At 46.7% G+C, this 72,089-nt stretch overlaps 1 protein-coding gene across 1 annotated transcript; it reads left to right on the forward strand.

Moving 5' to 3' along the window:
• Positions 1-3,562: 3,562 nt before the first annotated feature.
• LOC140720272 (NACHT, LRR and PYD domains-containing protein 12-like) lies at positions 3,563-54,649 on the forward strand. Its single transcript, XM_073035140.1, has 9 exons — positions 3,563-3,665; positions 43,279-43,449; positions 48,082-48,147; positions 49,976-51,731; positions 52,806-52,892; positions 53,048-53,213; positions 53,412-53,545; positions 53,705-53,879; positions 54,560-54,649. The coding sequence occupies exons 1-9, from the start codon at positions 3,563-3,565 to the stop codon at positions 54,647-54,649; spliced, it is 2,748 nt and encodes a 915-aa protein (XP_072891241.1).
• Positions 54,650-72,089: the final 17,440 nt, after the last annotated feature.

Below are 72,089 nucleotides of genomic sequence, written 5' to 3' on the forward strand. Positions count from 1 at the left end.
GGTAACAGAGGAAATGAAATATTGACATTCGGAAGGAAACGGTGATGAGAAGACTGATGGGACTGAAGGCTGACAAATCCCCAGGTCCGGATGGTCTGCACCCTAGGGTACTAAAGGAGGTGGCCCTGGAAATTGCGGATGCATTGGTAATCATTTTCCAATGTTCCTTAGATTCAGGATCAGTTCCTGAGGAATGGAGAATGGCTAATGTTATCCCACTTTTTAAGAAAGGAGGTAGGGAGAAAACAGAGAACTATCGACCTGTCAGCCTGACATCAGTGGTGGGAAAGATGCTAGAGTCCATTATTAAGGATGAAATAGTGGCATATCTAGATAGCAGTAATAGGATTGAGCCGAGCCAGCATGGATTTACCAAGGGTAAATCATGCTTGACTAATCTGTTGGAGTTTTTCGAGGATGTAACCAGGAAGTTAGACGGGGGAGATCCAGTGGATGTAGTATACCTCGAATTTCAGAAGGCATTTGATAAGGTCCCACATAGAAGACTGGTGGGTAAAATCAAAGCTCAGGGCATCGGGGATAAGGCATTGACATGGATAGAAAACTGGTTGGCAGATAGAAAGCAAAGGGTAGCGGTGAATGGGTGTTTCTCGGAATGGCAGGTGGTGACTAGTGGGGTGCCACAGGGCTCGGTATTGGGACCACAGCTGTTTACCATTTACGTCAACTATTTAGATGAAGGCATTGAGATTAAGATCAGCAAGTTTGCTGATGATACTAAGCTGGGTGGCAGTGTGACATGTGATGAGGATGTTAGGAGAATTCAGGGTGACTTGGATAGGCTGGGTGAGTGGGCAGATACTTGGCAGATGGTGTTTAATGTGAATACGTGTGAGGTTATCCACTTTGGGAGTAAGAACAGGAAGGCAGATTATTATCTGAACGGTGTAGAGTTGGGTAAGGGAGAAATACAAAGAGATCTCGGAGTCCTTGTTCATCAGTCACTGAAGGTGAATGAGCAAGTGCAGCAGGTAGTGAAGAAGGCTAATGGAATGTTGGCCTTTATTACAAAGGGAATTGAGTACAAGAGCAAGGAAATCCCCTTGCATTTGTACAGAGCCCTGGTGAGACCACACCTGGAGTATTGTGTACAGTTTTGGTCTCCAGGGTTAAGGAAGGACATCCAGACTGTAGAGGAAGTGCAGCGTAGATTCACAAGGTTAATTCCTGGGATGTCAGGACTGTCTTACGCAGAGAGGTTAGAGAGACTGGGCTTGTACACGCTGGAATTAAGGAGATTGAGAGGGGATCTGATTGAAACATATAAGATTATTAAGGGATTGGACAAGATAGAGACAGAAAATATGTTCCAGATGCTGGGAGAGTCCAGTACCAGAGGGCATGATTTAAGAATAAGGGGTAGGTCATTTAAGACAGAGTTAAGGAAAAACTTCTTCTCCCAGAGAGTTGTGGGGATCTGGAATGCACTGCCTCGGAAGGTAGTGGAGGCCAATTCTCTGGATGCTTTCAAGAAAGAGCTAGATAGGTATCTTATGGATAGGGGAATCGAGGGATATGGGGACAAGGCAGGAACCGGGTATTGATAGTAATTGATCAGCCATGATCTCAAAATGGCGGTGCAGGCTCGAAGGGCCGAATGGTCTTCTTCTGCACCTATTGTCTATTGTCTATCATTTTTAAAGGATTCGCACTTGCAAACTTCAGCTTTGCTATAGAGCAGTCTGTCCGAAAGCACACTTGCCAGATCGTTTCTGATGCCATCAAAATTGGACTTTCTCCCATTTAGAATGTCAACCTGTCCTACCTTTTTTTATATTGACTTTGAAACTAATTCCATTGTAGTCACTCGATGCAAATTGTTGTCCTACATATAACTCCTGTCACCTGTCCTGCTTTATTTCCTAACAGCAGATCAAGTATCGTTCTTTCACCAGCTGCAGTTATTTCTATATTCGTAACAAAATTCAATCTAATTCAGTTCCTCATTGGGCCGACAGATGTCAGTCAAAGAAATGCTTCGGAATGCCACGCACAAATTACTCGTTCGATACGTCCATCTATTCTCCAAACTTCCCACACCTGGCCACAAAGCCATAAATTCTGTCATCCAACTCACTGACATAAAGGTACAGGACGCGGTCCCGAGACAGACCCCTGTGGAAAATTACGAGACACTTTCAGACAACCAGAAAAGGTTCCCTTTGTTCCCACTCTTTGTGATAGATGACAGATGTGTGCAAGGGAACACTTTGGGACCTGAACACAAGAGGCGGTTTTCACCTGAACTACAAGGGAACTAATGCCCTGTTTACATGTGATATTTTCCCTCAAGAGTAACACCATACCTCCTCCTTTAATCTCTCCCGCTTTGTTTCATCTAAAACAACGTAACCCCATAATATGGAGCTGCCGTTCCTAACCCTTCTGCAACCTAGTCTGACTAATGGCTACAATATCATAATTCCAGATGTCGTTCCATGTCCTGAGCCCATCTACCTTTCATGCAATACTCCCAGCTCAAGACACTGGTCGCAACATGCTCAAACTTTTGAATCCTGACTTTGTCTGAGGTCTTATCAACATTTATCTTCAGAACCTCTCCACTAACTATTCTGGCACTGTGGCTACCGTCCCCAGAACTCTAGTTTCAGCCCTTACGTGAAGTACTAACAAGCCTTCCGTCTAGGATATTAGACCCTCTCCAGATTGGGTGCAAACCCTTTCTCCCGTGTTGCTCTCACATTCAAGGGACGAGAACCCAACGATCGATATATCGTATACCACCACGACCCGGCCGCCCCCCCCCCACCCCCCGTCTCGCTTCCAACACTAACTCCCGAGCCAAGTGTTAAACTGTATAACGTGCCTACACCTGGCCTCACTGGCATGTGTACCAGTAGCAATCCCGATATCATAACCGTGGAGGTCCTGCCCTTAAAATTACGACCTAGCTCCACAAACTCCACAGTGAATTGTCCCGTTTGGATTCAGAATTGCCTTGCTCGTAAAAGGCAAGATAGTGGTCGACGGAAATTATTCTGGCTAAAGGTCCGCGACTGGACATGTTTTACATTGATCCGGAAAGGGATCCTGTCCCATTCCACACTGAAGTCAAGGAGCTTTCGTCTTCGACTCCAAATCCTTCCAGTACGCGAATGAAGTGAGGGTGGTAATGAGGCGGGGATCAAAGATTGCAAGTCACAAAACTGATGATCAGGAATATAGGAACGTTATCCGAGTATGGAGCTAAGACAGACGAGGGAGATCTATTTTTTTTTACAGCTTTATTTACTCAGCAGACGGACACTAAGTCTGTAGAATTGACGTAAAGTGGCATTGACTTCACGGACAGGCCACAGATTACAGAGGAGAACCCAAGTTATACGGAAAGACTGAATAGCTGACGAATTCATTGCTTGGAACGTAGACAAATAGGAGAAGATTTAAAGGAGGCGCACAAAAGTATGAGCTGTATAGATAGGGTACATGCAATGAAAGCACGCTTTTTCGATGGAGGTTGCGTGGGCCTAAAACCAGCACCAATGGTTTCATGGTGAAGGATGACAAGTATAAAGGGAGCATGACGGGAAACCCGTTCAGAGGGTTTCAAGAAGGTGGATTTAGCTGCCAGCACAAGTGGTGCACGCAAGCTCGGTTTCAAAGTTTGAGCGAAATTTGGATCGGTAAATGGATGGCTGGGGCATGGAGGGCTGCTTTTCCGGTGCAGATCGATTGTTGTGGGCACTTTTAATGGTTCGGCATGCTTAGATGGGCCGAAGGACCGCGTTCTGTGCTATAGATTTCTATTACTATATAATTCAATTTTTTGTCCCTAACTTGACCGTAATTTTCCTAATGGTTATTAATACATTCAATAGTGCTGACTGGGGATTCTCTGGTTAGGTGGACAGACTATGAAATCGGTGGATAAGAATGAGACCCGGAAAGGGATGTTGAATCTTACGTGCCAGGGTCACAGACATATTGCATCGAAGACATGGTATTCTTCAGGGAGAGGAGGAGAAACCAAAGGCTGTAGTTACAAATGACAATAAAGCGTAAACAAGGAAACCTTTATATCTAATGATCATTATAAATACAGATAATTATAGAGAATTACATATTGGATTGAGATTGGGGACTGCACCCTATGGTTCTGAAAGAGGTAGTAGCAGAGATTGTGGAGGCATTAGTAAGTATTTTTCAAAAACCATTGAACTTTGCATGGTGCCAGAGGTCTGGAAGTAGTTAGACAGCAGGAAGGAAATTATAGACCAGTCAGCCTGAACTCTGTGCTTGAGAAAATGTTGGAGTCAATTTTTAAGGATGAGTTAATGGAGTATTTGATGACACAGGAGAAGAAAGGACAAAGTCAACATGGTTTCCTTAAGGGGACATCTTGCCTGACAAACCTGTTGGAAGCTTTTGAGGAGATTACAAGTAAGATTGATAAAGGGGACGCAGTGGATGTCATATATTTGGACTTTCAGAAACCCTTTGACAAGCCCTTTGAGAGCTTCAGAGCCCGTGGTACTACAGGTGGTGAGGGAGGAAACGTAAGGGACTGTGTAGCACTTGTTCCGCTTACAAGGATAAGTGCAAGGAGAGAGGTCGGTGGGAAGGGATTGGGGGGACGAATGGACAAGGGAGTCGCGTAGGGAGCGGTCCCTGCAGAACACTAAAACTGCGGGTGTATGGGGAAGGGAAAGATGTGCTTGGTAGTGGGATCTCGTTGGAATAGCGGAAGTTACGGAGAATTATACGTTGGATCCGAGGGCTGGTGTGGTGGTAAGTGAGGACAAGGCGAACCTATCCCGAATGGAGTGGCGGGAGGATGGGGTGAGAGCATATGTGCGTGAAATGGGAGAGATGCGTTAGAGAGCAGAGTTGATGGTGGAGGAAGGTAAGACGCTACTTTAAAAAACGAAGACATCTCCTTCGTCCTGGAATGAAAAGCCACACCCTGAGAGCAGATGCGGCGGAGACGGAGGAATCGAGAGAATGGGATGGCATTTAGTAATGTAAGAGCAATGGCAAGTGCTACACCTGCCCTTACACTTCCTCCCCAGCATTAGACAGTCCTTCCAGGTGAGGCAACACTTCACCTGGGAGTCGGCTGGTGTGGTATACTGCGTCCGGTGCTCCCGGTGCGGCCTTTTATATATTGCTGAGATCCGACGCAGACTGGGGGACCGTTGCACTGAACGCCAACGCTCCGTCCGCCAGAGAAAGCAGGGTCTCCCAGCGGCCACACATTTTAATTCCACGTCCCATTCCCATTCTGATATGTCTATCCATGGCCTCCTCCATTGTCAAGACGAAGCTACACTCAAGTAGGTGGAATAACACCTTATATTCCGTCTGGGTAGCCTCCAATCTGATAGCATGAACACTGATGTCTCTAACTTGCGTTAATGACCCTCCTCCCCTTCGTACCCCATCTCTTATTAGATTATTAATTAATCCCCCCCCCCTCTTTTTCTTTCTCTTTTTTCTCTCTCTGCCCTTCTCACAATCATTCCTTGCCTGTTCTGGCGGTCCCCTCCCCCTTCCTTTCTGCCTAGGCCTCCCGTCCCATGATCCCTTCCATTCTCCAGATCTGTATCCTTTTTGCCAATCACCTTTCTAGTTCTTGGTTTAATCCCTCCCAATCCTGTTTTCTCCTAGCATTTCGGATTTCCCTCTCTCCCTCCCACCTTCAAATCTCCTACTATCTTTTCTTTCAGTTAGACTTGACGAAGGGTCTCGGCCCGAAAAGTCGAATCTACTTCTTATATATGTTGCCTGGCCTGCTGCGTTCCATTTCCAGCGGGAACCCAGTGCGGTTGGATATGTTGGAAGCACTGCACTTTCCACAGAGGTCCAAATAAGGGACAGAGGTTGGAGAGGTGAGTGGCACCGGCGGCCTCGACACTTCCTCTGTCCTGTGATTTCTGCAGCACACTCTGGGCTTTAGTGATCCTGGACCGACGGATAGAGGCTTCACTTCAATTACTCCTTCAGTATGGGGACAGTCAGTATCAGGCAATTCCGATTACCATTCAGTAGGTAGATACGTGGGTAGTTAGGAAATTCACCCACCTAGCCAATTACAATGAGGGGAAATCTGAAGAGGTGGTAATTCCGATGTTTTGGTTATTTTGCTTTTTGCTGAGAACTAATGCGGGTCAATGCATGCGACATCGTTTTGTTTATGATAGGTGGATGAGTTCGTTCAAAGAAAGTTCTGTACATTGATAGCTGGTTTGCCTGCATTGTCTTGCGAGGAAATATCGGTGACATAGTAGGATTCGTGCTGAATACATCTGCAGCGCTATTACTACAAGAATGTGCGGCATTTGACTGTAATCTCTGGTTACAGTCACAAAGCTGGTGAGTTGATTGTATTCGCTGTTATTTACATGAAGCAGAGGTCACTTTATCCTCTGCTGTTTAGATAAAAGATTACAACATATTACTGTTGTAACAGTAATTGATTATAACAGCTGAGAATATACAACTTCACGCAGATTCTTGACTGCAATGTGGAGAATATGTTTGCTGCTGTACAGGGAGCTGAAACAGGTGAAGATATGTGAGATTCTTTTTAAGAGATGGGACTTAAGCGTCCTTGGAATTTGGTTCCACAAAGGAAGAGAGAATCTGGGTTAAGGTGTTTTTAAACTAAATGCCATGACATACAAATTCACTGCCGGAAATTATTGTAATTTCATGTGATTGCGGCGGTGTTCTAAAAGCTAGTTTCCACTAAGTGAGCGATGTCCTAAAGGAGAAGGGCGTTCCTATCTTGCTGTCGACTTTCACCGGTATTTATCTCTGGGAGACAGTAATCTCGGCACAGTTACTCCACAACTGACCCATTACTCTAACGATCCAACTGAGGAGAACAGCTAAGGATGGCTTTACAAACTTGAAGTCTGTGCGGCTCCAGCCAGAGGAGCAAAGTTAAATCTGGAGAAAGGTGATGTGCGGTGTTCAAAAGTAAATATTATTCCAAATGCGTAATCGTTGATCACAACTCACATTGCCCTTCCTCGGCTGACTCAGTGCAATAAACCCAGGGTGATCTTTGCCCCGAGCTGTCGGTTGAGTGTATAGCCTGACAATAAACTGTTTCCAAGGAGAACAATAAACCAAAACCTCAACACTGACCGCAGCGGACCAGGTGGCAGGTTTTGCCATCGCTCTGGCGCAGATCAAGTATTTCAGAAAAAGGTGACCATTGCAACGTGCACTGAAGGAATAATTCTGGCTCGAACCACGTTAGCAAAATGAATCTTTGTGCGGTTTAATGCAAGCGTTGTGGAGCAGGGTGTGGTGAAGTTCGGGTTTATGAGTGTGTTATCAATTGTGCATCACTCACGCGTTTTCACGTAACATTCAGGTGTTCGGAATTGCTCGGATTTTCATTTTTATTCTTTTGTTTTTGTTATAGTTTTCTTTTTACTTTTGTTGGTTTTTTAAAGCTTCCAATACTTTAGTTTCCCACTAACTTTTGCATTTTCATCTGCGCTCTCTTACTTTTATGTTAACGTTGATTTCACTTGCAAGTCACATTTACCTTATCCTCATTTTCCACGATGGGAACACACTTACACAGTTACGCATTTTTATGAACTCTTAAATGTTACTGCAAAAAAGATACAGATTATAAGATACAGATAATTATGGAGAATGATATACTAATCCTTGGATTGAGATTGCGGACTGCACCCGATGGTTCTGAAAAAGGTAGTAGCAGAGATTGTGGAGGCATTAGTAAGGATTTTTCAAAACCCATTGAACTTTGCATGGTGCCAGAGGTCTGGAAAAATGCAGATGTCACTCCATTATTTAAGAAAGTAGTTAGACAGCAGAAAGGAAATTATAGACCAGTTAGCCTGAACTGTGTGCTTGAGAAAATGTTGGAGTCAATTTTTAAGGATGAGTTAATGGAGTATTTGATGACACAGGAGAAGAAAGGGCAAAGTCAACATGGTTTCCTTAAGGGAACATCTTGCCTGACGAACCTGTTGGAAGCTTTTGAGGAGATTACAAGTAAGATTGATAAAGGGGACGCAGTGGATGTTATATATTTGGACTTTCAGAAACCCTTTGACAAGCCCTTTGAGAGCTTCAGAGCCCGTGGTACTCCAGGTGGTGAGGGAGGAAGCGTAAGGGACTGTGTAGCACTTGTTCCGCTTACAAGGATAAGTGCAAGGAGAGAGGTCGGTGGGAAGGGATTGGGGGGACGAATGGACAAGAGAGACGCGTAGGGAGCGATCCCTGCTGAACACTAAAACTGCGGGTGTATGGGGAAGGGAAAGATGTGCTTGGTAGTGGGATCCCGTTGGAATAGCGGAAGTTACGGAGAATTATACGTTGGATTCGAGGGCTGGTGTGCTGGTAAGTGAGGACAAGGCGAACCTACCCCGAGTTGAGTGGCGGGAGGATGGGGTGAGAGCACATGTGCGTGAAATGGGAGAGATGCGTTAGAGAGCAGAGTTGATGGTGGCGGATGGGAAGACCCTTTCTTTAAAAAACGAAGACATCTCCTTCGTCCTGGAATGAAAAGCCACATCCTGAGAGCAGATGCGGCTGAGAAGGAGGAATCGAGAGAATGGGATGGCATTTAGTAATGTAAGTGCAATGGCAAGTGCTAAACCTGCCCTTACACTTCCTCCCTCACCACCATTCAGGGCTCCAGACAGTCCTTCCAGGTCAGGCGACACTTCACCTGTGAGTCGGCTGGTGTGGTATACTGCGTCCGGTGCTCCCGGTGCGGCCTTTTATATATTGGTCAGATCCGACGCAGACTGGGAGACCGTTGCACTGAACGCCTACGCTCCGTCCGCCAGAGAAAGCAGGGTCTCCCAGCGGCCACACATTTTAATTCCACGTCCCATTCCCATCCTGATATGTCTATCCATGGCCTCCTCTATTGTTAAGACGAAGCTACACTCAAGTAGGTGGAATAACACCTTATATTCCGTCTGGGTAGCCTCCAACCTGATGGCATGAACACTGTTGTCTCTAACTTGTGTTAATGACCCTCCTCCCCTTCTTACCCCATCTCTTATTAGATTATTAATTAATCCTCCCCTCTTTTGCTTTCTCTTTCTTCTCCCTCTCTGCCCTTCTCACAATCATTCCTTGCCTGTTCTGGTGGGCACCTCCCCCTTTCCTTCTGCCTAGGCCTCCCGTCCCATGATCCTTTCCATTCTCTAGCTCTGTATCCTTTTTGCCAATCACCTTTCCAATCCCTGCCAATCCTGTTTTCTCCTAGCATTTCGGATTTCCCTCTCTCCCTCCCACCTTCAAATCTCTTACTATCTTTTCTTTCAGTTAGTCTTGACGAAGGGTCTCGGCCCGAAACGTCGAATCTACTTCTTCTTATATATGTTGCCTGGCCTGCTGCTTTCCATTTCCAGTGTGAACCCAGTGCGGTTGGATATGTTGGAAGCACTGCACTTTCCACAGAGGTCCAAATAAGGGACAGAGGTTGGAGAGGTGCGTGGCACCGGCGGCCTCGACACTTCCTCTGTCCTGTGATTTCAGCAGCACACTCTGGGCTTTACTGATCCTGGACCGACGGATAGAGGCTTCACTTCAATTACTCCTTCAGTATGGGGACAGTCACTATCAGTCCATCCCGATTACCATTCAGTAGGTAGATACGTGGGTAGTCAGGAAATTCACCCACCTAGCCAATTACAATGAGGGGAAATTTGAAGAGGTGGTAATTCTGCTGTTTTGGTTGTTTTGCTTTTTGCTGAGAACTAATGCGGGTCAATGCATGCGATATCGTTTTGTTTATGATAGGTGGATGAGTTCGTTCAAAGTAAGTTCTGTACATTGATAGCTGGTTTGCCTGCATTGTCTTGCGAGGAAATATCGGTGACATAGTAGGATTCGTGCTGAATACATCTGCAGCGCTATTACTACAAGAATGTGCGGCATTTGACTGTAATCTCTGGTTACAGTCACAAAGCTGGTGAGTTGATTGTATTCGCTGTTATTTACATGAAGCAGAGGTCACTTTATCCTCTGCTGTTTAGATAAAAGATTACAACATATTACTGTTGTAACAGTAATTGATTATAACAGCTGAGAATATACAACTTCACGCAGATTCTTGACTGCAATGTGGAGAATATCTTTGCTGCTGTACAGGGAGCTGAAACAGGTGAAGATATGTGAGATTCGTTTTAAGAGATGGGACTAATGCGTCCTTGGAATTTGGTTCCACAAAGGAAGAGAGAATCTGGGTTAAGGTGTTTTTAAACTAAATGCCATGACATACAAATTCACTGCCGGAAATTATTGTAATTTCATATGATTGCGGCGGTGTTCTAAAAGTTAGTTTTCACTAAGTGAGCGATGTCCTAAAGGAGAAGGGCGTTCCTATCTTGCTGTCGACTTACACCGGTATTTATCTCTGGGAGACAGTAATCTCGGCACAGTTACTCCACAACTGACCCTTTACTCTAACGATCCAACTGAGGAGAACAGCTAAAGATGGCTTTACAAACTTGAAGTCTGTGCGGCTCCAGGCAGAGGAGCAAAGTTAAATCTGGAGAAAGGTGATGTGCGGTGTTCAAAAGTAAATATTATTCCAAATGCGTAATCCTTGATCACAACTCACATTGCCCTTCCTCGGCTGACTCAGTGCAATAAACCCAGGGTGATCTTTGCCCCGAGCTGTCGGTTGAGTGTATAGCCTGACAATAAACTGTTTCCAAGGAGAACAATAAACCAAAACCTCAACACTGACCGCAGCGGACCAGGTGGCAGGTTTTGCCATCGCTCTGGCGCAGATCAAGTATTTCAGAAAAAGGTGACCATTGCAACGTGCACTGAAGCAGTAATTCTGTCTCGAACCACGTTATCAAAATGAATCTTTGTGCGGTTTAATGCAAGCGTTGTGGAGCAGGGTGTGGTGAAGTTCGGGTTTATGAGTGTGTTATCAATTGTGCATCACTCACAGCGTGTTCACATAACATTCAGGTGCTCGGATTTGCTGCAGCCAGACTCAGGGGTTCGTCACCAGGTAAGAACAGAGACTATACCGGGAAATGTTATGTCGCTTTACTGCACCCACTTTTCATGGGAATACTTCTAGTGTTTATAACAATTCAATTTTGTCTTTAAAACTGCATAGCTTTACGGATCTGTGTGTTTTTCTATTCTGTCTGTCTACTGAGTTTTTAGCAAAGACGTGGTAAATCTGGTATTTTAAATTTTAAAAAAATCCTGTTTTAAGACTCACTGGCTGTTGGATGAAAAGATCGATGCTGGTAGTCAGTGGGAACTTTAGTACGTACCTCCTGTTGTCAACTCGGTTCGTATTTGGCCCAAGTGCCGAGTGAGAGACACTAGAGCAGGTCGATAGTTCGCAGACGAACAGTGTTAAGGGAAAATAAAACCACAAACGTTCGGCCAAAAAGGGCCGTTAACTAAAATTCTCAAAGGAAAACGAAAAGATCACTGTGGCTGAAAAGGTCATCACAACGTTGAGCGAATACCGCTAGTCTTCAGAGCCAGTTGATTTTGAAAGTGCAATATCTCAGGCAAGGCCGAATACAAAACAGCAGCGAAGTCTCGACAAGCACGTTGATGACAAGAATGGAGTTAAATACTATCACGATCAGATAATTACCTGACGCGTGCAAACTCACAAGCGCAATTGCCGTCTACTGCGCTGCCGAGTCCGTGGCGGTGACACCTGTGCCTTCTAACGTGGCCACGGAGTGTAATTCCCGGTCTCCTGCTGCGGTTGCCCATCCACTTCGGAGTTCGGCATGTTACGCGTTCGTTCAGTGATACTCTTCTGCATTTTACTTTCGTAACGCGTGGCTTTTCGAGCAACTGTCTCTTTCCTGTCAGATTCAATCAGTCTGCCGAATCTCTTTGATCTCTCTCAGTAACAAGGTCTTTTCACCCTCAGATCTGCCGCTCACTGGAGGTTTTTTTTTTTGCTTTGTTTTGTTTTGTTTTCTTTTCTTGTTTTTCGCAACATTCTCTTTAACCCCCGACATATGAAAATCCCAGGAGATGAGCAGTTCCTCAGATACTCCAAGAGCACCGTCGCCACCAGCAATCATTCCACGGTCAAAGTGACTTAAACTACATTTCCGCCCCATTCTGACATTCGAACTGAACTGAACATCCACTGAACGCCTTGACCATGTCTGCATGGTTTTTTTCATGCATTGAGTTGCCGCCGCACGTTTAGCTGATTCGCATTACCAAGCCGGTGAGCAGGCGTCCCTAATGAAGCGGCTGCTGAGTGTATTTCCCATTTAGACATCGTCTCCCCAGTCTCGAACATCAGCATGGGACAAAGTATTCGCGAATCCCCTTATTTCCAACAATGGGTTGCTGCTGATAACGCAGTGGCCCAAACACAGTTACGAGGGCGGTGTAATCGGGTCAGAGAGACCGTCAGTGTTCCCTCTAAGTTCCGCAGGGTGGCTGTAGGTAAAATGCTTCCGCGCACGTAGCCTTTGTGCCAGCGCAGATGGTATTGAACGCAGCTAGAAAGAAATGGAAACGTGAAATTGTTTCTTTGTTGTTCTGCATTTTATCATATCCTTCAATTAATAAATAAAATTATTCTGTTTTTTCAATTTTCATTTTAAATACTGATTACAGAAGTAATGCACACTCGTTTAAAGTGCCTCGTTTTCCTTTCCGGCTGTGTAGAAATTACAGGCTCAGAGCGGTAGTTACCTAGCAGCTGTAAACAAAGATAATAATTAGAGATGACGCTGGATACTATGCATATTAATCAGGGTAAAACCATCATTTGCATATGGTACAGTATCGCGCTCCCGGTTACAGACAAGATAATTATGGTCAACAGGGTGGACAAACTGTTTCACCGGGAGGCTCGCTAGTATCAGAAAAAACAGTAATGAATAACTCAAAACAAAATCATTTTGTCTTGTTCGAGAGAAGCGCATCGTGTATAAGACTCAATTGCTTAACGATACAGAATTAACGCTGAGCAGATACTTTGAAGATCCAATTTCTTTAAATCTGTGGCATTTTCGTTTTCTGTTCTTGAAAGATCATCACTTTGCGTTCATCTATTTGGACGACATCCTTATAGCCAGCAGTAGTCGTCAGGAGCATCTGTCCCACCTCCGCCAGCTCTACTCCCGCCTGAGTGATTTCGGCCTCACGATCAACCCGGCCAAATGCCAGTTCGGTCTCGATACCATCGACTTCCTGGGCCACAGGATTACCAAAGGTGCCTGCACAATCTCTGCAACAAACTCATGCAGAACCACAGCGTTCACTACATCTGGCGCAGGTGCTGCGAACCTTCGTCTTCTTTGTAGTCATGGCAATTACACTCACCTCTGCTCACTGACAATTTCCTATTCTGGCACATTCCTGCTGTTTTCCACAGTGACGTTTGACGCCAAGTATTTAATAAGCTCGTCCGTCCTTTCATTTTCTGCCTTTACAAACTCTCCAGCGTCAGTTTCCAGCGGTCTGATATTCACTCACCTGCAACACCTCCCCCCCCCCCTACCACCAGCGTCCTCAGTTACTCTTTATATATTTGAAACATCGGCATCTACTTTTATATTTTTCTGTATCTTACCTTCATATTTCATTTTTATCCTTTTGTTTTTTTATAGTTTTCTTTTTACTTTTGTTGGTTTTTTAAAGCTTCCAATACTTTAGTTTCCCACTAACTTTTGCATTTTCATCTGCCCGCTCTTATTTTTATGTTAACGTTGATTTCACTTGCAAGTCACATTTACCTTATCCTCATTTTCCACGATGGGAACACACTTACACAGTTACGCATTTTTCTGAACTCTTAAATGTTACTGCAAAAAAGATACAGATTATAAGATGCAGATAATTATGGAGAATGATATACTAATCCTTGGATTGCGATTGGGGACTGCACCCTATGGTTCTGAAAAAGGTAGTAGCAGAGATTGTGGAGGCATTAGTAAGTATTTTTCAAAACCCATTGAACTTTGCATGGTGCCAGAGGTCTGGAAAAATGCAGATGTCACTCCATTATTTAAGAAAGTAGTTAGACAGCGGAAAGGAAATTATAGACCAGTTAGCCTGAACTGTGCTTGAGAAAATGTTGGAGTCAATTTTTAAGGATGAGTTAATGGAGTATTTGATGACACAGGAGAAGAAAGGGCAAAGTCAACATGGTTTCCTTAAGGGAACATCTTGCCTGACGAACCTGTTGGAAGCTTTTGAGGAGATTACAAGTAAGATTGATAAAGGGGACGCAGTGGATGTTATATATTTGGACTTTCAGAAACCCTTTGACAAGCCCTTTGAGAGCTTCAGAGCCCGTGGTACTCCAGGTGGTGAGGGAGGAAGCGTAAGGGACTGTGTAGCACTTGTTCCGCTTACAAGGATAAGTGCAAGGAGAGAGGTCGGTGGGAAGGGATTGGGGGGACGAATGGACAAGGGAGTCGCGTAGGGAGCGATCCCTGCAGAACACTAAAACTGCGGGTGTATGAGGAAGGGAAAGATGTGCGTGGTAGTGGGATCTCGTTGGAATAGCGGAAGTTACGGAGAATTATACGTTTGATCCGAGGGCTGGTGTGGTGGTAAGTGAGGACAAGGCGAACCTATCCCGAATGGAGTGGCGGGAGGATGGGGTGAGAGCATATGTGCGTGAAATGGGAGAGATGCGTTAGAGAGCAGAGTTGATGGTGGTGGAAGGGTAGACCCTTTCTTAAAAAAACGAAGACATCTCCTTCGTCCTGGAATGAAAAGCCACATCCTGAGAGAAGATGCGGCGGAGAAGGAGGAATCGAGAGAATGGGATGGCATTTAGAAATGTACGAGCAATGGCAAGTGCTAACACTGCCCTTACACTTCCTCCCTCACCAACATTCAGGGCTCCAGACAGTCCTTCCAGGTGAGGCGACACTTCACCTGTGAGTCGGCTGGTGTGGTATACTGCGTCCGGTGCTCCCGGTGCGGCCTTCTATATATTGATGAGACTGATCGCAGACTGGGAGACCATTTCACTGAACGCCTACGCTCCGTCCGCCAAAGTAAGCAGGATCTCCCTGTGGCCACACATTTTAATTCCACGTCCCATTCCCATTCTGATATGTCTATCCATGGCCTCCTCTATTGTCAAGACGAAGCTACACTCCGGTAGGTGGAATAACACCTTATATTCCGTCTAGGTAGCCTCCAACCTGATGGCATGAACACTGATGTCTCTAACTTGCGTTAATGACCCTCCTCCCCTTCTTACCCCATCTCTTATTAGATTATTAATTAATCCCCCCCCTCTTTTCCTTTCTCTTTTTTCTCCCTCTCTGCCCTTCTCACAATCATTCCTTGCCTGTTCTGGTGGGCCCCTCCCCCTTTCCTTCTGCCTAGGCCTCCCGTCCCATGATCCTTTCCATTCTCTAGCTCAGTATCCTTTTTTGCCAATCACCTTTCTAGTTCTTCGTTTAATCCCTGCCAATCCTGTTTTCTCCTAGCATTTCGGATTTCCCTCTCTCCCTCCCACCTTCAAATCTCTTACTATCTTTTCTTTCAGTTAGACTTGACGAAGGGTCTCGGCACGAAAGGTCGAATCTACTTCTTCCTATATATGTTGCCTGGCCTGCTGCGTTCCATTTCCAGCGGGAACCCAGTGCGGTTGGATATGTTGGAAGCACTGCACTTTCCATAGAGGTCCAAATAAGGGACAGAGGTTGGAGAGGTGCGTGGCACCGGCGGCCTCGACACTTCCTCTGTCCTGTGATTTCAGCAGCACACTCTGGGCTTTAGTGATCCTGGACCGACGGATGGAGGCTTCACTTCAATTACTCCTTCAGTATTGGGACAGTCACTATCAGTCCATTCCGATTACCATTCAGTAGGTAGATACGTGGGTAGTCAGGAAATTCACCCACCTAGCCAATTACAATGAGGGGAAATTTGAAGAGGTGGTCATTCCGCTGTTTTGGTTGTTTTGCTTTTTGCTGAGAACTAATGCGGGTCAATGCATGCGACATCGTTTTGTTTATGATAGGTGGATTAGTTCGTTGAAAGAAAGTTCTGTACATTGATAGCTGGTTTGCCTGCATTGTCTTGCGAGGAAATATCGGTGACATAAGTACGATTCGTGCTGAATACATCTGCAGCGCTGTTACTACAAAAACGTGCGGCATTTGACTGTAATCTCTGGTTACAGTCACAAAGCTGGTGAGTTGACTGTATTCGCTATTATTTACATGAAGCAGAGGTCACTTTATCCTCTGCTGTTTAGATAAAAGATTACAACTGATTACAACAGATTACAACAGCTGAGAATATACAACTTCACGCAGATTCTTGACTGCAATGTGGAGAATATCTTTGCTGCTGTACAGGGAGCTGAAACAGGTGAAGATATGTGAGATTCATTTTAAGAGATGGGACTAATGCATCCTTGGAATTTGGTTCCACAAAGGAAGAGAGAATCTGGGCTAAGGTGTTTTTAAACTAAATGCCATGACATACAAATTCACTGCCGGAAATTATTGTAATTTCATATGATTGCGGCGGTGTTCTAAAAGCTAGTTTCCACTAAGTGAGCGATGTCCTAAAGGAGAAGGGCGTTCCTATCTTGCTGTCGACTTTCACCGGTATTTATCTCTGGGAGACAGTAATCTCGGCACAGTTACTCCACAACTGACCCTTTACTCTAACGATCCAACTGAGGAGAACAGCTAAAGATGGCTTTACAAACTTGAAGTCTGTGCGGCTCCAGGCAGAGGAGCAAAGTTAAATCTGGAGAAAGTTGATGTGCGGCGTTCAAAAGTAAATATTATTCCAAATGCGTAATCCTTGATCACAACTCATATTGCGCTTCCTCGGCTGACTCAGTGCAATAAACCCAGGGTGATCTTTGCCCCGAGCTGTCGGTTGAGTGTATAGCCTGACAATAAACTGTTTCCAAGGAGAACAATAAACCAAAACCTCAACACTGACCGCAGCGGACCAGGTGGCAGGTTTTGCCATCGCTCTGGCGCAGATCAAGTATTACAGAAAAAGGTGACCATTGCAACATGCACTGAAGGAGTAATTCTGGCTCGAACCACGTTAGCAAACTGAATCTTTGTGCGGTTTAATGCAAGCGTTGTGGAGCAGGGTGTGGTGAAGTTCGGGTTTATGAGTGTGTTATCAATTGTGCATCACTCACGCGTGTTCACATAACATTCAGGTGCTCGGATTTGCTGCAGCCAGACTCAGGGGTTCGTCACCAGGTAAGAACAGAGACTATACCGGGAAATGTTATGTCGCTTTACTGCACCCACTTTTCATGGGAATACTTCTAGTGTTTATACCAATTCAATTTTGTCTTTAAAACTGCATAGCTTTACGGATCTGTGTGTTTTTCTATTCTGTCTGTCTACTGAGTTTTTAGCAAAGACGTGGTAAATCTGGTATTTTAAATTTTAAAAAAATCCTGTTTTAAGACTCACTGGCTGTTGGATGAAAAGATCGATGCTGGTAGTCCGTGGGAACTTTAGTACGTACCTCCTGTTGTCAACTCGGTTCGTATTTGGCCCAAGTGCCGAGTGAGAGACACTGAAGCAGGTCGATAGTTCGCAGACGAACAGTGTTAAGGGAAAATAAAACCACAAACGTTAGGCCAAAAAGGGCCGTTAACTAAAATTCTCAAAGGAAAACGAAAAGATCACTGTGGCTGAAAAGGTCATCACAACGTTGAGCGAACACCGCTAGTCTTCAGAGCCAGTTGATTTTGAAAGTCCAATATCTCAGGCAAGGCCGAATACAAAACAGCAGCGAAGTCTCGACAAGCACGTTGATGACAAGAATGGAGTTAAATACTATCACGATCAGATAATTACCTGACGCGTGCAAACTCACGAGCGCAATTGCCGTCTACTGCGCTGCCGAGTCCGTGGCGGTGACACCTGTGCCTTCTAACGTGGCCACGGAGTGTAATTCCCGGTCTCCTGCTGCGGTTGCCCATCCACTTCGGTGTTCGGCATGTTACGCGTTCGTTCAGTGATACTCTTCTGCATTTTACTTTCGTAACGCGTGGCTTTTCGAGCAACTGTCTCTTTCCTGTCAGATTCAATCAGTCTGCCCAATCTCTTTGATTTCTCTCAGTAATGCTAGGAGCATTGTAAGAAAGGTGGATGAGCTTAAAGCGTGGATTGATACCTGGAATTATGATGTTGTAGCTATTAGTGAAACATGGTTGCAGGAAGGGTGTGATTGGCAACTAAATATTCCTGGATTTAGTTGCTTCAGGTGTGATAGAGTTGGAGGCGCCAGAGGAAGAGGTGTTGCATTGCTTGTCTGAGAAAATCTTATGGCGGTGCTTTGGAAGGATAGATTAGAGAGCTCCTCTAGGGAGGCTATTTGGATGGAATTGAGGAATGGGAAAGGTGTAGTAACACTGATAGGAGTGTATTATAGGCCACCTAATGGGGAGCGTGAGTTGAAAGAGCAAATGTGTAAGGAGATAGCGGATATTTGTAGTAAACACAAGCTGGTGATTGTGGGAGATTTTAATTTTCCACACATAGATTGGGAAGCTCATTCTGTAAAAGGGCTGGATGGTTTAGAGTTTGTGAAATGTGTGCAGGATAGTTTTTTGCAACAATACATAGAAGTACCGACTAGGGATGGGGCAGTGTTGGATCTCCTGTTAGGGAATGCGATAGATCAGCTGACAGATGGATGTGTTGGGGAGCACTTCGGGTCCAGTGATCACAATAGCATTAGCTTCAATATAATTATGGAGAAGGACAGGACTGGACCTAGAGTTGAGATTTTTGTTTGGAGAAAGGCTAACTTTGAGGAGATGCGCAGGGATTTAGAGAGAGTGGATTGGGTCGTTGTTTTATGGGAAGGATGTAATAGAGAAATGGTTGTCATTTAAGGGTGAATTTATGAGGGTACAGAATCTTTATGTTCCTGTTAGGTTGAAAGGAAAGGTTAAAGGTTTGAAAGCGCCATGGTTTTCAGGGGATATTAGAAACTTGGTTCGGAAAAAGAGGGATGTCTACAATAGATATAGGCTGCATGGAGTAAAGGAATTGCTCGAGGAATATAAAGAATGTAAAAGGAATCTTAAGAAAGAGATTAGAATAGCTAAAAGAAGATACGAGTTTGGTTTGGCAAATAAGGTGGAAGTAAATCCGAAAGGTTTCTACAGTTATATTAAAAGCAAGAGGATAGTGAGGGATAAAATTCGTCCTTTAGAGGATCAGGGTGGTCAGCTATGTGTGGAGCCGAGGGAGCTGGGAGAGATTTTGAACGATTTCTTCTCTTCGGTATTCACTAAGGAGAAGGATATTGAATTGTGTAAGGTGTGGGAAACAAGTAAGGAAGTTATGGAACCTATGACAATTAAAGAGGTGGAAGTACTGGCGCTTTTAAGAAATTTAAAAATGGATAAATCTCCGGGTCCTGACAGGATATTCCCCAGGACCTTGAGGGAAGTTTGTGTAGAGATAGCAGGAGCTCTGACGGAGAACTTTCAGATGTCATTAGAAACGGGGATTGTGCCGGAGGATTGGCGTATTGCTCATGTGGTTCCATTGTTTTAAAAGGGTTCTAGAAGTAAGCTTGGCAATTATAGGCCTGTCAATTTGACATCAGTGGTGGGTAAATTAATGGAAAGTATTCTTAGAGATAGTATTTATAATTATCTGGATAGACAGGATCTGATTAGGAGTAGCCAGCATGGATTTGTGCGTGGAAGATCACGTTTGACAAACCTTATTGAATTTTTTGAAGAAGTTACGAGGAATGTTGACGAGGGTAAGGCAGTGGATGTAGTCTAAATGGACTTCAGCAAGGCCTTTGACAAAGTTCCACATGGAAGTTTAGTTAAGAAGGTTCAGTCGTTAGGTATTAATGCTGGAGTAATAAAATGGATTCAGCAGTGGCTAGATGGGAGATGCCAGAGAGTGGTGGTGGATAATTGTTTATCGGGATGGAGGCCGGTGACTAGCGGGATGCCGCAGGGATCTGTTTTGGGCCCAATGTTGTTTGTAATATACATAAATGATCTGGATGATGGGGTGGTAAATTGGATTAGTAAGTATGCTGATGATACTAAGGTAGGAGGTGTTGTGGATAATGAGGTGGGTTTTCAAAGCCTGCAGGGAGATTTATGCCGGTTAGAAGAATGGGCTGAACGTTGGCAGATGGAGTTTAATGCTGAGAAGTGTGAGGTTCTACATTTTGGCAGGAATAATCCAAATAGAACATACAGGGTAAATGGTAGGGCATTGAGGAATGTAGTGGAACAGAGAGATCTAGGAATAATGGTGCATAGTTCCCTGCAGGTGGAGTCTCATGTAGATAGGGTGGTGAAGAAGGCTTTTGGAACTCTGGCCTTTATAAATCAGAGCATTGAGTACAGAAGTTGGGAGGTAATGTTAAAATTGTACAAGGCATTGGTAAGGCCAAATTTGGAATATTGTGTACAGTTCTGGTCACCGAATTATAGGAAAGATATCAATAAATTAGAGAGAGTGCAGAGACGATTTACTAGGATGTTACCTGGGTTTCAGCACTCAAGTTACAGAGAAAGGTTGAACAAATTATGTCTCTATTCATTGGAGCGTAGAAGGTTGAGGGGGGATTTGATAGAGGTATTTAAAATTTTGAGAGAGATAGATAGAGTTGACGTGAATAGGCTGTTTCCATTGAGAGTAGGGGAGATTCAAATGAGAGGACATGATTTGAGAGTTAGGGGGCAAAATTTTAAGGGAAACACGAGGGGGTATTTCTTTACTCAGAGAGTGATAGCTGTCTGGAATGAGCTTCCTGTAGAAGTAGTAGAGGCCAGTTCAGTTGTGTCATTTAAGGTAAAATTGGATAGGTATATGGACAGGAAAGGAGTGGAGGGTTATGGGCTGACTGCGGGTAGGTGGGACTAGGTGAGATTAAGAGTTCGGCACGGACTAGGAGGGCCGGAATGGCCTGTTTCCGTGCTGTGATTGTTATATGGTAACAAGGTGCTTTCACCCTCAGATCTGCAGCTCACTGGAGGTGTTTTGTTTTGCTTTGTTTTCTTTTCTTGTTTTTCGCAACATTCACTTTAACCCCCGACATATGAAAATCCCAGGAGATGAGCAGTTTCTCAGATACTCCAAGAGCACCGTCGCCACCAGCAATCATTCCACGGTCAAAATGACTTAAACTACATTTCCGCCCCATTCTGACATTCGAACTGAACATCCACTGAACGCCTTGACCATGTCTGCATGGTTTTTTTCATGCATTGAGTTGCCGCCGCACGTTTAGCTGATTCGCATTACCAAGCCGGTGAGCAGGCGTCCCTAATGAAGCGGCTGCTGAGTGTATTTCCCATTTAGACATCGTCTCCCCAGTCTCGAACATCAGCATGGGACAAAGTATTCGCGAATCCCCTTATTTCCAACAATGGGTTGCTGCTGATAACGCAGTGGCCCAAACACAGTGACGAGGGCGGTGTAATCGGGTCAGAGAGACCGTCAGTGTTCCCTCTAAGTTCCGCAGGGTGGCTGTAGGTAAAATGCTTCCGCGCACGTAGCCTTTGTGCCAGCGCAGATGGTATTGAACGCAGCTAGGAAAAAATCGAAACGTGAAATTGTTTCTTTGTTGTTCTGCATTTTATCATATCCTTCAATTAATAAATAAAATTATTCTGTTTTTTCAATTTTCATTTTAAATACTGATTACAGAAGTAATGCACACTCGTTTAAAGTGCCTCGTTTTTCTTTCCGGCTGTGTAGAAATTACAGGCTCAGAGCGGTAGTTACCTAGCAGCTGTAAACAAAGATAATAATTAGAGATGACGCTGGATACTATGCATATTAATCAGGGTAAAACCATCATTTGCATATGGTACAGTATCGCGCTCCCAGTTACAGACAAGATAATTATGGTCAACAGGGTGGACAAACTGCTTCACCGGGAGGCTCTCTAGTATCAGAAAAAACAGTAATGAATAACTCAAAATAAAATCATTTCGTCTTGTTCGAGAGAAGCGCACCGTGATATAAGACTCAATTGCTTAACGATACAGAATTAACGCTGAGCAGATACTTTGAAGATCCAATTTCTTTAAATCTGTGACATTTTCGTTTTCTGTTCTTGAAAGATCATCACTAATATAAAACGAAGGTGGGAAGTGAGATATTCCCGCAGCCCTGAACTGTCTCCAGGCCAGTGTTTCCAATGCAAGAGACTATCCCGAACATAGGGAACTGAGGCTTTGCTTTAATTATTCCTCTTCTGTTGGGACCCTCTTTATTTGCCCATCACCGACTATCATTCAGTCGGTAGGTACGGGGGGTGCGGGTTTAACTAGGAAATCTACCTATGTTGCCAATTTCAGTGAAGGAAAATATAAAGAGATGATGCTCCTATTGTACAGCCCGTGTCTGGAAACTAATGTGAATGTGGTGTTGTTTTCTTTATGCCAGAGCGAAAGTCAATCAATCTGTCATAGTTCACGGAAGGCTTTGTAAATTGGTAGCTGGTTTGTGTGAATTCTCTTGTGAGGAATTATTTATGAACTTCAGCTTGCTTTCGATGGCTTAGGCCAATTAGAAGAGACGCGTTAAAGACAGGGAGTTGATTGTATTCGCTGTGATTTAGATGAATGAGAGGATGCATTACCTGCTGGAGTTTAGGTAAACGAGTTTAACACTTGCTGGGGACATACAGCATAACGCGCTATCTTGACAGGCATGTGGAGAATATGTTTACCGTTTTAGGGGGAGCTGAAACAGGTGAAGAGAGATGAGCACACACACAAAGTACTGGAGGAAATTAGCAGGCCAGGCAGTATTTATGGAAAAGTATAAACAGTCGAAGTTTCTGGCAGAGAACTTTATAAGTTCTGGGAAAACTGAGTTAGAGGAAGCTGGAGCGGGAGGAGTGGAAGAAAACGTGGCAGCAGGTGATGGGTGAAAGCAGACGATGGGGATGGTGTGAAGTAAAGAACTGGGAAGTTCATTGGTGAAAGAGATAAAGGGCTGGAGAAGTGGGAAATCTGAAAGGCTTTCCGTATTCGCAGCGTTTCATGGACCTGGGCCTCTACCCGCTGGAATTCAGAAGGAGGGACCTTAGTGAAACCTATTGAATGTTGAAAAGTCTCGATAGAATCGATATGAAGAGGATGTTTCTTATGGTGGGACAGTCTAGGACCAGAGGATTCAGCCTCAGAATAAATGGGCACCCTTTCAGAACGGAGATAAGGAGGGTTTTTTTTTTGGTTTAACCAGGGAGTGGTGAATCTGAAAAATTCATTGACACAGGCGGATGTAGAGACCAAGCCACTGGCTATATTTAAGGCAATAGTTAGTAGATACTTGATTAGTCCTGGCATAAAGGTTTATGGGGAGAAGACAGGAGGTTGGGACTGAGACAGAAAATGGAAAAGGCTTGCTGAAATGGCAAAGCAGTCTGGATGGGCCAAACGGTCTACTTCGACAATTATATCGCATGATCTAAATATTGAGCAGATCGGGCAGCATTTTGGTCATCTCCAGTTCTGATATTGGGTCTTGCACCATTTCCCTTACAACTAAACCAATCTGACGTACAGAGTTTCCAGCACTTTAATTTTAATTTTATATTACAAGCATTTTATTCCTGTTAGCCTACAGGAAATGTGATGATAATTGTGCTGCGCAAGATCTCATTTAACAATAGGATAATGATAAAATGTGTTCATTTTAGCTGCTGGGGTCTGAAGCGAATCCGCGCCCTCTGGTGACCAACAACCACGGATTCTGCCAGATCCCTGGCCCAGTCTAAAGATCATAAGGCTCAAAGTCTTTTTGGGAGTTCGGGTGGAAGCGTTCATTTGAGAACTGAGAATAGCCGAGACACTGCAGCATATTACCGGCCGCAAAGAGTCCTGGGAAAGTTGGTGCTTTGGCTAAAATCCTGGGATGGGTCTTCCGGGAATGGAACTGACAGTGTTTGAGTTTCAGCCCAGGTTAGTGTATAGATAGATTGAAAGGGATCTTCCCCCTTTCACAGCAATGTCCGGCCGCTGGATATGGGTTGTAGGGAAAGCACTGACTGCACCACCCAGTCTCAGAAGCGGGGAAGATGTGCAAGGCTCTCGGGAGCGGATATGGCTAAATGCCAGATTCAGCTGTGTGACAATATGAGGATGGGTTCTGGGATATCACACAGCACTTGACCCAAGTAAAATGGACCCGGGATTATGCTGCCCGCATTTATGAGCTGTTCAGCGAGTATTACTGTTTGATACAAAGCTACTTTGGAAGCAATGAAAGGTACCCCAAGAAGAGAGTGATTTTTCATTCCGTCCCTCACAGGGAGAGGCCGTGATTACATAGGCTGCTGGTGTCTACAAAAAAATAGAGAGAAATGGATCCGGGGAGATTAATGTTCAAACCGTGTTTCCATTCTCCGTCACTCTCACCCGTCTGTCAGCGATGGGCAACAAAGAGAAACTCAAGATGCTCGAGGTCTGCACTAAAAATGTAGACATTCTGACGAAAGCCCAGAATTGCTCACTTTGTTCGCCTCTCCATAGCTGTTCCTTACCTGCTGAACTTTTCCATTAATTCCAATTTCTTGTCATCAGATTCTTCCTAGAATGGTTTAGGTCCCTGAAAATGGATCTTTGCAAAGCGCTAGCTTTGTATTCGTTCTAGAATAGTAAAGAAGCCATAGCTTTTCTCGGTAAAAATTCCTGGTACTGATTTGCCTGTTATTCCTGAAAATGTGTTCAGTGCAGTTGTTGTTGGCAAGGTTCACAAGAATCATTTCTGGATTGATGTATGCAAACCATTTGATGGCTCCCGGTCTGTGCTCAATGGAGCTAAATGCTGGGGATGAAGTTTAAACCTTCCTCTACCACCGTCTACACCACCACTGAAAAGCTTAGATACAGTGGACATGGAAAAGTTTCCATCAGACGGAGGGTCTGGGATCTGAGAGAACTGCTTCAGAATAATGAATGTTTCCTTTAAAACCGAGATGAGAGACGTTTCTTCAGCCAAAGGGTGGATTATCTGTGGAACGTCTTGCTACGTGTGCTGCTGCAGGCAGTCATTTGGCCATATTTATGGCACAGATTGATATATTGTTGATTACTAAGTAGCTTCAAGATTACATGAAGAAGGCAGAAATATGGTTTCGGGGAAAAATTAGCCATGATTGAATGGTGGAGCCGATTCGATGGACCGGATAACCTAATTCTTCTCTAGTGTCTTATGTCTTGCCATGACTGAAAGATGACTCCTTCGTATCTCATATTAGGCTTCGTCAAGTGTGACGGACAATTGCAGAATTACCTACCAGGATCACGATATTTGTTTTCAACATTTAAATTTGTCAGCATTGCTCTAAGGAACATTGAGCAGAAAATGTTTTTATTCAATCCTACTTATTGTTAACGTGCTTCATTCTCTTTCATGTTAATGTTAGACCTACGGTGAGGGATTTATTGGAAGAAAAGCCCACAACTGGAAGCAAACGGTCACAGAAGCAAGTGAACCAGCCTCAGAACAGAGCAACTGGAGAGTGCCCTTCTAACTTGGAGTTTCCATAGATTCAGTCAGGGGAACATTTGGTGAGCTTCATTTACTTAAACATTTGTCCTTGAGACATTACATCTCCGTAAACAGGAAGACGTAGTTGAAGTGAGATTGAACGTGCCCCTAAGTAAAAGTCGTACCTCTATGAGACCCAGTTGCAATCACTCCCGATCTAATGTGCTGTTCGCATCCCAGCTCTTCAAACCGAGCACATTCCTTCACAGTGTTTACTCATTTGAAGATCTTGCAAGTTCTGAAGTAGCTTTCAGTCAGTTCTGATGTTTCCTTGCTTCTCTGTGTTACGTCATAATCTCAAAATGCGTTAACAATTTCCTCCCTTTATAAGATGCTCCGAGTGCTTCGTGCTGTAGAAAGTGATTGTAGAAATGTGGAATTACCATGAACTACAGAAATATGTCATTGATTCCTCCTGATGTTGCAATTTGCAATTATATACTAACCCTCGAGTGTTATCCTCAGATAGTTTGCATGCGCAGTAACGTTCCTGTTCTCTGTTTTGTGGTTAACACCTCTCTGTGCATTAAAGCTACCATGTATTCTTCAAATGTGAACCATTCCCTGGAATCTCCCAATTTCCCAATTTTCTGAAGTAATGTCATGTTTTACATTGTTTCGATTAGACGTAGATGCATTACACAATTTTATTTACGTTCATGTGTATACTGTATTTCTATTTAAATTCTCCTACAGAACGTATGATATTTTAATAAATTGAGCTGCTGTTTTGACTGCCTGCATGTGTTTCAGAACATATGCGTGTCAGGAATCAGGTGAATGGATGACATTGGATTTTATGACAGTGTCAATTGATCTGTGTTAAGGTGTGTTTTCTCACTGTCAGGATCAAGATACTGACCGACTTAAGTGTTCGGTCGGGAAATGTCTCCGCAATCCAAAGTAAGGAGACACAACATATTGCACGGTATTATGGTGTTTATAGAGGCAAGCTATTGCCTCTGTATTTTCAACTGAAAGCACCGAAATGCATAGCGTACCAACATCATCACATGGAACTGCTGACCACTTCCTATCAAATCAGATTAGTGTGGTACCATAAAAAAGGAAAATAATTTGTTACTTCAGTATTCACCTGCAGAATAATAGTTCCTCATTTCCCTAAGCGCTATCAGGAGTAGTTAGATGCTGTTGTGAACTATAAATGATTTCAGACAATAAGCACCTTAGGTTTGGAGACTGAGCTAACAGAAGCCAACCTAGGGTTTGACAGCAAAGAGGAAAAGGCGGAGGCTCCTGTGAAAACATTTGCTTCACCAACACCCCCTGATGATTCTACTGACGACGGGTTGTAGGTAAATACATTTTGTGGTTTTAGAAGTGCAGCCAGGATAGGCCAGTCAGCCTGGCAGTCAGAGGTGGGGAAGTTACTGGACTGTGACAGAAGGGTAATCCAACATCTGGGCCACCAGAATCTAGTTAGATGTCAGCATGGCGTTGTACATGAAAAACTGTGTTTAAAAAATATTTAAGATTTATGGAGAATTATCTAATAGTGTGAAAGAGGGTAGGGAAGTGGATGTTGTATATTGGACTTCAGCAAAACATTTGACAAGAACCCACATGACAGGTAGGTCTGGAGGATTAGGTTCCATGCTGTCCAGGGAGGGATCCTCAAATGGATTCAACGTTAGCTTGAAGGTTTCTCCTCAGAATGAAGGCAGGTAACTAGTGGAAGGCCGCAGTTGGGACCTTTGACATTCGTTTTTTTAAAACAATGATTGGATACTAATCGCAAGACCTGACCCGTAAGTTTGCAGATGACAGAAAATTAGGAGGTGCTGTTGATACTGAAGATTATTCTACATTAGAGGGGATCGTGACCGGTTAGGTCCATGGACAGATGAGTGGGAAATAGATTGCAATTCCAATACGTATTGGAAGCTTTGGAAATCAAACAAACGTAGGGCTGATCCAATATGCTTTGCTGCACTAGCTAGTGTAATGGAACAGAGAGCCCGAGGAGTACTGGGTGGGGAGAAAGGTGTTTAGCTCTCTGGCCTTCAGCGGTCGGGATATTGAGTACAGAGGTTGGGACATCCGCTGTACTTGTACTTGGTGTGACTGCCCTTGGAGTACTAGGGGCAGAATTCATTGCTCTGTTATACGAAAGATGTGATTAAACTGTATAGAGAAGATTTACAATGACTAAGGACCTAAGTTACAAGAAGAGGATGGCCAAGATGTGTCTTTACTCCTTGGAACGTTGAAGAACCAGCAGCGACTTTACATAAATGTCCAAAACCATGAGAGAGATAATGTCAATGTTAAGTCTTTTCCAGAGTTTCAGGGAGACCAGAATCTAGACAAATAGATTTCGGATGTGAGGGGAAGTTTTTAAAAGGGAACGAGCAGCAACATTTTAATGCAGAGTTTGGTGATTATGTGAAGTGAGTTGTCGGAGAAGTGGACGAGGCAGGTACAATAGTGTCATTGAAGAAGCTCCTAGGATGGGTAGATGGAGTGAAGGGACCTGGGTGGATATAAGCCTTTCACCGGAAACTGGGTTTATCTCAATGGGCACTGCGGTCGACATGGTCTTTTTGGGCTGATGTGTCTGTATTCACTCTCCATTGTTCTGTGACACTCTCAGTAGGATGCACCAGATATCACTGGATACGGGTATAGTGTGGAAGTTTATGTTAATGGAGAATGTTTGATTTCCTAAGCCAAATGCTGCAACAGGGGATGGAGATATTTGCAAAGTAATCGTACTCTCTCTGACTTGTGCAATTCAGAACATCACCGACAGGTGGAGGATCCTGCACCGGATCTACAGTGTAAACAAGAAGACGACAATTGACAATCGTCAGACAGAATCAGAATGGACACAGGTATGATCACTGGGTTTTTTATAATTAAACTTCTGTCCTAATGGTGCACAATGGTTTGGGTGAAGAAACGTATACAGTTGATAACGGGGCACAAATATGTCATCAAGCTTGATAATTGATCCCACTAGTAAAGAAGGCTTGGGTAATGGATCAATACAACAGTTTCAGCGCAGGGAACTGACACTCCGCTCATCATGCAAAGCTTCACCTTAGTGAAAGGAGTAGAATGTTCTTAAGACATACTGAGGAGCAGATTGGGAGGCAGATTTTGTAAAGGTGCAAAAATAACAGGGTTGTTATCATGGATGACTTTAACTTCCCGAATATTGAATGGCACTTGATTAGTTCCAAGGGTTTAGATGGGGCAGAGTTTGTTAAGTGTGTCCAGGATAGATTCCTGTCACAGTATGTTGTCAGGCCGACTAGGGGGAATGCCATACTAGATCCAGTATTAGGTAACGAACCAAGTCAGGTCACAGATCAGTCAGTGGGTGAGCATCTGCGGGACAGTGATCACCGCTCTCTGACCTTTAGCATTATCATGAAAAAGGATAGAATCAGAGAGGACAGGAAAATTTTTAACTGGGGAAGGGCAAAATATGAGGCTATAAGGCTAGAACTTGCAGGTGTGAATTGGGATGATGTTTTTGCAAGGAAATGTACTATGGACATGTGGTCAATGTTTAACGATCTCTTGCAGGATGTTAGGGATAAATTTGTCCCGGTGAGGAAGATAAAGAATGTTAGGGTGAAGGAACCATGGGTGACAAGTGAGGTGGAAAATCTAGTCAGGTGGAAGAGGGCAACATACATGAGATTTAGGAAGCAAGGATCAGATGGGTCTATTGAGGAAAATAGGGTAGCAAGAAAGGAGCTTAAGAAGGGGCTGAGAAGAGCAAGAAGGGGGCATGAGAAGGCTTTGGTGAGTAGAGTAAAGGAAAACCCCAAGGTATTCTTCAGTTATGTGAAGAACAAAAGAATGACAGGAGTGAAGGTAGGACTGATTATAGATAAAGGTGGGAAGATGTGCCTGGAGACTGTGGAAGTGAGCGAGGTCCTCAATGAATACTTCTCTTCGGTATTCACCACTGAGAGGAAACTTGATGACGGTGAGGACAATATGAGTGAGGTTGATGTTCTGGAGCATGTTGATATTAAGGGAGAGGAGGTGTTGGAGTTGTTAAAATACATTAGGACGGATAAGTCCCCGGGGCCTGACGGAATATTCCCCAGGCTGCTCCATGAGGCAAGGGAAGAGATTGCTGAACCTCTAGCTAGGATCTTTATGCACTCGTTGTCCACGGGAATGGTACCGGAGGATTGGAGGGAGGCGAATGTTGTCCCCTTGTTCAAAAAAGGTAGTAGGGATAGTCCAGGTAATTATAGACCACTGAGCCTTACACCTGTGGTGAGAAAGCTGTTGGAAAAGATTCTTAGAGATAGGGTCTATGGGCATTTAGAGAATCATGGTCTGATCAGGGACAGTCAGCACGGCTTAGTTAAGGGCAGATCGTGCCTAACAAGCCTGATAAGAGTTCTTTGAGGAGGTGACCAGGCATATAGATGAGGGTAGTGCAGTGGATGTCATCTACATGGATTTTAGTAAGGCATTTGACAAGGTTCTACACGGTAGGCTTATTCAGAAAGTCAGAAGGCATGGGATCCAGGGAGGTTTGGCCAGGTAGATTCAGAATTGGCTTGCCTGCAGAAGGCAGAGGGTCGTGGTGGAGGGAGTACATTTGGATTGGAGGGTTGTGACAAGTGGTGCCCCACAAGGATCTGTTCTGGGACCTCTACTTTTTGTGATTTTTATTAACGACCTGGATGTGGGGGTAGAAGGATGGGTTGGCAAGTTTGCAGATGACACAAAGGTTGGTGGTGTTGTAGATAGTGTAGAGGATTGTTGAAGGTTGCAGAGAGACATTGATAGGATGCAGAAGTGGGCTGAGAAGTGGCAGATGGAGTTCAACCCGGAGAAGTGTGAGGTGGTAAACTTTGGAAGGACAAACTCCAAGGCAGAGTGCAAAGTAACTGGCAGGATACTTGGTAGTGTGGAGTAGCAGAGGGATCTGGGGTTACATGTCCACAGATCCCTGAAAGTTGCCTCACAGGTAGATAGAGTCGTTAAGAAAGCTTATGGGGTGTTAGCTTTCATAAGTCGAGGGATAGAGTTTAAGAGACGCGATGTAATCATGCAGCTCTTTAAAACTCTAGTTAGGCCACATTTGGAGTATTGTGTCCAGTTCTGGTCGCCTCAGTATAGGAAGGATGTGGAAGCATTGGAAAGGGTACAGAGGAGATTTAGCAGGATGCTGCCTGGTTTAGAGAGTATGGATTATGATCAGTGATTAAGGGAGCTAGGGCTTTACTCTTTGAGGAGAAGGAGGATGAGAGGAGACATGATAGAGGTGTACAAGATATTAAGAGGAATAGACAGGGTGGACAGCCAGCGCCTCTTCCCCAGGGCACCACTGCTCAGTACAAGAGGACATGGCTTTAAGGTAAGGGGAGGGAAGTTCAAGGGGGATATTGGAGGAGGGTTTTTTTTGGTGCGTGGAATGCACTGCCTGAGTCAGTGGTGGAGGCAGATACACTAGTGACGTTATATACTAGACAGGTATATAGAGGAATTTAAGGTGGGGGGTTATATGGGAGGCAGGGTTTGAGGGTCGGCCAACATTGTGGGCCAAAGGGCCTGTAATGTGCTATACTATTCTATGTTCTATTAATCAGGTGGTTGTGAGTGAAACGCAGACAGGAATGCGACAGCAGCTGTTGTAGTTGATTAAACATTCCAGGGAGTATCAGTCTTTTTCACTACCACCAGACAGGCTGTGGTGTGGAAGACACCTCTAAATTTCCTTTATTAAATCCGGGAACAGATGATTGGACCATTTACAAGAGCTTGGAATTGAGCGATATGATTAAAATTCAGGTTTTGGAAGAGTAATTGCCCGAAGATTTTCAGAGTTTTTGCACAGTGGTGATGTGAGAAGCCTCTTTGCAGTCTATTTGCAGTGCCCAAGTTAGAAAATGCTTCTAATGGGCGAAATGTTCTAGGAAACTATTGGAAGCGTTTTCTAATTTCATTGTAGATACACCATGCTTACGGGTTTACTTTCTGTAATGTCTTATGCCCAATATACCATACGCCATAGGAGCAGAATTTGGGCATGGGCCTATCAGGTCTTCTCCGTCATTTCATCAAACCTGATTCACTTTCTCTGTCAATCCTATACTCCTGCTTTCTCCCCGTAACCTTTCACACCCTGACTAACCAAAAACGTATCACCATCCACTTCAAGTAAATCCAATGTCTTGATTTCAATACCTGCCTGTAGCAGCGAATTCATTAGATTCACCTCCCCAGCTAAAGAAAGTCCTCCTCATCTGTGCTCTAATTTGGACTGCCTCTTTTCTGAGGCCATGCACTCTGGTCCTAGACTCCTCCCACTATGGGAAACATCCTCTCCGGATCCACTCTATCTGTGCACTCTGGTCCTGGACTCCTCCCACTATGGGAAACATCCTCTCCGGATCCACTCTATCTGTGCACTCTGGTCCGAGACTCCTCCCACTATGGGATACATCCTCTCCGGATCCACTCTATCTGTGTCCTCTGGTCCTAGACTCCTCCCACTATGGGAAACATCCTCTCCGGATCCACTCTATCTGTGTCCTCTGGTCCTAGACTCCTCCCACTATGGGAAACATCCTCTCCGGATCCACTCTATCTGTGTCCTCTGGTCCTAGACTCCTCCCACTATGGGAAACATCCTCTCGATATCCACTCTATCTGTGCACTCTGGTCCGAGACTCCTCCCACTATGGGATACATCATCTCCGGATCCACTCTATCTGTGCACTCTGGTCCGAGACTCCTTCCACTATGGGAAACATCCTCTCCGGATCCACTCTATCTGTGCACTCTGGTCCGAGACTCCTCCCACTATGGGAAACATCCTCTCCGGATCCACTCTATCTGTGCACTCTGGTCCGAGACTCCTCCCACTATGGGATACATCCTCTCCGGATCCACTCTATCTGTGCACTCTGGTCCGAGACTCCTCCCACTATGGGAAACATCCTCTCCGGATCCACTCTATCTGTGCACTCTGGTCCGAGACTCCTCCCACTATGGGAAACATCCTCTCCGGATCCACTCTATCTGTGCACTCTGGTCCGAGACTCCTCCCACTATGGGATACATCCTCTCCGGATCCACTCTATCTGTGCACTCTGGTCCGAGACTCCTCCCACTATGGGAAACATCCTCTCCGGATCCACTCTATCTGTGCACTCTGGTCCGAGACTCCTCCCACTATGGGAAACATCCTCTCCGGATCCACTCTATCTGTGTCCTCTGGTCCTAGACCCCTCCCACTATGGGAAACATCCTCTCCGGATCCACTCTATCTGTGTCCTCTGGTCCTGGACTCCTCCCACTATGGGAAACATCCTCTCCGGATCCACTCTATCTGTGCACTCTGGTTCTAGACTCCTCCCACTATGGGAAACATCCTCTCCGGATCCACTCTATCTGTGCACTCTGGTCCGAGACTCCTCCCACTATGGGAAACATCCTCTCCGGATCCACTCTATCTGTGCACTCTGGTCCTAGACTCCTCCCACTATGGGAAACATCCTCTCCGGATCCACTCTATCTGTGCACTCTGGTCCGAGACTCCTCCCACTATGGGAAACATCCTCTCCGGATCCACTCTATCTGTGCACTCTGGTCCGAGACTCCTTCCACTATGGGAAACATCCTCTCCGGATCCACTCTATCTGTGCACTCTGGTCCGAGACTCCTCCCACTATGGGAAACATCCTCTCCGGATCCACTCTATCTGTGCACTCTGGTCCGAGACTCCTCCCACTATGGGATACATCCTCTCCGGATCCACTCTATCTGTGCACTCTGGTCCGAGACTCCTCCCACTATGGGAAACATCCTCTCCGGATCCACTCTATCTGTGCACTCTGGTCCGAGACTCCTCCCACTATGGGAAACATCCTCTCCGGATCCACTCTATCTGTGCACTCTGGTCCGAGACTCCTCCCACTATGGGATACATCCTCTCCGGATCCACTCTATCTGTGCACTCTGGTCCGAGACTCCTCCCACTATGGGAAACATCCTCTCCGGATCCACTCTATCTGTGCACTCTGGTCCGAGACTCCTCCCACTATGGGAAACATCCTCTCCGGATCCACTCTATCTGTGTCCTCTGGTCCGAGACTCCTCCCACTATGGGAAACATCCTCTCCGGATCCACTCTATCTGTGTCCTCTGGTCCGAGACTCCTCCCACTATGGGAAACATCCTCTCCGGATCCACTCTATCTGTGCACTCTGGTCCGAGACCCCTCCCACTATGGGAAACATCCTCTCCGGATCCACTCTATCTGTGTCCTCTGGTCCTGGACTCCTCCCACTATGGGAAACATCCTCTCCGGATCCACTCTATCTGTGCACTCTGGTTCTAGACTCCTCCCACTATGGGAAACATCCTCTCCGGATCCACTCTATCTGTGCACTCTGGTCCGAGACTCCTCCCACTATGGGAAACATCCTCTCCGGATCCACTCAATCTGGGCACTCTGGTCCGAGACTCCTCCCACTATGGGAAACATCCTCTCCGGATCCACTCTATCTGTGCACTCTGGTCCGAGACTCCTCCCACTATGGGAAACATCCTCTCCGGATCCACTCTATCTGTGCACTCTGGTCCGAGACTCCTCCCACTATGGGAAACATCCTCTCCGGATCCACTCTATCTGTGCACTCTGGTCCTAGACTCCTCCCACTATGGGAAACATCCTCTCCGGATCCACTCTATCTGTGTCCTCTGGTCCTAGACTCCTCCCACTATGGGAAACATCCTCTCCGGATCCACTCTATCTGTGTCCTCTGGTCCTAGACTCCTCCCACTATGGGAAACATCCTCTCCGGATCCACTCTATCTGTGCACTCTGGTCCTAGACTCCTCCCACTATGGGAAACATCCTCTCCGGATCCACTCTATCTGTGCACTCTGGTCCTAGACTCCTCCCACTATAGGAAACATCCTCTCCGGATCCACTCTATCTGTGCACTCTGGTCCGAGACTCCTCCCACTATGGGAAACATCCTCTCCGGATCCACTCTATCTGTGTCCTCTGGTCCTAGACTCCTGCCACTATGGGAAACATCCTCTCCGGATCCACTCTATCTGTGTCCTCTGGTCCGAGACTCCTCCCACTATAGGAAACATCCTCTCCGGATCCACTCTATCTGTGCACTCTGGTCCTAGACTCCTCCCACTATGGGAAACATCCTCTCCGGATCCACTCTATCTGTGTCCTCTGGTCCGAGACTCCTCCCACTATGGGAAACATCCTCTCCAGATCCACTCTATCTGTGTCCTCTGCTCCTGGACTCCTCCCACTATGGGAAACATCCTCTCCGGATCCACTCTATCTGTGTCCTCTGGTCCGAGACTCCTCCCACTATGGGAAACATCCTCTCCGGATCCACTCTATCTGTGTCCTCTGGTCCGAGACTCCTCCCACTATGGGAAACATCCTCTCCGGATCCACTCTATCTGTGCACTCTGGTCCTAGACTCCCCCCACTATGGGAAACATCCTCTCCGGATCCACTCTATCTGTGCACTCTGGTCCTAGACTCCCCCCACTATGGGAAACATCCTCTCCGGATCCACTCTATCTGTGCACTCTGGTCCGAGACTCCTCCCACTATGGGAAACATCCTCTCCGGATCCACTCTATCTGTGTCCTCTGGTCCTAGACTCCTCCCACTATGGGAAACATCCTCTCCGGATCCACTCTATCTGTGCACTCTGGTCCGAGACTCCTCCCACTATGGGAAACATCCTCTCCGGATCCACTCTATCTGTGCACTCTGGTCCTAGACTCCTCCCACTATGGGAAACATCCTCTCCGGATCCACTCTATCTGTGTCCTCTGGTCCTGGACTCCTCCCACTATGGGAAACATCCTCTCCGGATCCTCCTCTCCACATCCACTCTATCTGTGTCCTCTGGTCCGAGACTCCTCCCACTATGGGAAACATCCTCTCCGGATCCACTCTATCTGTGTCCTCTGGTCCTAGACTCCTCCCACTATGGGAAACATCCTCTCCGGATCCACTCTATCTGTGTCCTCTGGTCCTAGACTCCTCCCACTATGGGAAACATCCTCTCCGGATCCACTCTATCTGTGTCCTCTGGTCCTAGACTCCTCCCACTATGGGAAACATCCTCTCCGGATCCACTCTATCTGTGCACTCTGGTCCGAGACTCCTCCCACTATGGGAAACATCCTCTCCGGATCCACTCTATCTGTGCACTCTGGTCCGAGACTCCTCCCACTATAGGAAACATCCTCTCCGGATCCACTCTATCTGTGTCCTCTGGTCCTAGACTCCTCCCACTATGGGAAACATCCTCTCCGGATCCACTCTATCTGTGTCCTCTGGTCCTAGACTCCTCCCACTATGGGAAACATCCTCTCGATATCCACTCTATCTGTGCACTCTGGTCCGAGACTCCTCCCACTATGGGAAACATCCTCTCCGGATCCACTCTATCTGTGTCCTCTGGTCCTAGACTCCTCCCAATATGGGAAACATCCTCTCCGGATCCACTCTATCTGTGTCCTCTGTTCCGAGACTCCTCCCACTATAGGAAACATCCTCTCCGGATCCACTCTATCTGTGTACTCTGGTCCTAGACTCCTCCCACTATGGGAAACATCCTCTCCGGATCCACTCTATCTGTGCACTCTGGTCCGAGACTCCTCCCACTATGGGAAACATCCTCTCCGGATCCACTCTATCTGTGCACTCTGGTCCTAGACTCCTCCCACTATGGGAAACATCCTCTCCGGATCCACTCTATCTGTGTCCTCTGGTCCGAGACTCCTCCCACTATGGGAAACATCCTCTCCGGATCCACTCTATCTGTGCACTCTGGTCCTAGACTCCTCCCACTATGGGAAACATCCTCTCCGGATCCACTCTATCTGTGTCCTCTGGTCCGAGACTCCTCCCACTATGGGATACATCCTCTCCGGATCCACTCTATCTGTGCACTCTGGTCCGAGACTCCTCCCACTATGGGAAACATCCTCTCCGGATCCACTCTATCTGTGTCCTCTGGTCCGAGACTCCTCCCACTATGGGAAACATCCTCTCCGGATCCACTCTATCTGTGCACTCTGGTCCTAGACTCCTCCCACTATGGGAAACATCCTCTCCGGATCCACTCTATCTGTGCACTCTGGTCCTAGACTCCTCCCACTATGGGAAACATCCTCTCCGGATCCACTCTATCTGTGCACTCTGGTCCTAGACTCCTCCCACTATGGGAAACATCCTCTCCGGATCCACTCTATCTGTGCACTCTGGTCCTAGACTCCTCCCACTATGGGAAACATCCTCTCCGGATCCACTCTATCTGTGTCCTCTGGTCCGAGACTCCTCCCACTATGGGATACATCCTCTCCGGATCCACTCTATCTGTGTACTCTGGTCCGAGACTCCTCCCACTATGGGAAACATCCTCTCCGGATCCACTCTATCTGTGCACTCTGGTCCGAGACTCCTCCCACTATGGGAAACATCCTCTCCGGATCCACTCTATCTGTGCACTCTGGTCCTGGACACCTCCCACTATGGGAAACATCCTCTCCGGATCCACTCTATCTGTGTCCTCTGGTCCGAGACTCCTCCCACTATGGGAAACATCCTCTCCGGATCCACTCTATCTGTGCACTCTGGTCCGAGACTCCTCCCACTATGGGAAACATCCTCTCCGGATCCACTCTATCTGTGCACTCTGGTCCTGGACACCTCCCACTATGGGAAACATCCTCTCCGGATCCACTCTATCTGTGTCCTCTGGTCCGAGACTCCTCCCACTATGGGAAACATCCTCTCCGGATCCACTCTATCTGTGTCCTCTGGTCCGAGACTCCTCCCACTATGGGAAACATCCTCTCCGGATCCACTCTATCTGTGCACTCTGGTCCTGGACACCTCCCACTATGGGAAACATCCTCTCCGGATCCACTCTATCTGTGCACTCTGGTCCGAGACTCCTCCCACTATGGGAAACATCCTCTCCGGATCCACTCTATCTGTGCACTCTGGTCCTGGACACCTCCCACTATGGGAAACATCCTCTCGATATCCACTCTATCTGTGTCCTCTGGTCCGAGACTCCTCCCACTATGGGAAACATCCTCTCCGGATCCACTCTATCTGTGCACTCTGGTCCGAGACTCCTCCCACTATGGGAAACATCCTCTCCACATCCACTCTGTCTGTGTCCTCTGGTCCGAGACTCCTCCCACTATGGGAAACATCCTCTCCGGATCCACTCTATCTGTGCACTCTGGTCCGAGACTCCTCCCACTATGGGAAACATCCTCTCCGGATCCACTCTATCTGTGTCCTCTGGTCCGAGACTCCTCCCACTATGGGAAACATCCTCTCCGGATCCACTCTATCTGTGCACTCTGGTCCTGGACACCTCCCACTATGGGAAACATCCTCTCCGGATCCACTCTATCTGTGTCCTCTGGTCCGAGACTCCTCCCACTATGGGAAACATCCTCTCCGGATCCACTCTATCTGTGCACTCTGGTCCGAGACTCCTCCCACTATGGGAAACTTCCTCTCCGGATCCACTCTATCTGTGTCCTCTGGTCCGAGACTCCTCCCACTATGGGATACATCCTCTCCGGATCCACTCTATCTGTGCACTCTGGTCCGAGACTCCTCCCACTATGGGAAACATCCTCTCCGGATCCACTCTATCTGTGCACTCTGGTCCGAGACTCCTCCCACTATGGGAAACATCCTCTCGATATCCACTCTGTTAGTTGATAAGGTTCACTCAGATCTACCCCTCATTCTTCTAAACTCCCGCGAGTACTGCCCAGAGCCAATCTCATTTTATAACAGCAAACACGAGGAAATCTGCTGATGCTGGAAATTCAAACAACAACACACAATGCTGGTAGAACACAGCAGGTCAGGCAGCATCTGTAGGGAGAAGCGCTGTCGACGGTTCGGGCCGAGACCCTTCGTCAGGACTAATCGAAAGGAGAGATAGTAAGAGATTTGAAAGTAGAGAGGGGAGGGGGAAATGCAAAATGATAGGAGAAGACCGGAGGGGGTGGGATGAAGCTAAGAGCTGGAAAGGTGTTTGGCGAAAGTGATACAGAGCTGGAGAAGGGAAAGGATCATGGGACGGGAGGCCTCGGGAGAAAGTAAGGGGGACGGGGGAGCACCAGAGGGAGATGGAGAACAGGCAAACAACTAAATATGTCAGGGATGGGGTAAGAAGAGGAGAAGTGGCATTAACGGAAGTTAGAGAAGTCAATGTTCATGCCATCAGGTTGGAGGCTACCCAGCCAGTATATAAGGTGTTGTTCCTCCAACCTGAGTGTGGATTCATTTTGACAATAGAGGAGGCCATGGATAGACATATCAGAATGGGAATGGGACATGGAATTAAACAGTGTGGTCACTGGGAGATCCTGATTTTTCTGGCGGACCGAGCGTAGGTGTTTAGCGAAACGGTCTCCCAGTCTGTGTTGGGTCTCACCAATATATAAAAGGTCACACTGGGAGCACCGGAAGCAGTATACCACACCAGCCGACTCACAGGTGAAGTGTCGCCTCACCTGGAAGGACTGTCTGGGGCCCTGAATGGTGGTGAGGGAGGAAGTGTAAGGGCAGGTGTAGCACTTGTTCCGTTTACAAGGATAAGTGCCAGGAGGGAGATTGGTGGGAAGGGATGGGGGGGGGACGGACGACGAGTGAACAAGGGAGTCGCGTAGGGAGCGATCTGTGCGAATAGCAGAAAGAGGGGGGAGGGAAAGATGTGCTTGGTAGTGGGATCCCGTTGGAGGTGGCGGAAGTTACGGAGAATTATACGTTGGACCTGGAGGCTGGTGGGGTGGAAGGTGAGGACAAGGGGAACCCTATCCCGAGTGGGGTGGCGGGTGGATGGGGTGAGGGCAGATGTGTGGGAAATGGGAGAGATGCGTTTGAGCGCAGAGTTGATGGTGGACGAAGGGAAGCCCCTTTGTTTAAAAAAGGAAGACATCTCCTTCGTCCTGGCATGAAAAGCCTCATTCTGAGAGCAGATGCGGCGGAGACGGAGGAATTGTGAGAAGGGGATAGCATTTTTGCAAGAGACAGGGTGGGAAGAGGAATAGTCCAGGTAGCTGTGAGAGTCTGTAGGCTTATAATAGATATCAGTAGATAGGCCGTCTCCAGAGGTGGAGACAGAAAGATCAAGAAAGGGGAGGGAGGTGTCGGTAATGGAGTTGGAGTTGGAGGCAAAGTTAATGAAGTCAACGAGCTCAGCCTGCGTGCAGGAGGCAGCACCAATGCAGTCATCGATGTAGCGAAGGAAAAGAGGGGGACGGATACCCATATAGACTTGGAACATGGACTGTTCCACCAAGCCAACAAAAAGGCAGGCATAACTGGGACCCATACGGGTGCCCATGGCTACACCCTTGGTTTGGAGGAAGTGGGAGGAGCCAAAGGAGAAATTATTAAGAACTAATTCCGCTAGACGGAGGAGAGTGGTGGTAGAGGGGAATTGGTCAGGTCTGGAATCCAAAAAAAAAGCGAAGAGCTTCGAGACCATCTCGGTGGGGGATGGAGGTATATAAGGACTGGACGTCCATGGTGAAAATAAGACGGTGGGGGCCAGGGAACTTAAAATCATTGAAAAAATTCAAAGCATGAGAAGTGTCACGAACATAGGTGGGAAGAGATTGAACAAGGGGGGATAAGACAGTGACAAGGTATGCAGAAATGAGATCAGTGGGGCAGGAGCAAGCTGAGACAATAGGTCTACCTGGACAGGCAGGTTTGTAATTTATAATACATTCATTCATAGGATATTCCTATGATCCTCCTCTGAATCACGTCCTTCCTTAGATAAGACTACCAAATCTGTTCACAATACTCCAAGAGGCCTCACCAGTGCCTTTCAAAGCCTCCTCATTATATCCTTGCTTTTACACTCTAGTCCTCTTGATGTGAGTGCTAATATTACATTTTCTTCCTCACCACGGATCCAATCAACACGAGGCCTTCCAAAGTCCTTCTGTGCCACAGATTTTTGAATTTTATGACCGTTTAGAAAATAGTCTACGATTTTGTTCCTTTTAACCCTTACATACAGTCCGTGTCAAATTTGACCCATTTTGAAATTTGACGGCAGTAAAAACACCCTAAATGTCATTTTCAGCCGAAATTTGGTGACTTCCTACAGTGACCCAAAATGCGCAAAAATGAAATTATTTAAAATATTTATACTTTTGTACAGGTGCTACAAATTGTTGGACATTGAGGCTGTTCCTGGTCAACTTTCAGCCGATTCTATTGAAATGGATTTTAGATCGCTGAAACATTTATTAAGATTTAATCACCCATTTATTAATGTCAGAGATAAGTTCTGAATAGTTCTGTGGTTCAAAATTTGGTATAGACACTTGCTATGAGGGGATTCTTGGGCCGGGTCAAAATTGACCCAGACCATACTGTGAAGGTATAGAATATGAGCAGGTTGCATGGGTTAATAAAGTGCATAACCATACATTTCTGCAACTCTGTATTTCATCCGATACTTCTTTGCCCAATATCCTAATATCTCCAAAGTAAGACCATCGGCAGTCTCCCTGCTTCCTCAGCACTACATGCCCCTTTCTTTATCTTGGCAGACTTGGCGATGAAGCCATCAATTACGTATTCTGAAACATGGATATATAAAGTAAAAAGACTCAGTCCCAGCACATATCGCTGCGGTACACCGCTAATCTCTGGCAGCCAGCTAGAAAATGCTCCCAGTTATTCCCAGTCTTTGTCTCCTGGCAAACAACCAGTCCTATAATATCATGGGCTCATCTTGTTAAGTTGCCTCATGTACGGCAGCTTTTCTTCTGAACTTTAAGGTGCACAACATCCAGCAATTCTCGTTTGCCTACCCTGCTAATTATTCCCTCAAAGAATTCCAACAGTATTTTTTCAGGCCAGATTCTCCCTTAAGGAAACCATTCTGACTTTGGCCTTTGGTCTCCAAGTCCCCTGAGAACTCACCCTTAACAATGGACTCCAACATCTTCCCATCCACCGAGGTCCGTATAGCTGTGTAATAAATAGAAAGAAAGTTGCTCACAAATTTCTACAGGTGTACCCTGAAGATCCTGCTGACTGGTTGCGTCAACAGCTGGTATGGAGGGGCTACTGCATAGGATCAGGGCGAATTCTGCAGAAACCTGCAAACTCAGCCAGTTCCATCATGGGCACTGTCCTACCCAGCATCAAGAGCACCTTCAAAAGGGATACCTAAAAAAAAGACCTTAAGTATTCCCAGTACCTAGGACATGCCCTCGTCTCGCTTCCATCAATGAAGAGTTAAGGAACACATACTAAATGGATTCTCCTCATACCAATCTCCTCTGCCACCACTGGATATTCAGTGCTGTTCCTCAGATTGAGAAAACCTATAGAGGAAATCCAGTAAATCATCGGTGGTAGAAAATTAGTGGAGAGTATGCTGAGGGATATTTTCTGTTTGACTATTAAATCATATAGAATTATTAGAGGTGGTCAGCATGGGTTCAGCGCACCAGACTATGTTCTGTCTTTGGAGGAGGACTGATGAAGGAAGGACAGAGAATTTTACATAATAGACGTTCATAAAGCTTTCAAAGTGCAACCTTTATTTAGCCAAATGGGTAAGGCCATTGGATCCTTGGAGACATGCATCCGTATCTTGTCCAAACGAAACAGTTATTGCTGGCAATGCGTTCTTCTTCTTGAATGTCTGTGAGCATAGGTGCTCCGCCCAGGTTCAGTATTGAACTTTCTGTTATCTGCGATGTTTATAAGTCACTTGGGAAAACTCTCAAGCGGCTGATTCTCAAATTTACAGAGGATGCCGAACTCGGTGGAGATGTAGAAGTTAGGGATGTTTGTTACAATATCAGCGAGAAGCATGGGCAGAGAGAAGCATGGGCAGAGAGAAGCATGGGCAGAGAGAAGCATGGGCAGCGAGAAGCATGGGCAGAGAGAAGCATGGGCAGAGAGAAGCATGGGCAGAGAGAAGGCAGGTGGAGTTTAATATAGGAAAGTGTAATGAGTTGCACATTTTGTCGTCAAATGTAAGAGGGAAGTACGAGACAGTAAAGTGCAAGACCCTGAGGAGAATTGATGTACAGAGGAATTTTGGGGACAAAGGGCGTATCTCCATGAAAGAGGACAACATGTGTAGACGGACCGTAAAGTCAATTTACGGCATCAGTCGAGGGTTGAATGCAAATGTAGGGTTTCCATGCTGTCGCAGTCGGGAGCTTTGATCAGGGCACAATTGCGGTTTGTGTGCAGCTCTGGTCTGTACATTAGAGGCCGAAGGTAGGGTCTCCGGAGAAGGTGCAGAAGAGTGCTGCATGGATTACAGATTATTAGATATAAGGAGAGATTAGCGATAGGCTTGGATTGGTTTCCTTTGAGGTCGGAGGCTGGCGATGGAGTATACAAAACTACGTGAGGCATCGATTACCGAGATACTCAGTCACTTACTCGGGGTAGAAATGTAAAAATGAGAGGGCATAAGTTCATGTGAGGATTACTACAATGTGAGTATTATGCAAAGGAGATTTCTACTGAGGGTGGTCAGTGCCTGGGACGCGCATCCAAGGAGGCGATGGTATCAGTCACGATAGCAGTGTTTAAGGGACATTTAAATGGGCATATGGACAAGCAAGGACATGTAGACCATGAGCATGCAGATGGGATTGTTTCAGTTTAAAATTACAGTGTCACGAAGGGTCTGTTCCTGTGCTGTACTTTTCCATGTTCTATGTCTGTTCACAGATCTGAATTCCGCTTTCTCTACCTTCCTGTCAAATTGTGACGATCACCAACTGTTCCAGTTGTCGATGTTCTACTTGGAGCGGCTAGAACAGGCGATTGAAGAGGGCGTGGAGGGACTCGGCCTCATGTTAACAGGCCAGGATCACTTCACTGGCCGTGAATATCACGTATGTGAAAAAGACACAGATTGAAAGCTGATTCTTTGACAGACTAACTGAACAGATGTAAAGGAACAGACCATTGTGGGTCAGCAAGGCAGCCAGGGGCTGCAGTCACTTTCTGGGATCTTCTTTCTCTATCCATCTGGGGTCTGTCTTCCCCACCAATGAACACACACATCACTTGAACAGACAGAACTTATCTCTTCTTTGAACTAATGACACTCTTGCATTTGATCAAGTATCCCATCATGCGTCACGGTTCAGTTAGCTCTGTTCCCTTTGACAGTTGCATTTTGAGTTTGTAATTGCCACAGCATGTAAAATTAACACTGAGAATTGGAAAATTAGTATAATTTACAATATTATAAACATCCACAGCTAACACAAAATTACTTCAAGACACCTTTCCAATGCTCCCTGTGTTCCTTGGGCACATTCACCTATTGCCACCCAGACAGAATTTTAACGAAGAACTACAAAGTACCTGAGATAACATTTCCCATAAGATAGCTGACAGTTCCACTCCGAATCTCGTGCTCTGCATTACTTGTACTGTTGGTCCCTCACACATGCACAGAAGTCCTGAAATTGTTGGAGGCTCCTCATTTCAAGTTCCCAGCTCTAGCCTGACAGTGGACCCCTCATGAGAGACCTTGTTACAGGCCTTGATGAAGCCCCTGTAGACAACATCCACTGTCTTGTCTTCATTACTTCTCGTAAACTTCCTTGAGAAACTATAGATTGGTTAGGCAGGAGCTACCAGGTACAAACCAGTGTTGACTATCCCTGATCAATTTTTGTCTATCCAAATACTGAAATCCCATCCCTTAGAATACCTGTCAATACTTTTACCACCACTGGTGTCAGGCTCACCGGTCTGTAATTCTCTGGCCGATTCTTAGAGCATTTTCAAACAACAGAACAATATTAGCTATCTTCCAATCATCCCGCACCTCACGTTTCAAATATCTTTGCTGGGGCTCCTGAAATTTTGGCATTAGCCTTAAACAAGGTACGTAGGAAAACCTTGGAGATTTATCTAGCCCAATCTGAATCAAGACAGCAAACACCTCTTCCTCTGTATTCCTTATAGAGTCCATTATCTCACCACTGATTTCTTTCTCCCTAAAGACATTGCATAAATGCAAACAATCCATGAATGAACACTACGAACTTCATGGGGTCAATTTCGTCCATTGGTATATTTTTGCACTGTATATATTTCTCAAAAACTAGGGTTTCCTAAACATGTTACCCTTGCCTTTTATTCTGTCAGGAACATTCAAATTCTTAACTTGAGGTCATTTATACATTCGAACTCTGTACTCTCAAAACTTCAGTTTTGGAGCCTTACACTTACCAACCATATCTGTACCAAAAATAAACACAGCCAGCCCCAATCCACTTCCATCTGATCTTTTTTGATACCATTAAAATCACCCTTTCTCCAATTTAGAACATCAACACGAGGACCAGGCCTATCCTTTTCAACAATGATCTTTAAACTAGTTCCATTATGATCACAAGATCCAAAGTGTTCCCCCGCACACACCTCTGTCAGCTACCCTTTCTTGTACCCTAACATGACTTCTAGAATGTGCTCGCTCCAGCTGTGACCTGAATATATTGATTACGGAATCTTCCCTGAACGCATTTCACCAAGCCAGCCAGCCCTTTAAAGCATTGTGCGCAACGTAATATAATCCCATGTACATGGTCATCCGTTTCTTATTGCTCAGTTTCACCCCTGTAGACTCCGTAGAAATGCTCTCCAGTTTGTCCGGTCTGAGCAATGCAGTGACATTTTCTCTGATTAGCCATCCCCCTCCACTTCTTTAATCCCACCCCCTTTCCGTTGAATCGTGTCTAACGCAAAAGAACCATAGAATGCTGAACTGACAGTTCTGCACTTCCTTCAACCAAATCACATTTATGGTTACAATGCTGTAATTCAATATGTTGATCCGTGCTCTAAGCTCATCTGCCTTTCCTACAATACTCCTTACATTGAAATAATGCACATCTCGGAACATTAGTTTAACTATGTCATCATTTAGTGTCCTGAATTTGTATGTCGGCAAAATAACATCTTTCCCATACAACCTCTGCACTATCCACTCCCCCCTCCACTGCAAGTCTAGTATACCGCCTCCGCCATACAGCTCTAACTGAAAATTGGCTGGCTGACAGGAAACAAAGAGTAGCGATTAAGGGGTCCCTTTCGGAATGGCAAGCTGTGACCAGTGGGGTACCGCAAGGTTCGGTGCTGGGACCGCAGCTGTTTACAATATAAATTAATGATTTAGATGAAGAGATTAAAAGTAACATTAGCAAATTTGCCGATGACACAAAGCTGGGTGGCAGTGTGAAATGTCAGGAAGATGTTATGAGAATGCAGGGTGACTTGGACAGGTTGGGCGAGTGGGCAAATGTATGGCAGATGCAGTTTAATGTGGATAAATGTGAGGTTATCCACTTTGGTGGCAAGATCAGGAAGGCAGATTACTATCTAAATGCAGTCAAGTTAGGAAAAGGGGAAGCACAACGAGATCTAGGTGTTCTTGTACATCAGTCAATGAAAGCAAGCATGCAGGTACAGCAGGCAGTGAAGAAAGCTAATGGCATGCTGGCTTTTATAACAAGAGGAATTAAGTATAGGAGCAAAGAGGTCCTTCTGCGGCTGTACAGGGCCCTGGTGAGACCCCACCTGGAGTATTGTGTGCAGTTTTGGTCTCCAAATTTGAGGAAGGACATTCTTGCTACTGAGGGAGTGCAGCGTAGGTTCACAAGGTTAATTCCCGGAATGGCGGGACTGTCATATGTTGAAAGCTTGGAGCGACTGGGCTTGTATTTAGAAGGATGAGAGGGGATCTGATTGAGACATATAAGATTATTAAGGAATTGGACATGCTGGAGGCAGGAAGCATGTTCCCGCTGATGGGTGAGTCCAGAACTAGAGGCCACAGTTTAAGAATAAGGGGTAGGCCATTTAGAACTGAAATGCGGAAAAACTTTTTCACCCAGAGAGTGGTGGATATGTGGAATGCTCTGCCCCAGAAGGCAGTGGAGGCCAAGTCTCTGGATGCTGTCAAGAGAGAGTTAGATAGAGGGGTCAAGGGATATGGGGAGAGGGCAGGAACGGGGTACTGATTGTGTATGATCAGCCATGAACAGTGAATGGCGGTGCTGGCTAGAAGGGCCGAATGGTCTACTCCTGCACCTATTGTCTAACAACCCTTCCCGCAAGCTAACCAGTCCCCCTCCAGTTCTGGTACAAAACGATCACGTCTGTCCAAGTCGGAACTTCATTGGAAACGACCCGAATCATCCAAACATCTGAACCCCGGTCATGCCTCTCAGGCCGCCATAAACAGTATTATTGTCCTATTTCAGGCCTCACTAGCACCTGGTACGGGTCGCAATCCTGAGAACACAACCCTGGAGGTTCTGCACTCTAGTTTAGCATCTAACTCCATAAATTCACTTTTCAAAACCTCGTCACACTTCCTTCTCTTGTCATTGGTACCAACATGAACCACGACATCTGACTGCTCACGGTGCCATTAAGAAAGTTTCAGATTCGATGCGTGATATCCTGACCTTGGCAACACACCATCCAAAAAACTTGTTCTCGGCAACAGAATTTCCTGTCTGTTCTCCTAACCATTTAATTCCCTGTCAGTGCAGCTCAGCTCTTCTCAACCCTTTTGAGATACAAAGCCAAACTCAGTACCAGAGGCATAATCGCCTTGGCTTTGCTCTGCTAGGTCATACCCCACACATTAAGCTGTATACCTGTTGCAGGGGGGTTTCCTGCCTTCCCAATTCTCCCTCCTGGCCGTCACCCAGCTGCCTGTGTCCTGTGACAATCTATCAGCCTCCTGAATAATCCTGGGCTTACCCAGCTCCAGCTTCAATTCCTCAGCACAGTCTTTAAGGAGCTGCAGTTGGATGCACTTCTTGTAGCTGTACTCACTGGGGTCTCTCTGCTTTGCCACACCCTGTAGGAAGAGCATTCCACTATGCTGCCAGGCATTATCACTGTTCTAATCGTGAAAAAGAAGGGAAAATATTAACCTAATCTACCTAAAGCCTCCGCCTCCTCACCGAACCCTCTCTGCCAAAAGGACTCAACTCCCCACTCTGTCTCTGGCTCACTCACACTATGTCTGTTCCGCTTAAACCTTATCAAGTTGATAAGTACACCGCAATCTGTGGCCGCGCTCGTTTCTTTTAAAATGTTACCTCCTCTGCGAACACTTCAATCGCTCTTAGTGATCTGTGGCGTGTAGAATGTGCCGGGTCAGTCCATGTTCAGGGTAGATTTGTCCCCATCCCTCCGCTCCTCAATATATTCCCCATTGTTCATTACAGAGCGTGACTGAGCTTGCGGAGACGGGAAACCGAGCGGGCGCTTCCGAACTCCTCCTGGATCTGGTGATGGAGAAGGGCTCCGGGGCCCGGAGGGTGATGTGGGAATCCTTTGTGAAACTGCATCACCATTTACCGAAGCTGAGCAGAATATTGAATGAAATACGGGAACGTGGTAGGGTGAACAATACACTGTGTTACAGATGTAAATGCTGATGAATTTACAGCATTACACAGAACAGGTTTCATGCAGGTTAATCTGTTTGAACAGGTGACGGCCAGTTCGCCTACATGGACAATGAACGAATTTTATCTGAAGTGCCAGCACATCTGAAAGGTAAGTGATGAAACAGAAATCTCAAAGTCTTTATTTCACTCTGAGAGTCTGAATACTTGTCTTCAGAGGCCTGTTTAGAGACTGTCAGAACCTGGGAGGAGGGTTTTTGTTTCTGTGGCTGGAGGACAGCAAACTATTTGTATTCTTCAGAATACCTGGCAACTTCGGGGTCTCGGCTGTGCATCCAGATGACTCTATGTGATTTATATACACGCATTCCTATCAGCCAGAGATGATGAGTTGGCGTTCCTCTTTACCTGACGTCGGATATCCTGAGATTTGACAAAACTTGAGGCAAACCTCTCCATATGGAACATCCAACACCAGCATGTGAAATCTCACACCTCCGATCCGAAGTGGAGCGGAATTTTTCTGTTATCCCTCCATAAGGCCATTAGATCATACGACAAAGGAGGAGAATTAGGCTATTCAATCTCCTGTGCCTGTTCCGCCATTCCATCATTACTGAACCCATATCTCACTAAACCCCATACACCTGCCTTGTCGCCATATCCTTTTGTGCCCTGAAAACGATTAGCTTCCGACTTGGCCTCTACCGCAGTTTGTGGCAGAGCATTCTACATATTCACTACTGTCTGGCTAGAAACAAAGAAGTCCTCCTTACCTCTGTTCTAAAGGATCGCACCTGAATTTTGATGTTGTGCCCTCTTGATGTGGATACACCCTCCATAGAAGACACCCTCACCACACCCTCAACCTCACCCTCACCACACTCTCACCACACCCTCACCCTCACCCTCACCACACTCACTCTTACTTGGCCTTTTAAAATTCGGTAGGATTCAATGAGATTCTTATTAATTCCAGTGAGTAAGGCACAAAGCTGCCAGAAACAGCGCCTATGACTTTCTGCCTGTACTTTCGATACAAAGTGCATCTTTTGACGTTAAGCTTCCAATTACAACTGTCTTTCAGCTACAACTCAGTGATGCCAATAATGCCATACCAACCAATCTCTAAATGCGCCAGGAGTTCGTCCATTTAAATACAGCATTTTCAGCCGTTTTGAATTTTGCCTCTGTGGCACAATTTAACACTTCGCTCTGTCTGCAATTGAACGCAATCATTGGCTTGTTCTTCCTTACATTCATCTACTTGCACACCTGATAGCTCATCCTCACCTCTATCATACTGGTTCACATACCCTACCATATTAGTTTAAAACACTCCCAACAGCTGTAGTAATTCTACCTGCAAGACTACCGGACCCCTCGGATTCATGTGCAACCAGTTACTTTTGTACAGGTCACACCTGCCGCAAAACAGGTTCCAAATTAGTCAGAAATCTAAATCCCTGCTCCCTGCTCCAATTCCTCAGCCACGCGTTTATCTGCCTCCTCATTCTATTCCTATCACCACTGCCGCGTGGCACAGTCAGCAAATCCCGAGATTGTCACCGTTGAGGTCCTGCTTCTCAGTTTCCTTCCCAGCTCTCTGTATTGTGTTTACCAGACATCCCCCATTTTTCCCTGTGTTGTTTGTACCCTTTGCTGTGTTGCACAGTTCAGCAGAAGCTGAGCAGTGAAGCCACCCGCTCCACACAACACGCTCCTCTCCAGAATCTTGGTGCTCGATGAAACACCGGGGAATCTGCAAACTACCAAGAGGGGCGTGTGGATCCTTTAACAACGAATCTGAATCAGATCAGAAATGTCTCTGCACCATCGTCCAATTTCAAACACTCTTATCTCTGATCTACCAATTCCACCCAAACAATGTCGTTATCAAGGTATTTTTTTATTCGGAAAATATGTTGAGTCTTCTATGTTCTTCACATCAGGCATTGACAACCTATTTTTCCACTAAGATGTTCAACAGAAACACAAGGAGACTCTGCGGGCACAAACTGAAACATTGAGAGTGAACACGATCCTGATGAGGGAGAAGGTGAAGGTTTTCCAGCTGGTTGATCGATACGCTGAGCTCACGGTCATTTCTACTGTTCGAGATCGTACACTGGTGGAACATGAGCTGCTGACAAGAGGCAGAGACCACGAGGAGTGGACAGAGAAACATCTCCGGGGTAAGCTGGAAAAAATCCGGACTGATCATTTATTCAAGAGGAGTTTTGTTCGAAAACTGAAAAGATCTATCATTGGAAACAAATATGGGATTTCGGCAGCAGTGGCCGGAGTCCCGGGAATCGGGAAAACAACAATGGTACAAAAGATTGTTTATGACTGGGCCATGGGGAAAATATACCAACAATTCCAATTTGTCTTCAGTTTCAAATTCCGAGATTTAAACGCCATTAACTACAGAATAAACCTGACAGAACTGATTCTGCATCAGTATCCCTACTTTGGGAATATCCTGAGAGAGGTCTGGAAGAACCCAGAGAGATTGCTGTTTATATTCGATGGTTTGGATGAATTCAAATACAGAATCGATTTTTCTGACAGTCGGAGACACACAGAACCCAAGCGCCAGTGCCCAGATCCCGAGTGGTGGTGTGAAGTACCGGACATTGTGTACAGTTTAATCCAGGGCAAGCTGCTCCCAGGGTGTTCAGTGCTGGTGACCACCCGCCCCACTGTGTTACATTTACTGGAAAAGGCTGAGATCAGTGTCTGGGCTGAAATCCTGGGATTTGTTGGTGAAGAACGAAAGGAATATTTCATCAGGCATTTTGAAGATCAGACGGTGGCAGAAGCTGTTTTCAAACACGTGCAAGAGAACGAGATCCTGTACACAATGAGCTACAACCCCTCCTACTGCTGGATCCTTGCTTTGGCACTGGGCCCCTTCTTCACAGAAAGAGAAAGTGACCCGCGGCGAGTTCCGAAGACCATCACCCAATTATATTCCTACTATATCTACAACATCTTGAAAAACCACGGCCGTGAGATTGAGAACCCCCGTGAAGTGTTACTCAGGGTTGGTCAGATGGCCTTCAGAGGAGTGTCCGAGAAGAAGGTTGTATTTACAAGTACAGATTTGGTCAACTACAGTCTACAGCCTTCCCAGTTCCTGTCCGGGTTCCTGATGGAGCTTTTGGAGAGAGAGGATTCTGCCCGGTGTGTGGTGTACACATTCCCACACCTCACCATTCAAGAGTTTGTAGCTGCACTCGCACAATTCCTGAATCTACATCCCGGAGATATCCTGAAATTCCTCGCTACGGCCCACAAGGCGACAGATGGGCGATTTGAGGTATTTCTCCGTTTTGTTGCTGGTCTCTCCTCCCCAATGACAGCTCGGGGCCTAGAGGAGATTCTGGGTCGATTTCCTCATCAAACAACCTGCCGGGTGATTGACTGGGTGAAGGAGGAGGTTAAACGCCAGATTGAAAACGCGAGGAGTGAAGCTGGTAAAAGGAGCCTCCTGAACACATTGCATTACGTGTTTGAGTCACAGAATCGTGGACTGGCTCAGGCCGCACTTGGATCTGTGGAAACACTTTCATTCAGTGGAATAACACTGACCCCGATTGACTGCGCGGTCCTGTCTCATGTCATCGGACTCTGTGATACAATAAAACATCTCGACCTGGAGAACTGCCACATTCAGTGTGACGGAATCCAGCGGTTGGGACCCTGGCTGCACAAGTGCCAGGATTTAAGGTAACGATTTATTTCTCATTCTGAACTGTGAAATTGGTCCAGTGTGTTGTTTCAATGTAAAGGAATTTGGGTAAATCTGTAGTAAATCAGATTGTGGAAAAATTGTGACAAATTACCAGGATCATTCCCGAAGGACGGGTGGGTTCTGCGGTTCCAGATCAGTGAACTACGGCCATTGCTTTACCAATAGAAAATTACAAGAATGGCCCTGTTTCTCGCTTCATGTGACACGTCCATTAAAAATATTCCTTCTCAGTGTTACTGACTCGCAGACCGACACTGACTGCAGCAGGTTTGTCAGAGCTTCACAGTCTCTTTCTGGTGAGGGACAAGAGACTGTCAGCAGACTGTCCCAGTGAGAAGAAAAGAAATAGCGTTATGAGATTGTCCTCCCCTGACCTTCCCTGCGTCTGACTATCACCATCAGTCGACCTGCTCATTACTAAATACCCAGACCGCGTGGGTGCATCTCCTCTCCCGATTGTGGATCTTAATTCAGAACAACCTCTTCCGTACAATCTATTTCTGCATCCACTTATTTTGTGGGATTATCTTTTCCCATCGGTATCATCCTGTGGGACCTCTCATTCCCATCCTCCTTCCTCCTGTGGGATCTCTCTTCCCTATTCTCTTTGCTCCTGTGAGATCTCTTCCGTTTCCTTCTGGGGGATCACTCTGCCCCTTTCCCCTTCCTCTCACAGGTTTTGCCTTCCTAACCCTTTTCTTCATGTGGGGTCTGTCCCACCGTCTCCCATTGGCATTTCACCATTCACAAATCTTCCGATCTGTTGGACTTTCTTCCATCATTCAACTCTGCCCCTTCCGATGCTCTCAGATCAGAAACACTCTTCTAACCATCGGGATTGAGACAGAATATGTGGAGTTTTCAGGGTCACACAGGCAGACATTCATTGAATATCCTGGAGCTAGACGGTCAGGGACATCGACAGTGATAGGAACTCCTATCCGCGCTTTATAGTGGGGTTTAATGTTTCCTGAAATATCGAATGAGAGAAATTGCCTCTGACCCACAGTTTGAACACTTTGTTCATAAACTTGTCTGTTTGTGTTTAGACTTGGGGCAAATAAACTGAGGGATTCAGGAGTGAAACTGGTGTCCACGGCACTAAGGAACTCGGAGTGTAAAATACAGAAACTGTGGTAAGTACCAGACTGTAGGAGATTGTGTTTACAGTCACTGGGTGTCTAACATTGAACCTTAATATGATCAGTAATCATGTTACTGATAAACACTGGGGATTTGTACCGTCTCCTGTCTCTCTGTGATCTTCATCCTCACTCTCTCTCATCTCCAGGCTGAACCGTGTCGGTCTCACAGATTCTGGTGCCGAGGATCTCTTCTCCGCTCTCAGTACAAACCGATCGTTGATGGAGCTGAACTTGTATGGTAATAATCTGGGAGATTCAGGAGTGAAACTGGTGTTTGCGTCTCTGAGGAACCCGGAGTGTAAAATGCAGAAAGTCTATTGAAGTACGTGATTGCAGGAGATTGTGCCTAAAGTCACTGGGTGTCTGACACTCAATATTAATTTGAATAGTAATTGTGTTACTGATAAACACTGGGGATTTGCATCGTCTCCTGTCTCTCTCTGTCCTTCAGCCTCACTCCCTCTCATCCCCGGGCTGAGGGATATCCGTCTGACACATTCTGGTGCCAAGGTTTTCGTCTCTGCTCTCAGTACAAACCGATCACTGACGGTGATGAACCTGGGTTATTATAAACTGAGAGATTCAGAAGTGGAACAGGTGTCTGCGGCTCTGAGGAACCCGGAGTGTAAAATACAGAAACTGTGGTAAGTACCAGATTGTGCGAGATTGTGTTTACAGTCACTGGGTGTCTGACACTGTACATTACTGTGATCAGTAATTGTGTTACAGATAAGCACTGGGGATTTGTACCGTCTCCTGTCTCTCTGTGTCATTTACCCTCACTCTCTCTCTCTCACCTCCAGGCTTTGGAAGGTCGGTCTCACAGCATCTGCTGTCGAGGATCTCGCCTCCGCTCTCAGAGCCATGCGATCAGTGACGGAGCTGGATCTGAGTGCGAATAAATTGGGAGATTCAGGGTTGAAACCTGCGTGCGCAGTTCTGAGGAACCCGGAGTGTAAAATACAAAAACGGGAGAAAGTATCAAACAGTTGGAGATTGTGTTTACTGTTACTGGGTGCCTGACACTTTATATTAATGTAATCAGTAATTGTTTAACTGATAAACACTGGTAATTTTGTTTATTTGTGTATTATTGTTTTATTTTGTTATTGTTTACGTCCCCGTCTCTCTGTGTCCTTCATTCTCCTCTCACATCTCCAGGCTATTCCGTATCGCTCTCACAGATTCTGTTGCCGAGAATCTCGTCTCAGTTTTCATTAAAAACCGATTACAGACGGAGCTGTACGTGAAATCAAACTCGCTCACAGAACGATATGTCCCCGCTCTTCACCGCCTCATATTGACCCTCCCTATGCTGCTGTGGATCCAGGAAGTGCTTGTGTCATTGTTCAATGTGATAAAATACCAGCTAATCAGCGGGTTTTCTGGTGGTATTTGTCTAAAGTGTTGTGGAAACATTAACCTCCATCCCCAGTTACTGACACTATTGTGTAATCTGCTTATTTCATCTTTATTCCTCCATCTGCTTTAGGCTGGAGAGAAATCAGTTATGTCGGACCGGAGTAAGGGAACTGGAGTCTCTGCATGAATTCAGACCCAGATTGACAGTGTTCGTGTGGAAAGCCCCAACCACAGGAGGGGGTCATATTTTCCGAATTCTCGCCCTCCCCTTTAACCGCTTAACACCCCTTTAACAGCCGCGCTCTGGGTTCCCACGCACCGTTTCCCACGGAAATCCGATCCGGCATACATTCTGTGACGTCAAAGGCTGTGCTGCAGTGACGTGAGAATATAAGAACATAAGAATCTTTCGTATCAGTCTTCACTTTGGAAGACATTAGCAGTTTGCCAGATCTTAGAAACATAGAAAACCAACAGCAAATTGGAGGCCCTTCGGCGCACAAAGCCGTACCAAACACGTCCTTACTACAGAAATTACCTAGGGTTACCCATAGTCCTCTATTTATCTAAGCTCTATTTATCTATCCCGGAGTCTCTAAAAAGACCCTATTGTATCCGCTTCCACCACCGTTGCCGGCAGCCCATTCCACACACTCAGCACCTTCCGCGTAATAACCCAGCCCGTGACATCCCCTCTGTTTCTACTTCCAAGCACATTAAAACTGTGCACTCTCGTGTTAGCCATTTCAGCCCTGGGGAAAAGCCTCTCGCTATCCACACGATTAATGCCTCTCATCATCTTATAAACCTCCATCAGGTCAACTCTCATCCTCCGCCACTCCAACGAGAATAGGCCGAGTTCACTCAACCTATTCTCATACGGCATGCTTCCCAATCCAAACAACATCCTTGTAAATCTCCTCTGCACCCTTTCTATGGCTTCCACATCCTTCCTGTAGTGAGGCGACCAGAACCGAGCACAGTACTCCAAGTGGGATCTGACCAGGCTCCAATATAGCTGAACTGTATTGTTCTATATCGGCTCCTAAACTCAATCCCCTGATTGATGAAGGCCAATGCACCTGTAGCATCCGTGCCCCCAATTGACCCCCGTTCGCCTAGGGTGAACCGCTGTTGCCTCGCCAATAGTGCAATACTTCGGCGTAAATACGGTGTAATGCCCCCACCCCCAGTACACGCTCGCAACACGGATATTAGACAATACACCAAAGGTGAGCAAATAATTGTAACTTTATATTTATTTCTTAGTGATGGGTTAGTAGAAACAGACAACCTAAAGGCGTCAAATCAGTATGTTTATCAGTCTGTGCACATAATATTTTAATACGTTGCAGCTCAAGCCTCCGGTTCCATCCAAAACGACCTTCCGAGCCTTCAGCCACGGTCCGAACCGCCGACGTCCAGTATCCGCCGCCCTGGAACCGCTGTCCGCTCCTCACATGTCCGCCCTCCTCGCTCGCCTTCCGAAAAAAGACCGCAAACTCCCGCTCAGCTCATACAAGACAGCATAACGATTGTCCATTGGTTAGTTCCCCACTTATCTGCAGTTAGGACCCAAACATTCCAGACACAGAAACCCATTACTGCATTAAGTAACATTACAGAGAAGTCATTTATTTAACCTCAACAGTTAACACCACAGTTACTAGTACTGAGAGCCCTACAATCTCCCCCCCCACACCAGATTCAGTCATGCCCTCATGACGCTCAGATAATCTGCCAACCCTTCCTGCAGAACACCGAGTCCAACCCAAGTGCAGGAAGCAGTGACATAACTCCCCAAAACAGTGGAGTTTAAACCCTGTTCCCCGGGTGCTACATAAGCCAACCTATCTGGGGTGTGGCTACTTCTCTGAGACCTGCACACCCCCTCTTTTAAATCCTCCACCTCGGACAATACGGGAGACTCACAGGAACTCTGAGGCGAACCCTCCCGTGAGCGATCACCCGAGCCCCTCTGCACCTATCTCTTACTCAGGCTCCACCTCCTCCTCTCCAACGCCCTGTGGTACTCCCGACGGCCCATCACTAGCTCCCCCTAACCCGGTCTACCCCAGTGGGGGAAGGGCCAGGAGCCTCCCCCTCCATCATGGGGGCATCAGCGAACGGCAGCCTGTACCGATCGTCCGAGTTATCATCCTCCGAGTCAGTATCCATCCCAGGGTCTGGGCCTAGGTCCGTCTCTCCTGGTGTGGTCTCTTCCTCCACCCTGCGTGGACCCAAATTCCTGGTACTAGGTGCAGCCGGCACCTCGGGCTCCCGCTCTGCCTGTACATCTCGCCCCAGAGGCAACAGGTATTCCGATGGAGAATCTTGACGGACCACTCCCATCCTCGGGCCGCACTCGGAAAACCGGTAAGCTGGGCAATTGACTCTCCACCACATATGGCGTTCCCGACCAGTGACCAGCCAGTTTGTGCTTCCCAGGTAATCCCAAATTCCTGAAGAGGACTTGGTCTCCCGGCAGGAGTTGGGAGAATTCACTTTCTGGTCATACCACTTTTTATTTCCCCGATTCTGCTTGGTGGCCGCCTCCCCAGACAACTCATAAGCCCTTTGCAGCTCCTTCTTCAAATCAGACACATACTTCCAGTAAGGCTTCGGCGATACTCCCGAAACAGGGGTCAATGGGCAACCTTGCCTCGCGCCTGAACATCAGATGACAGGGTGAGTACCCAGTAGCGACATTGCGTGAACAGTTGTAACAGTGAACCAGATGTCCAATATGTTAACTCTATCGACATTTTTTGCTGATCTCCAGAGTCCCGAGCATGTCTAGCAGGATCCGATTGAACCTCTCTGGCTGGAGGTTGCCCAGCGGAGGAGGGATAGGACGTGGTCCTCCATTTCTCAATCCCCAGCATATCCAGTAACTCATAGATGGGCTTTCTCTCAAAGTTCCATCCCTGGTGACTATGTATCCTCCAGGGAAGGTCATAATGCACCAACTACCATCTCCCACAGCACTTTTGCCACTGACCATTAGTGGGGAGAGCTTGAGCAGACCTGGTGTAATGGTCCGTGATGACTGAGACATTCGCCGTGCTGCTGGTATCGGGTTCTATGGCCAGGAAATCCATACACACCAGATCCAAAGGCCCCGCACTCTGCAAGTGCGACAAAGGAACAGCCTGCACAGGCAGCGTCTTCCGGCGTATGCAACGTAGGCAGGACTTACAGTCCTCGTCGACCTCTGACCTCATTCGGGGCCAATAAAACCGGCCCTTGAGTAACCCATGGGTCTTCTCCACCCCCAAGTGTCCAGAGTCATCGTGCAGTGACCTCATCACAACCCTCCGACACTTCTCAGGCAGGGTCAGCAGCCAACGCCGAGGTCGGTCCGGGGGTGACGTTACCCGGTATAACATTTCGTTCTTCAACCTCAACCGAGGCAATTCTCTCGGTAACAGAGACACTGGGTCGTGTTGTGTCTTCACCCGGGCCACGTCCCCTTTCTCCACTGCGTACCAAACAGTGCCAATTCCAGGGTCATCTCTCTGTGCAGCTGCAATTACCCCAGGTCACAACTCTGGCAGCTCGGGGTCTTCAGAGCTGCCACGTCACAGTAAACTAGGGGTAGGGCGTCATCGGAAGCCCCCAGTGGGTCCGCGGCACGATCTGGCCTCTCATTTTCCTCGGCCTGCGTGGTAATAGCAAACTGACGCCTGGCCTTCACCCCAGATGCAGAAACGCTCCCCCTCCAGGTCCTCATGTCTCCGTCGTGACAGAGCGTTCGCATCGACATTCCGGCTCCCCGGCCGGTACTTCAGGCTAAAACCATCTGCAGACAGGGCAGCCAACCAACGATGACCAGTGGCGTCCAGTTTCGCCGAGGTCAGGCTGTAGGTAAGCGGGTTGCTGTCCGTCCGCACCTCAAACTTGGCCCCGTAGAGATAGTCACTCAGCTTATCCACCACCGCCCGTTTCAACGCCCGAAACTCCAAATTGTGGGTGGGACAGTTCCCCTCGGAAGGTGACAAACTCCGGCTGGCAAACGCTACCGGCCTCAGCCCGACGCCCTGATCCTGATACAAGACGGCCGCTAACCCCACTGACTGGCATCGATGTGTACCACATAGGACAATCGGGGGTCCGCAGAAACCAGACATGGCGCCCGAGTCAGCATCTCCTTCAGGGACTGAAAAGCCGCTTCACATTGGTCATCCCATCTCTGTCTGAAGGGCTCGACCGGGTCCAAATATTCTCCAGTCTCCCTTCCTATTCACCTTTTCCCTTTCTGTCCCAGAGGAGGGTCGCCACGCAGAAGCTGGTTCAAGGGACGGCTCACCTTGGCGTAGCCCTTCACGAATCTCCGGTAGTATCCACAGAACCCCAAGAACGAGCGCAGAGCGCTCACAGTCTGGGGCCTCGGCCAGGTGGCCACCGCTTCGATCTGAGACGGGTCTGTAGCTACTCCGTTCCGCGAGATTATATGTCCAGCACAGCTAACAGACGTCTGGCAAAACTGGCACTTGTCCAGGGAAAGTTTTAACCCTTCATCCTCCAGCCGGTTGAGCACCTTCATTAGCCTCGCTTCGTGTTCTTCCAAGGTGGGTCCAAACACTCAGGTCGTCCAAATATACCAGCACTTCAGTCAAGTTCATATTACCAATGGTCTTCTTGATAACCCTCTGGAGCCCCCGATATGCCATGGGGCATCCTTTCGAACTGGTAAAACCCCAGAGGGCATATAAATGCCGTCTTCTCCTTATTCGCCCCACTCATCGGGATCTGGTAATATCTACTCCTCAAATCAAACACACTGAACCACTTCGCCCCACTCAGACAGGCTGGCGCGTCTTCGACCCTGCGGACCGTATACTGATCAGGGACGGTGCGCCTATTCAGGGTTCTATAGTCCACACACATATGAATCTTCCCATTTTTCTTCCTGGCCACGACTATCGTAGAAGCATAAGGGCTGCAGGACTCCGAAATTATCCCAGCTTCCTTCAGCTTACTCAAATGCTGCCGCACATCGTCCACTTCTGCAGGGGCCAGTCGCCGCGACATTTCTCGAAACGAGGTGTCTTCAGTCACCCGGATTGTGTGGCGAGTGCTCCTGAAACAGCCCACGTCAAACTCATCTGTGGAAAAAACATCTTTCAGCATCAACATCTTCTCCACCATCTTCGCTTCCAACTCGCCGGCACAGGCGAGGCCCCAAAGTTAAACACCCCAGCGGTCAACATCCCCGTTTCCCAACGGTTCTCTCCCCGTGAGAACCTCGAATCGATCCTCCAAGCCCCCACCTCCCTGTGGGAGCACAACACTCGTTCAGCAGACTCGTCTTTTATCTCCCCAGTCGGGGTACCAGCCATCCATCAACTGACCATGTCCATCAAACTGGCCACTCCCTCCTGTGTCAGCAGGCACCTGGCATCACTCTGCCGTGTCAGCAGGCACCTGGCATCACTCTGCTGTGTCAGCAGGCACCTGGCATCACTCTGCTTTCTCAGCAGGCACCTGGCATCACTCTGCCGTCTCAGCAGGCACCTGGCATCACTCTGCCGTGTCAGCAGGCACCTGGCATCACTCTGCCGTCTCGGCAGGGACCTGGCATCACTCTGCTTTCTCAGCAGGCTCCTGGCATCACTCTGCTTTCTCAGCAGGCACCTGGCATCACTCTGCCGTGTCAGCAGGTACCAGGCATCACTCTGCCGTGTCAGCAGGCTCCTGGCATCACTCTGCCGTGTCAGCAGGCTCCTGGCATCACTCTGCCGTGTCAGCAGGCTCCTGGCATCACTCTGCCGTGTCAGCAGGCTCCTGGCATCACTCTGCCGTGTCAGCAGGCTCCTGGCATCACTCTGCCGTCTCAGCAGGCTCCTGGCATCACTCTGCCATCTCAGCAGGCTCCTGGCATCACTCTGCCGTCTCAGCAGGCTCCTGGCATCACTCTGCCGTGTCAGCAGGCACCTGGCATCACTCTGCCGTCTCGGCAGGGACCTGGCATCACTCTGCCGTGTCAGCAGGCACCTGGCATCACTCTGCCGTGTCAGCAGGCACCAGGCACCACTCTGCTGTCTCAGCAGGCACCTGGCATCACTCTGCTGTCTCAGCAGGGACCTGGCATCACTCTGCCGTGTCAGCAGGCACCTGGCATCACTCTGCCGTGTCAGCAGGCACCTGGCATCACTCTGCCGTGTCAGCAGGCACCTGGCATCACTCTGCCGTCTCGGCAGGGACCTGGCATCACTCTGCCGTGTCAGCAGGCACCTGGCATCACTCTGCTGTCTCAGCAGGCACCTGGCATCACTCTGCCGTGTCAGCAGGCACCTGGCATCACTCTGCTTTCTCAGCAGGGACCTGGCATCACTCTGCTTTCTCAGCAGGGACCTGGCATCACTCTGCTGTCTCAGCAGGGACCTGGCACCACTCTGCTGTCTCAGCAGGCACCTGGCACCACTCTGCCGTGTCAGCAGGTACCAGGCATCACTCTGCCGTGTCAGCAGGCACCTGGCATCACTCTGCCGTGTCAGCAGGCACCTGGCATCACTCTGCCGTGTCAGCAGGCACCTGGCATCACTCTGCCGTGTCAGCAGGCACCTGGCATCACTCTGCTTTCTCAGCAGGGACCTGGCATCACTCTGCTTTCTCAGCAGGGACCTGGCATCACTCTGCTGTGTCAGCAGGTACCAGGCATCACTCTGCCGTGTCAGCAGGCTCCTGGCATCACTCTGCCGTGTCAGCAGGCACCTGGCATCACTCTGCTGTGTCAGCAGGCACCTGGCATCACTCTGCTGTGTCAGCAGGTACCAGGCATCACTCTGCCGTGTCAGCAGGCTCCTGGCATCACTCTGCCGTGTCAGCAGGCACCTGGCATCACTCTGCTGTGTCAGCAGGCACCTGGCATCACTCTGCTGTGTCAGCAGGCACCTGGCATCACTCTGCCGTGTCAGCAGGCACCTGGCATCACTCTGCCATCTCGGCAGGCACCTGGCATCACTCTGCTGTGTCAGCAGGCACCTGGCATCACTCTGCCGTGTCGGCAGGGACCTGGCATCACTCTGCCGTGTCAGCAGGCACCTGGCATCACTCTGCCGTCTCAGCAGGCACCTGGCATCACTCTGCCGTCTCGGCAGGGACCTGGCATCACTCTGCTGTGTCAGCAGGCACCTGGCATCACTCTGCTGTGTCAGCAGGCACCTGGCATCACTCTGCTGTGTCAGCAGGGACCTGGCATCACTCTGCTGTGTCAGCAGGGATTCACACAAGCAAGCAAAGTCCTTGGAAGTAAAATCAACAATCAGCGGAGAAGCCATAATTTTAAATCCTTGTGTTTCTCTCATTATCAGCATGTGCAGCATGGCGCCTCTCTCTCTCTTTATCTCTCTCTCTCTCTCTCGTTAGCAGCATAGCAACTCTGGACCCCATCTCCCCATGGTTTTCTCATCACCCATAACAGGGCAAACCAGTGCCAAAGCCTCATGAGCCTCAGACACTCCCCCCTCGGTCTCGAGGAACTCCAGACTCAGGGACAAATAACCATCATAGGGGTAATCACCAGCACTGAACCCAAATTTCCAGGTCACTGAAAGGTGTCAATGGTAAATGCAATAAATGCTGATCGTAGAATGACCGGTACAACAGCGTGACCTGTGACCCTGTGTCGAGTCTGGCTTTTGCATCCGTTCCCTCTGTTCGGATTGACACGCTGGATCCGTGTCCCACCAATCCTTCGAGGATAAGGTCCTCTCCTCTCGGGGTCCCGTGGCACATTGCTGGGAACGTGTTTTCCCAGAGACTCCAGGCCGTTCCCTCACTGGGTCTCCTCTGTTTCCCGACCCCCCTTCCTGCTGGGACGCCCGTGGAGCTCCCGGCCGGTTACTGCCCCTCTTCCCCACAGTTATAACACACAGCTCGTCTCGCGGGACCTCGGCCTCTGTGCAGTCCGTCCCTTCAGAGAAGGGCCCTCTCTGCCAGTCCCCTCACGCAGAGGGACCACCCTCACTATCTCCCGATTGGAGCTGGCCCCGGTCATTTTACTACAAGGGGCAGCACGGGGGACTGCACCGTACTGACGGAGCTCTCTTCCCACTCCAATGCGTCCTCGTCCTCGTCCTCCCTCACCTCTCTGAGCAACTGAGCAAAGGATGGGGGAAGGGCCGCGATCTACGGGACTGCGAGAGACTCCTAGCAATCACTTCATGCCTCTGGGCGCCCCGGGCTACCTGGTCTGATTCACCCCCTTCCCCCGTCGCCTCAAACAATTTATCCTTGACTCTACCCGGAAAATATACTCAGAAAGCTTTCCCACTTTTCCTGACGTAGGCTCCAAAGCCCCCCTAAAAGCTCCCCATCAGACTAAAAGCCTCCTCCAATGCTTCTAGATACTCCCTCCAGGTAGCCAAGGGGTTGCTGCCCTTCACGCCTGAATCAATAACTCACTCTGAGACGAAAGAAGTGAGATATCGGCTTTTATTGACTGGAAGAATGAACAACACAACATCCTGGAGAATGAGGGCCGGCCTCAGGCCTCATTCGCCTTTATACAGGGGTTTGTGGGAGGAGCCAAAGGAGCAGTCAGCAGGGGTCTGTTGGGAGCAAACCACTCTGGTATATGTAGTTCACCACAACGTCTTTTACTACCTCAGTTGCCACCCCTCACAAATTGTTAACCAATCACTGCCGCTTCTCTTCCTCAGAAAACTGCTACTCACCCAGCAGCCGAGACATTCTCTATCCAGGACTCAGAATCATCTTCCCCCTTCCGGGGTAGGAGTGCGCCCCGAGAAAATTCTTAACTTCTGATGAGGACCCGCCGTCTTGTTCACCAAGGAGTTAATGGCTGACGCCAACTCCGAACCCTCCCCCTTCCGTGGGAGAGGGGGACCGATGAGATTTTCCAAATCTGACCACTCCCTTCCTTCATCCTTCAAAAACGATAGGACCCGGTCTCGGAAATCTCCGCCCCCAGTTGCTGATAACTCCTCTGGCGTCCCATCAGACCCACCGGGCCTTTCCTGTGTGACAATGTTCACGCCCCGTGGCCCCGCCTCACTGAGGTCATCGACAGTCCCACCGCCGAGACGTCAGCATCAATCCACGCTAACACAAAGCCTAAATCCCCCATTTTACCAATCTTTCTGCTCCGATTTCGACCTTACCGGTGGCACTGACCGTACTCAAATATCAAATTAACACTTCGTCCGAGGTACGCATTCCCACCCTGCTTAATACGCAGGCATGATTAACTGGTATGTCCTCGATCTCACACCAATCTTATCCGAATCCATCTCCCCTTGTTTAAACTGGGGCGAATTACCCAGTTGTGGCAAATCCAATCCCGAAGGAGAAACCCCACAATGTAGCCTCCGTGCCCACAGTTCATCTAGGGTGAACCGCCATCGCCCTGCCAGTAGTGCAATACTTCGGTGTAAGTAAGGTGTAATGCCCCCCAGTACACGCTCACAATACAAATATCAGACAATACCCAAAAGCGAGTAAATAATTGCAACTTCATAGTGATTTCTTACTGATGGGTTAGTAGAAACAGATAATCTAAAGGGGTCAAGGTAATAAGTTTGTCAGTTTGTGCACATATTTTAATATGTTGGAGCTCACGCCTCAGGTTCCTTCCACAATGACTTTCCGAGCCTTCGGCCACCGTCCGAACAGCCGACGTCCAGTATCCGTCGCTCTGGAACCGCTGTCCGCTCCACGCACATCCGTCCTCCTTGCTCTCCTCCCGAAGAAGACCGCGAACTCCCGCTCAGCTTACACAGACAAGATAGCATAACAATTCTCCATTGGTTATTCCCCCCTTATCAGCAGCCATAACCCAAACATACCAGACACAGAATCCCATTAGAGCATTACAGAGAAAGAAGCCATTTCATTATAACAACACAGAGAAGCTATTTTGTTAGCCTGAACAGTTAACACGATGGTTAATGGTACCGAGAACCCTACACAAGATACACAGAAGGGATAAAATATCTCTGATTGACAGATTTTGATACACGCTGGTCCACAGAGATCAGTACTGATTTAATCTTTTTATCTTAAATATTCGAAAATGATGAATAATTATTAATACACAATTGCACAAATGGTATTAGATGGAAGTATAACACTCTCTTTTAATGGGGCATTATAATGTCCATAAACAAATCTAGTCAGCTGGCAAAATTATGACAGATGGAGTTCATTTGTGGGAAAATGTGAACTGGAAAAACACTTCAAAAATATTTTCCACAAATCTTTATTATTTTGGAAAGTGAGGATATGTGGAGAAAATAAGGATTAGTGAGGAAGTGACGAAGTTGTATAATCGTTTGGCCATCTGAAATAGCTCATTCAGTGTTTGCCATTGAATTGATGGAACTATTCATCTGCATCTTTAGGAGATCTAGGCCTCATATGGAGCCAGTGATCATTAATGGAGAATGTGTGGAGCAGGTTAAGACCTACAAGTATCTGGGAGTACAGTTGGACGAGAAGCTAGACTGGACTGCCAACACAGATGCCTTGTGCAGGAAGGCACAGAGTCGACTGTACTTCCTTAGAAGGTTGGCGTCATTCAATGTCTGCAGTGAGATGCTGAAGATGTTCTATAGGTCAGTTGTTGAGAGCGCCCTCTTCTTTGTGGTGGCGTGTTGGGGAGGAAGCATTAAGAAGAAGGACGCCTCACGTCTTAATAAGCTGATAAGGAAGGCGGGCTCTGTCGTGGGCAAAGTACTGGAGAGTTTAACATCGGTAGCTGAGCGAAGGGCGCTGAGTAGGCTACGGTCAATTATGGAAAACCCTGAACATCCTCTACATAGCACCATCCAGAGACAGAGAAGCAGTTTCAGCGACAGGTTACTGTCGATGCAATGCTCCTCAGACAGGATGAAGAGGTCAATACTCCCCAATGCCATTAGGCTTTACAATTCAACTGCCAGGACTTAAGAACTTTTTTAAAGCTATTATTAATGCTTTTGAGTTAGTGATTTAGATGCATATCATATTATTACTGAGTTAAGTATTGTATGTAATGAGTTTTTGCTACAACAAGTGTATGGGACATTGGAAAAATGTTGAATTTCCCCATGGGGATGAATAAAGTATCTATCTATCTATCTATCATGGAAAACAATATGATCCACATTCCCCTGAATCATAGAGAGGCTGAAAATATTCAACTATGAAGAAAGTTGCACACATTTATCTCGCAGTCTGGATATGCCCCAGATGAAGGTACAATTTAATATATTGCCTTTATGGTCTTTTGTAAGTCATTTATGGGACATGGGCACCATTGGAGAGAGCCCATCCTCAATTGCTCCTGAGGTAGTTGCAAGCTGCCAACTTGTAAACAACTATCAAAGGAAAGGCTGACTATTTGTAAAGTTACTATCTGACCTGGTGAGAGAAACCCAGAACAAGAAGGTGTAATCCTAAAATCAGACAAAATCAATTAGGCATGAAATCAAAATGCCCCCTTCCCCTAATGTGATAATCTGGGACTCCCTTTGCAAAATCACTAAGATTGCGACTCTAGCATCAATTTCAATTTTATAGAAAGAAATCAGCAGAATTTTATTGGTATATCTATTGAAGAACATGGAACAATAATACTGTAGAGAATTATTAAATTGAGTGTCGGAATGCTTTGAGGAACTAAATTGCCTTGCCCTGTCCCAAGGAGCATATCCTCATCTCAGAGGTCACTTAGCAGCCCTGTAAGAAGTCTATTGATAATGTAATTAGGCATTATGGAGGCATTTCTCTTGGTGCAAGTCTGAGATTTTCGGTGTTTACTGTTGTATTTTTGCTGTCATATTCTTTTAAAAGCACATTATAAATGCACGTGATAGGTTAAGTAAAAATAATGGCATTATCCCATCACCTCCTTAGTGGATGAGTTAGGACCAGAGGGCACAGCCTCAGAAAAGAGGGACCATTTAAAACAGAGATGAGGAGGAATTTCTTCAGCCAAAGGGTGGTGAATCTGTGGAATTCAATGCCATGGATGACTGTGGAGCCTAAGTAATTGAGTATATTTTAGTAGAAGTTGGTAAGTTCTTGATTGGTCATGGTATCAAAGGTTACAGAGAGAAGATAAGAGAATGGGGTTGAAAGGAATAATAAATCAACCATGATGGAATGGCAGAGGTGACTAATTCTGCTCCTATGTTTTATGGTTTATATCAAGGACTTGCATGGACATAATGCTCTGGGCATGAGAGCTATGCTTGGCAATACAAGCTTTTCTATTATTAAATATATAACTTCATTGCATTTCGATGATTTATGAAGAAATTGCATTTCAATTGTTTTGTAATTTACAATCATTTTTCAACTTGCACGTTAATTATTTGACATCTCAAACAAGGAGATGAAGGCGGCTTTTGGTAGGCTGGCCTTCCTAAGTAAGAGAACTGGGAGGTGGTGGTCCTGTTATACAGGACACTGGTACGGCCACGCTTGAAGTACTATATTCAAACTACAGGAAAGATAGTATTAAACTGGGCAGATGCTGCCAGGGCTTGTGAAATGGTGTTTGAGGGAGAGGTTGGATAGACAACCTCTTTGTACTCTGATCAGCATCCAATCCGGACATTGGAAGTTTGGAGAGGAGGAGACTTCAATCACATCCACTGCCCAAGGATAAAAGGCAGGACGAGGTCAGGGCAGTGTAATAAAGCTTTGGCCAGCAATCAATCGGCATTTGGGATTGATTAATAAGAACAAGTTAAAGAAAGGCAGGTTGTCTGAGTAGACATAGAATGGTCATCTTAAGGCTTTAGCTCTTTGAGGCTTCCGTGAAGAGAGGCTTCACTCAGAGAAAACAAAAGGAAAAAAATCTCAAGTTTTTACTTTCTCTTCTTTATATCTGCTCAGCTACATCAATAGAGATGCCAAGCAGGATAGTGAAATGCTCCTCTTGAGACAGGGAGACCTCCAGTGTCCCTGATGCGAGAAGTCCATCCAGCTGCAACTCTAACAATCTGTGTTAAAGAGTTGGAGCTGGAACTGGATAAACTCCGGATCATTCAGGAGGCTGAAGGGATGATAGGGTGATAGTCTGGCTCTGTGACTCAGAAGGAAAGGCGGAGGTAGGGGGTGAAGGAGACACATTGTGATAATAAGGAATTCCTTAGTTAGGGGAATGGACAGAAGGTTGTGTGGACGAAAATGAGATTCCCAGATGGTACGTTGCTTGCCAGGTGCCAGGGTCCAGGACATAATGGTTATGGGGGAAAGGCAGGTGGGTGGAGATGAGTCCATGGCCAGATCAGCCATGATCTTATTGAATGACAGAGTAGGGTGGCTTATTGATTATATTATATTATATTATTGATGGCTTACTTCTGCTCCTATTTCTGACTTTCTTATATCTCAGATCAAGCCCTCAGCATTCTTAAGGGTGAACAGTCAGAAGTCGTTGTCCATGTAGAAACCCCTATCTTAGTGTCTTATCTGCTCCTATTAAGTCTCTACATTCTTCTGAATTCCATTAGATACTAATCCAGCTTCTCCCACATTACCTCAGAAAGCATCTGCTGATTCAATGACATGGTCCTGCATAGTGACAAGGTTCTGTATAGTGAAAGGGCAGGACCATGAGGGTTTAATCTCAAGATTGCTACCTGTGCTAATGAGGCCAGAACTAGGAAGATTATACATTTTAATACGTAACTACGGAGTTGGTGTAGGAGGGAGGGCATAAGATTTTTGGATCATTGGGCTCCACCTTTTGGGAAGGTGGGATCTGTACAGAAGGGACAGTTTGCACCTGAACTGGAGAGGGACTAATACCTTAGCGGGAAGGTTTGTTACTGCTGCACAGTGGGGTATAAACTAGACTTGTAGGGGGATGGGTACCATAGTGCCAGAGCAGTTAATGGAGGAGTTAATGTGGAGGCAGATGTTGGTAAGATCTCAGACAAAGTTAGGAATCAAAAGGTTGAACATGGTGCCTGATGCACCATCAATAACTCAATAACAGAGACGGGAGGTGAACGATAGGCTTTTATTAGCAGCAAAAGGGACCACGACATCTTGGAGACTGAGGGAGGAGCAGTGCCTCCAATTGCTTTATACAGGGGTCTGTGGGAGGAGCCACAGGAGCAGTCAGCAGAGGGGCGTGTCCAGACAGGTATACATAGTTTACCACAGTGCAACTAGTGTCCTGAGCTGCATATACTTCAATGTAAGAAGTATCTTGGGAAAGATGGTTAATAGTGTTGAAGATGAGGTAGCTGGTTTACAAACACAGGCAATATGTAGTGCGGAGAGGATATTGATGGGGCAAAATTGCAGTCAACAGGATGAGCTACAACGTAAAAGGCGGACAAAATCAAAACAGGACTGAAGGTGTTGTATCTAAATACGCACAGTATATGGAATACGGGAGATGAAGTTACAGCACAATTGCAGATTGACAGGTATGATGTAGGCACCTCTGAATCATGGCTGAAAGACTATAGCTGGGAGCATAATGGCCAAGGATAAACATTGCATCAAAAGGATTGGCAGAAAGGCAAAGAGGGTGGTGTTGCTCTGTTGGTAAAAAGAGGTGACACGGGGTCAGAAAGTGTTGAATCATTGTGGACAGAGCTAAGGAACTGCAATGGTAAAAGGCCCCTAATTTGAGGTGTATGCAGACCCACAAACATGGTAGTAAGGATGTGGCCCACAAATTACAATGCATGCCAAAAAGGCAATGTTACAATAGTCATGAGGAACTTCAATAGGAACGTTGATTGGGAAAATCGGGTTGCTGCTGGATTACAGGAGAGGAGATTTCCAGAATACCTACAAGATGGATTATTAGAGCAGTTTGTAGTTGAGCCCACTGGAGGATCAGCTATTCTGGATTGGGTGTTGTGCAATGAACCAGAATTGATTAGGGAGCTTAAGGTAAAAGAGCCCCGAGGGGAAAGTGATCATAACATGATCGAATTCACCGTGAATTTTGAGAAGGAGAAACTAAAGTCAGATGGATCAGTATTACACTGGAGTTAAGGGAGTTACAGAGGCATAACAATAGACAATAGGTGCAGAAGTAGACCATTCGGCCCTTCGAGCTTGCACCGCCATTTTGAGATCATGGTTGATCATCTACTATCAATACCCGGTTCCTGCCTTGTCCCCATATCCCTTGATTCCCCTATCCATAAGATACCTATCTAGCTCCTTCTTGAAAGCATCCAGAGAATTGGCCTCCACTGCCTTCCGAGGCAGTGCATTCTAGACCCCCACAACTCTCTGGGAGAAGAAGTTTTTCCTTAACTCTGTCCTAAATGACCTACCCTTTATTCTCAAACCATGTCCTCTGGTACTGGACTCTCCCAGCATCTGGAACATATTTCCTGCCTCTATCTTGTCCAATCCCTTAATAATCTTATATGTTGCAATCAGATCCCCTCTCAATCTCCTTAATTCAGCGTTTACGAGCCCAGTCTCTCTAACCTCTCTGCGTAAGACAGTCCTGACATCCCAGGAATTAACCTTGTGAATCTACGCTGCAATTCCTCTACAGCCAGGATGTCCTTCCTTAAGCCTGGAGACCAAAATTGTACACAATACTCCAGGTGTGGTCTCACCAGGGCCCTGTACAATTGCAAGAGGATTTCCTTGCTCTTGTACTCAATTCCCTTTGTAATAAAGGCCAACATTCCATTAGCCTTCTTCACTGCCTGCTGCACTTGCTCATTCACCTTCAGTGACTGATGAACAGGACTCCGAGATCTCTTTGTATTTCTCCCTTACCTAACTTTACACCGTTCAGATAATAATCTGCCTTCCTGTTCTTACTCCGAAAGTGGATAACCTCACACTTATTCACATTAAACGTCATCTGCCAAGTATCTGCCCACTCACCCAGCCTATCCAAGTCACCCTGAATTCTCCTAACATCCTCATCACGTCACACTGCCACCCAGCTTAGTATCATCAGCAAACTTGCTGATCTTAATCTCAATGCCTTCATCTAAATAGTTGACGTAAATCGTAAACAGCTGTGGTCCCAATACCGAGCCCTGTGGCACCCCACTAGTCACCACCTGCCATTCTGAGACACACCCATTCACCGCTACCCTTTGCTTTCTACCTGCCAACCAGTTTTCTATCCATGTCAATGTCTTCCCTCCGATGCCATGAGCTTTGATTTTACCCACCAATCTCCTATGTGGGACCTTATCAAATGCCTTCTGAAAATCGAGGTACACTACATCCACTGGATGATCTCCCTTGTCTTACTTGGCCAGAATTGACTGGAAAAGAACACTGGCAGGGATGACAGCTGAGCAACAATTCGAAAGGCACAAGGCATTTCCATCCCAAAGAGCAAGAAGTATTCCAAAGGCAAGATGGCACAACCATGGCTAACAAGTGAAGTCAAAGCCAACATAAAAGCTAAAGAGAGGGCATATAATAGAGCAAAAATTAGTGAGAAGTTAGAGGATTGGGAAGCTTTTAAAAACTGACTGAAGGCAACTAAAATAGTTATTAAGAAGGTAAAGATGGAATACAAAAGTAAGGTGGCCATTGATATTAAAGAGCATACCAGAAGTTTCTTCAGATACATAAAGTGTAAAAGAGAGGCAAGAGTAGTTAGCGGACAACTGGAAACGATGCCGGAGAGGTAGTAATGGGGTACAATGAAATAGCAGAAGAACTGAGTAAGTATTTTGCATCAGTCTTTACTGTGGAAGACACTAGCAGTATGGGTGGAAGTTTCAGGTGTCGGGGGGCATGAAGTGTGTGAAGTTACTATATCTAGAGAAAGGTTCTCAGGAAACTGGAAGGTCTGAAGGTAGGTAAGTCACCTGGACCAGATGGTGTGCACCCGAGTTCTGAAAGAGGTGACTGAAGAGATTGTGGAGGCCTTGGTAATGATATTTCAAGAATTATCAGAATCTAGAATGGTTCTAGAAGACTGAAAAATTGCAAATGTCACTCCACTCTTCAAGAGGCAGAATAAAGCAGACTATGGGCCAGTTACTCTGACCTCAGTGGCTGGGAAGATGTTGGAGTTGATTATTAAGGATGAAGTTTCAAGGGTAGTTGGAGTCCATAGTCAGCATGGTTTCCTCAAGGGAAAATCTGCTGGAATTCTTTGAGAAATTAATAAGCAGGATAGACAAAGGAGAATCGATTGATGTTGTGTACTTGGATTTTCAGAAGGCCTTTGACAAGGTGCCACACGTGAGGCTGCTTAACAAGCTACGAGCCCATGGAATTACTGGGAAGATTCTAGCATGGACAAAGCAGTGGGTGATTTGCAGGAGACAAAAAGTGGGAATAAATGGAGTCTTTTCTGTCTGGTTGCTGATGACTAGTGGTGTTCCACTGGGGCCTGTGTTGGGATTGATTCTTTTTATGTCAATGATTTGGGTGATAGAATTGATGGCTTTGTTACAAAGTTGCAGATGGTATGAAGATAGATGTAGAGGCAGGTAGTATGGAGTAAATAGAGAAGCTACAGAAAATCCAAGACAGATACAGAGAATGGGCAAAGTAATGGCAGATGGAACACAGTGTCTGGAAGTGTCTGGTCATGCACTTCGGTCAAAGAAATGAAAGGATTGACTATTTTCTAACTGGAGAGAAAGTACAAAAATCTGAGAGCAAAGGCACATGGGAGTCTTTGTGCAGGATTCCCTAAAGGTGCATTTGCAAGTTGAGTCTGTGGTGAGGAAGGCAAATACCTGTGGTGAGGAAGATGAGGAAGGTAGTATTCATTTCAAGAGGACTAGAATATAAAAGCAAGCATGTCATGTTGAAATTTTATAAGGCACTAGTGAGGCCTCACTTGGAGTATTGTGAGCAGGTTTGGGCCCCTTAGAAAGGATGTACTAAAACTGGAGAGGG

The sequence above is a fragment of the Hemitrygon akajei genome, unplaced genomic scaffold (assembly GCF_048418815.1).
Source record: "Hemitrygon akajei unplaced genomic scaffold, sHemAka1.3 Scf000039, whole genome shotgun sequence".
Taxonomy (NCBI): domain Eukaryota; kingdom Metazoa; phylum Chordata; class Chondrichthyes; order Myliobatiformes; family Dasyatidae; genus Hemitrygon; species Hemitrygon akajei.

What these genes read in the sequence shown, in the direction of transcription:
- LOC140720272 (XM_073035140.1), top strand. Translation starts at nt 3,563, where the DNA reads ATGACGGGAAACCCGTTCAGAGGGTTTCAAGAAGGTGGATTTAGCTGC. An exon ending in TTTGAGCGAAATTTGGATCG is followed by an intron (nt 3,666 to 43,278) that starts GTAAATGGATGG and finishes GTCTGTTCACAG; the next exon opens with ATCTGAATTCCGCTTTCTCT. An exon ending in AAATACAAAAACGGGAGAAA is followed by an intron (nt 53,880 to 54,559) that starts GTATCAAACAGT and finishes CCCCTTTAACAG; the next exon opens with CCGCGCTCTGGGTTCCCACG.